The sequence below is a fragment of the Cygnus atratus genome, chromosome 23 (assembly GCF_013377495.2).
Source record: "Cygnus atratus isolate AKBS03 ecotype Queensland, Australia chromosome 23, CAtr_DNAZoo_HiC_assembly, whole genome shotgun sequence".
Taxonomy (NCBI): domain Eukaryota; kingdom Metazoa; phylum Chordata; class Aves; order Anseriformes; family Anatidae; genus Cygnus; species Cygnus atratus.
This window is the reverse complement of record NC_066384.1, coordinates 1,445,025-1,512,317: the sequence shown is the minus strand read 5'-3', so window position 1 is coordinate 1,512,317 and position 67,293 is coordinate 1,445,025. Positions and strand designations below refer to the sequence as shown.

Below are 67,293 nucleotides of genomic sequence, written 5' to 3'. Positions count from 1 at the left end.
ACCGCTGCTATCACTTCTGAGATCAGAAGCGCTGGGACAGCCCTGTCCCCATACCCCAACCTGGGGACACTTGGGGTCCTTCAGCTCGAGGCGAGAGGCTGGAAGGAGGCAGGGGACCCCAGGGAGGATGCGAGCAAACCCCTCCGGGCGAAGGAAGGGAGAAGCTGCTCTGGCATCACCCCCAGCCCCAGGGGGCAGCAGGCAGGGCGCTGCGCCCCTAAAAAAACCCTGGGGCTCGGGGAGGCCGCCGGCGGAGGCCGGACGTCGCCCTGAAGGCTGCGGAGCGGGGAGCGGGGAGCGGCTGCAACCTCGTCGGCGGAGCTCGGCCCCCCCCTAGCGTCGGCGTGGGGATGGGCAGGGCCGGTGCCGTCCTTCCCCACCGCTCCCAGCCCCAAAGCAGCCCCCTCCCGGCTACGGGGTGCGAGGCTTGGCTCTGCGTTTGGGAGCTGGGAGGGCAGCAGGGGAGCTGGGAGGGATGGGCGCCAGCGGGAGAGGAGATGCAAGCCGCAGGTACCCTGGGCATCCCCTCCCTCCGCCCGGCCAGGGAGCCCCCAGAAGCTCTGTGGGGCTGGGGGGGGGGGGGGCGAAGCTTCCAGCCTCCCCAGCCTCCACCCTCCAGCTTCCAGCCTCCACCTTCCAACCTCCAGTCTCCCCAGACTCCATCTTCCCCAGCCTCCCCAGCCTCCAGGCTCCAGCCTCCAGACTCCCTGGCCTCCAGCCTTCAGCCTCCCTGGCCTCCAACTCCAGCCTCCAGCCCCCAGCCCCCAGCCTCCCCAGCCTCCAACCTCCAGCCTCCCCAGCCTCCAGCCACCTCAGCCTCCCCAACCTCCAGCCTCCCCGGCCTCCCCAGCCTCCATCCCGGATCTGTGCAGCCTGCAGCAGGGCGCTGGGTACCTGCCCTAACCAAAACCCACCGGCCGGCCGTATCCTGCCAACAGGCCAGAGCAGACGTGAGCTGGCAGAGCGAATTCACACCAGCTCAGCGCGCGGTGTCATGTAGCCACAGCGGGTTCTTTATTTGGCGCTGGGTGCCCTGAAGCTGGATTTACAGGGCCATGAAACCCCTTGCCTGCTTTCTAGAGATAGGGAAGAAGTTTATCCCAGGAGGAGCAGAGCGCCTTTCAATCCGTCTCTATGGGACGATGGGTTTTAACGGAAAGCATTATGCTGCTCCTGTCCCGTAATGCTATTGACATGGTCTCTTTAGATTTTGGCTTGCCTTACCTCCACCAGCACGCAGCACAGCAGACACAGGCACTACAAGCAGTCTGCACCACTATTTATGTACATGCAAATCCCCTCACGTTGAGGCAAACCGAGAAAATCTGTCTCCATCTTGATCCAAATCCCTAGGAAAAAAATGATCCTTCTACATCCCGCTGTCCCCCTAAGCACCTTTGTTTGCCTCTCGTGCATCTGAAATACGGACCTTGTGGCTGAGACATCCAAGATTTAATGCAATGGAGACAGTAAAGAAAGAAAGAAACAGGGCAGAGGGCACGGAGTTAATGCAAAACTTTATTGTTTCTCGTGGTAGGAAGGAAAAAATATTGACCTGAAATAAGCAAGAGAGCTACTGAGCTGGCCTGGGAAGAAAAACTGGCTGAGCAGTGGGCAGAGAGGCTCTGGTGTCTCCGAGAGGCTCTCTGCAACAGTCCATCGAGCTGCAGGGACAGCTCAGCCCCCAGGGAATGCAGGACTCAGGGACAGGGTGGTGTAAAGGAGGAGAGGTGTCTGCCAGCTTGGGCTTTCCTAACACCTCATGTCTGTAACCCCGACCACCAAAATGAAACCTGTGCAGTGCCCCCCCGGGGATTCATTGCACACACACGGCCCAGCACAGCCACGAGCGTAGCCGGGGATTGTGCCGTGCCCCCCCGGGGCACCCAGGTGCGGTTGCAACCATACCCAGAGAAGGCAGAAATGAGAAAATCAGATCTGATTGAAACTCCGGGGAGAATCTAGGCCACTCATGCAGAATTAATCCATCAGGAAAAACAAGGCTACGGTGTCCCTGTCTTTAATGAGGGAACCTACTGGAGCTGCCAACAAGCCGTGAGCTCCGCAGCAGCCGAAAAGGCTGGAGGTAGAGCCCAGCCCTGGCTGCTGCAGGAGAGGAACCATCTGCAGGAGGCCCTGGTGCCTGCATTGCTCAGCAGCCAGCAGGCTGGCAAGCACTGGGTGGGACAGGAGGGCTCCAGCTTCAAGATTTGGTTCTTCCCAGGGTGTTTCAAGGCTGCATTGGGTCCCGCTACTGCTGCATCTTGCTGTAACAACCGAGTGGGGAGCCCCAGCAGAGAACAGGGGCAGGAGATTCAGTGGGCATCAGCGGGGTCTCCATGCAAGGGGAAAGCTGCAGGCTTTTTCACCCTAAGCAGAGGACACCATGTTTCTTGGTGCTTTCAGAGCTGCTGCTGCAGAGAGAGAAAGAAACGGGCAATTGCTGGCACTATTTGCAGCTTGAACGGTTTTTCTCTTGCAAATCATAATTACCCTCATTAAATCCATCTCCACAGGAATGGAGACACAGGATTAATAATACACATGGAAAGATTCGAGTGCAGATTCAGGGCCTCGTAAACCCCTGACAATGGCAGGGCCCTGATGTGAGAGAGGATTAGGGTTGTCAGCAGAGCGCAGAACAGCCTCTAAGAGGACTCCAACCGCCCCACGTCCTGCCATGAGAAAGAGTAGCAAAGCCACTGCCTACGGACAGAGCTGCTCGTTCTGCTTTCTGATCCCACCATTGTGCAGGAAATCCTGGGGCAGTGGTGTTCCTTTTGTGAGGATCCGGGGGAGGCACCTCTGCTGGGATGTGTCTCGGTCCCCAGCACCCATCCGTTCTTCCCCCAGGGCTGCCAGCCCGGGGCACCCCAAATATAACTGCACCCTGTTATTGCTGCACCCCTACTGCTGCACCTGCAGGAAAACTGCGCCCATCATTGCCTGCAAAGCACCTGCAGAGATTTCGGTGGATGTTTCCCAAACCCCAGCCAACAGGTCTCTAACAGCCTCCCGACACACTCCTAACAGGCAGTAATTCCGTTTTTAAACTGCCATCAAAGCCTTTGGTTCAGACAGCAACTTGAGGTGTGGCTGGTAAATGCCAGAAGCCTTTGAGGCATCAAAAATCCGTGGCGCGAGCTGTTTGTGGCCACTGCTCGCAGTGCTGCGTGGTGGTGGCTGTTCCCTCAGCCAGCACCCTGCTGACATGACAGCTGCTGGGATCTGGCTGTGCTTGGGATGGGGACATATTCTGGGTGGCACTGGGGGACCCACGCCCCACCACGACCCTGGGTGCACCCCAGCTCAGCCAGGTTTCTGCATGGAAAGCTCCCTGGTGGGTGCTCCCCCCCAGCTGAGCTCAGGGGGCAACACAGCTGCGCCCCACCACCTCCACGGGGAGCTGTTGCTGGGCAGGATGCAGGCAACACCTTTGGGGTTTGGTTTTAGAAATGAGTTTCTTTCAGAAAACATACCCAGGGAAATGAAAGCTGACATGACCTTGATAGAATTATTAAGGGTATTGATCGGGCTGGGAGCTCAGCGCTGCTAATTCCGTCAATAAGAAATATGATATTGCAACAGTTGGGCCCGATGATTGATGGCTTGGCTACGGACTTAATAACCCCTTCCCCTCTACAGCATCTCTCTGGATACACCTTGGGGTATCACAACGTGTCCTGGAAACACTCATGAATGGTGCACAAGGGGAGAGCCCAGCCCCGGCCCCACAGAGGGGGATTAGGGTTAGGGTTAGGGTTACGGCTAGGGCTAGGGTTAGGGCTAGGGCTAGGGCTAGGGTCAGGGTTAGGGATAGTGTTAGGGTTAGGGTTAGGGTTAGGGTTAGGGTTAGGATTAGCTCAGTCATTAGGGTTAGCTCTGCCAGTAGTGTTACCTCCTCCATTAGGGTTAGGGTTAGTGTTAGGGTTAGGGTTAGGCTTAGGATTAGGGTTAGGGATAGGGATAGGGTTAGGTTTCGGGCAAGGTCTAAGGTTAGGGTTAGGGTTAGGGTTACGGTTAGGGTTAGAGTTAGGGTTAGGGTTAGGGTTAGGCTTAAATTTAGATTTACAGTCAGGGTTAGGGGTAGCTCTCTCATTAGGTTTAGCTCTGTCATTCGGGTTAGCCCCGCCTGTAGGGTTAGGGTTAGGGTTACCCTTAGAGTTAGGGTTAAGGTTAGGGTTAGGGTAAGGGTTAGGGTTAGGGTTAGGGTAAGGGTTAGGGTTAGGGTTAGGCTTAGGGTTAGGGTTAGGGTAAGTGTTAGGGTTAGGGTAAGTGTTAGGGTTAGGGTTAGGGTTAGTATTAGGGTTCGGGTTAGGGTTGGGTTTAGGGTTAGGATCAGGGTTAGGGCTTGCGTTAGGGTTAGGGTTTAGGTTAGTGTTAGGGTTAAGGTTAGGGTTTAGGTTAGGGTTAGGGTAAGGGTTAGGATTAGGGTTAGGGTTACGTTTAGGTTTAGGGTTAGCGTTAGGGTTAGGGTTAGGGTTAGGCTAAGGGTTAGGGTTAGGGTTTGGGTAAGGGTTAGGGTTAGGGTTCGGGTTCGGGTTAGGGGTAGCATTATGGATAGGGTTACGTTTAGGGCTAGCCCTGTCATTCGGTTTAGCTCCGCGACTACGGTTAGGGTTAGTGTTAGGGTTAGGATTAGGTTTAGGGTTAGGATTAGGATTATGGTTAGGGTTAGGATTATGGTTAGGGTTAGGGTTAAGGTTAGCATTTAGATTAGGGTTAGAATAAGGGTTAGGGTTAGGGTTAGGGTTAGGGTTAGGGTTAGGGTTAGGGTTAGGTTAAGGTTTAGGGTTGGGGTTAGGTTAAGGTTTAGGGTTGGGGTTAGGGTAAGGTTTAGGGTTAGGGTTAGGATTAGGGTTAGGTTAAGGTTTAGGGTTGGGGTTAGGGTAAGGTTTAGGGTTAGGGTTAGGATTAGGGTTAGGGTTAGGATTAGCTTTAGGGTTAGGGTTGGGGTTAGGGTTATGGTTTCCCCTGCAATTACGTTTAGCTCCGCCATTAGGGTTAGGTTTAGGTTTAGGGTTAGGATTAGGGTTAGGGCTTGGGTTAGGCTTAGGATTTAAGTTAGTGTTAGGTTTAAGGTTAGGGTTAAGATTAGGGTTAGCGTAAGGGTTAGGGTTAGGGTTAGGGTTAGGATTAGGATTAGGATTAGGGTTAGGGTTAGGGTTAGGGTTAAGTTCAGGGTTAGGGTTAGGGTAAGGGTTAGGGTTAGGGTTACGGTTAGGGTTACGGTTAGGGTTACGGTTAGGATTAGCTTTAGTTTTAGGGTTATGAAAAGGGTTAGGGTTAGCGTTAGGGTTAGGGTAAGGGTTAGGAATAGGCTTAGGGTTAGGGTTAAGGTTAGTGTTAGGATAAGCTTTAGGGTTGGGGTTAGGGTTAGGGTTAGGGTTAGGCTTAGGGTTAGCATTAGGGTTAGGGTTACGGTTTGAGTAAGGGTTAGGGTTAGGGTTAGGGTTAGGGTTAGGGTTAGGGTTAGGGTTAGGGTTAGGGTTAGGGTTTCCTCTGCAATTAGGTTTAGCTCTGACATTAGGGTTAGGTTTCGGTTCAGGGTTAGAATTATGGTTAGGGCTTGGGTTAGGGTTAGGGTTTAAGTTAGGGTTAGGGTTAGGGTTAGGGTTAGGGTTAGGGTTAGGGTTAGGGTTAGGGTTAGGGCTAGGATTAGGATTAGGGCTAGGGCTAGGGTTAGTGTTAGGGCTAGGGTTAATGTTAGGATTAGCGTTAGTGTTAGGTTTAGGGTTAGTGTTAGGGTTAGGGCTAGGCCTAGGGCTAGGGCTCGGGTTAGGGTTAGGGCTAGCTCTGTCATTAGGGTTAGCTCTGTCATTAGGGTTAGCTCCGCCATTAGGGTTAGGCTTAGGGTTAGGTTTAGGGTTAGGCTTAGGGTTAGGGTTAGTATTAGGGGACCTCTCTGGTTGAAGTTGCAGGAGTCTGAGTGCGGATCTGCATCCACGGACACCTCTTCTGCTGGACATCAGGCCCAGCAGCATTTACATGCCTCTTTTGCTGATTATAAGATGGTGACAAGTGAGAATTATTCCCTTTTAATGGAATATTCTCCTTTGTTGGTGCGATTCATGGTTGTGCACATTGCATCGATTACTGGAGCAAAGCTGGCACATGGCCTTGAGTCCTGTGCAGGTGCAACTCCACCGACATCCCTGCAGGAGCTTCTGCTGGGGACAGGCTGCAAGAAAACAAATCTGATTCTGCCAAGTGACTGCATTAAATCTGAGGCCCAGGCATGAAATGGAAGGTGGAACCCAAACCACATCTCACCCTCACTTTGGTCACCCCAGACCTCCTGGTGCTGCAAGGGCCTGGGGACAGCCCTCTCGCCATCACACCATGGGGAGCTCTGGGGACAAAGCAGCTGGGCAGGGGCTGGCAGTGCCCCAGGGGCAGCGTTGGTTCCCCAGGGGCAGCCCCTCTGTGCTGAGACCCGCACGGGTGCCGTGAGCCCAGGATTTGTGCACAGGAACAAAAACCGAGCGGTGCTTCCCCCAGCCCAGCCAAAATCACCTCTCACCTGGAGGCACAACACAGCGCTGGTGGTGGAGATAAATGAGAAACGTGGAGCTGTAATTAACTCCTGCAAAGAGACATTTCAGTTTCATTCCAGGCTCTGATCCGGCAGGTGCCTGAGCATGACAGGCACCGGCGGAATTACCCGGGACCTCATTTATTCCAGACGCGGAGTCGCAGCACGCGGTTTGTTGTATCGATTCGCTTGTGTTGAACACGACTCTATAAACAACAAATCTGCTGGGGATTTTCTCTCCTTTTCCTGCAAGACAGGAAAAAAAAAAGGGGGAAAAGAGAAAGGAAGGGAAGGAGCAGGCGCCTCTCGGGCAGCACAGAAAAGGCATTTTCAGCAGGCCATAAAAATGGATCTGACACCAGGCTGCTTGCTGACGGGAGCAAGTTATTACAATAGAAATCATTGTTTAGGAGCAACGCTCGCTCCTCTTGGGGAACTGAGGGCCAGAGCTGGGCTGGTGCTCAGCAGGATTGCTCCTCCTAGGAGCCAGGCCTCATCCTGCCCTGCCATCTGGGGCCGTTTCCCTTTTCTCTCTGCTTTCTTCCATTTCCACCTGCCCATGTGCTCCCCAACCCGGGAAGTCAGAGCCTTCCCTGGGCTACGCAGGGGGGCAGCAGACCCGTTCCCAGTGTTATTTCCCCCTTTTCCTTTGCCTGCCGTGGGGTTGCTGGCACGTGGAGCTTATTTATGACATGCAATACATGCAGGGTGGTAAATCCGTGTAACACCAGTGCTGCAGGGAGAGAATGGGGAAATCACCAGCATCAAACAGCAGCTGGGGTGAACGAGGGGGAACAGTGGTTGTTCCCCACACCAGGCAGGCTGTGGGGTTTTTAGAAAGCAAGCAGGGAACAGCGCAGCCTGAAAGCAATTATGGGGCTGACGGCTCTCCTGTGGCACCTTCCTGGGTGGATGCTTCCCTCCCCACCCAGCTGGGGATGCTCTGGTATAAATGCACCTGGCTGGGCCCCCTCAGCTTTTGGGGGGAAAACAGCCCAGCTGATAGAGCCTACACTAAGGAACACCCCCCCACCCCCCCGTGTTTCTGTTTAAAAGCTGTGCAAGCCTGGGATGTGGTGGCTGCAGGGAGACACAGTCCTCTGGGGACCTGCAGTACTCTGCAGGTACTGAAGGGTGGGGTAAGGGGAGGTGGGGAACCTGTAAGGGTTGTAACCTGGGGGCTGTAACCTGCGAAGGCCACCTGAGCAGGAGGGATGTGAAGGGAGGGTCAGGAGCCTGCTTGCTTGACCTCGGCTGGTTGCTCAGCCCCGGCTGGAGGAGCAGGGCTCTGTGCCGTGACGCCAAGAAGTTCTGATTTCACCTCCGAGAGGAGCATGAGGTCAAGAATTAATCCTGCTAATGAGATGTCAGGATTAGTTTGTGTGTCCTTGTCAGCTGGGCAGGGTGACAGCGTGTGAGAGGTGCCGAGGGGACCCTGAGGCAGACAGTTGCTGGGTTTTTCCTGGAAGGAGACCAAGCTCCCTGCAGCACTGCTGCGAGCAAGGGCAGCCGGGGGCATGGACAGGACCCTCAGCTGCTGAGCACGGGGCTCATCCTGCTGGGACCTGGTACCCTGGGCTGCAGCCCCATGGTGCGGTGCCCTCCCAGGCACCCTGTGCCACCAGATGTATTTGGGTTTTTCCTCTCTGCTGAAGGGAGATGCTGCGAGGAAACTGGTGCCCTCTGCTTGCGAGCCGATGGTGATGAATTTAGTGCAGGTGGCGTCTAACAGAGCAAGGAGAGAAGCAAGGCACTGATCCTGACCCTGCTTCCCCTTTGGCTGAGGGCTGCAAGGGCTGGGGCCCTGAGCATGTCTGTGGGCACTTTGAGCAGCCTGGCTTTGGGATGGGAGCTGAGGGTCCTGCTTTGTGGGGGTGTCCAGTGGTTCCAGCCCCCGCCAGGCTCCATCCTTCTGGTTGCTTTCCACCAGTACGAAGCAATTAAGTTCATAAGGCATCAGACAATCAGCTAGCAGCCCACAAGACGTTGTGTTTAATCATGTACTAATGTCATGTTCTTGGCAATAATTACAAGATAAGTGTTTGCAGGCTGTAATCAGAACAATTCTAGTAATTAAATCAGCCTTTTGTCAGCATGTCCCTTCCCCTCTGCTGTGTGGCAGAGCAGCCTTCGGACCCCTTCCTGCAGGAGCTGAGCACCCTTGGGGCCGCTGCTGCTGCGCCATGGTTGGTACCACGAGCTGAGACTGGAGAGGTGGGGGCTGCTCTCCCCAAAACCCTGCGAGGGTTCAGGGGCCATGGGACCACATCCTGGGGAGTGCTGCCACCAAACTGCTCTGGGATGGGTGCTAAGCTGGGGCAGGAGCTCGCCCTGAGCACCCTGCACCTCGCCCAGCCTGACTTTCCCTCTGCCAGCCCTGCTCCTGCGTGCTCACCTGCACACCTCTAACTTGGTCTCTAATAAGGTTTTTCCAGCCTCGTTATACCAACCAGGCTCACCATTATATTTAATTGAAAGGGTTATTAACGAAGGTAATTCCCTGAGACACCATATCAGCTCTTTCTTGGTCTTGGGAGAGTCTGGTCAATTTTGTGGGTAGAGCTAGTCTCCAAATTCTGGCCTTTCCTTGGAGAAGCAGGACCAGCTCTGGCCACCTGTGTGCGCATCAGGCACCTGCTTGTCCCTGCCCACAGCACAGCAGGCGGTGGGATGGGGCTGGTTCCCTGCAGGAAGGCTTATTTCCAAAACCCCATGTGCTGCTGTGGGGCATGGGGCTTGCTGAGCCCATGTCCCTGCTGTCCCAGCCATGCGCAGTGCTTCTGGCCACACAGCACAGCCAGCATCTTAAAAACAGCTCCCTTTTTTAAGGGGAGGAGAGGGGGGAAATCAAACAATAACACAAGAATAAAAATAAGCAGTTTTATGACTCCTCTAATATTTAACTTAGTTCTCAGCTGTTAATTCACGTACCCAAAGTCCTCTATTTAATATTCTAATTTGTGGTTAATCATCTATCAAGAGAGAACAAATGGTGATTAGCTCGTCTCTACCTCCCCGAGGGTGAGGGAGGCAATTTGGGCTAATCAATGCATTGGCTTGCGCAGGGAAACTTTTATCTCATCACCCTGATTCATTCAGGTGGCAGCACTGCCCCTCGCCATGGGCACACGGGGTGGCCCAGTGCCACAGGAACGTCCCTGGGCTGGGATGTGAGGCCTGTGCCTCTGGGTGCTGGGGATTTCTCTTCCCCTGGTGTGTGCAGGGCTCTGGGAAGGGCCAGGAGCCGCTTCCCTGCCTCCTGTGAGCAGCAGCGCACCCAGCTGCGAGGGGTGCAGGTGGCCGAATGCAAGCTGCGGCCACCCACTGCTGTCCTTGTCAGCTTTGAATGGCAGCAGAGGCCCCTGAATTACTCCAGAAATCAGGCTTTCTGTTCCTTTTAAAGAGGAGGGGAAGAGCAGGAAAGCTGCGGCTTCGCAGGAGGGCTGGTGTGGCCCTGCAGGGACCTGCCTTAAGTCCTTCCACTTCATCCCTGCTGTCTAAAGCAGCTTCCTTCCAGCTCAGCAAATACCTGCAGTGGGTAGAACCCTTTCCTGGGTGGTGCTCCCCTAGCTGAAGGGTCTGGGTGCTTGAACCAGGGCTTTCTCCCTCGGGCCACTGCTTTCTGCTGGGTTTGGAGGAGGCTGGAGTAGCTTCACCCCGGGGTGCTGGCTCTGGGAGGCGAACTGGGCGAGCCTGAAGCCAAATTGCACCACGAGCCCCCCACCTTCACGTCTCTGGAGCTGCACCTACAGGCTCGGGAGCAGCTTTTGGAGCCCCGGCGATCATTTTAAGAGATCCAGTGTAAGATCCAGCCTATTTCTGCTCTGAAGGAAGCTGCCACAAACTCAGCGGCTGATGCTTGAATGACCACAGACAGCGAGCAGGCTGCATCCACCTCCTTGCTCCGCCCCAGCCCCATCTCGGGGACGACCCCCGGGGACGCAGCAGGCCCCCCTCCCCCAGCCTCCTGCAGCCCCCCGGGGGGGGGCCGAGCCCCGACCCCACCGGGCAGAGCCGCGGCCGGGGCTTTCCGCAGGCAGGCGGCTCCCTCTGGCGGCCCGGGGCCGGGCTGTGCCGCTCCGCTGGAGCCCTCCCGAGCCCGGGTGTCCCCCCCACGGGGCTCGGTCACCCCGGAGGGAGGCTCCCCGGGGCCGTCCCGAAGCGGGGAGGGGAGCCCGAGGGGGCCGGTGCTTGGCACCCCGCTCGCAGCGGTCGGGGATCGTTTGGGGCTGGAGGCTCTGCGGCTGCTTGGTTTCCACAGCCAGCCCATTTTCCGTCTCCCAGCTCCGCACCGGCATCCAATCTGGTAGTCGTTGGGTGAATATTCATGAGGGCTTTGATGAAGAGTCAGATTCGGAGCGCGTTTGGAAGCAATCGGAGTCTGGCCCCTCGTTGAAATGCAGCTGCCTTAATTTCTTGATTAAATTCCAACTTGCAAATAAAACATTTGCAATTCCCTTCCAATTTAAAAAAAAAAAAAAAAGCCCCCTTAAAGTTAGCTGATTGCACGGTAAGTGACGAGGCAGCAGTTTGCAAAGGGCCCAGGGAAGGTGATTGAAGTGGAAAGCGAGCACGGGGTGCTGCTGAGGGTGCGGGGCCGTGGGGACAGGCAGGAGCCATATGGGAAACCCCCCGCTGTAGGGCCAGGTGTGTATGGGGATGGAGAGCACATGGCACTGGCTCTGCCTGGGTTTGGAGCTGCTCCCTGCCAAAATCCCAAATCGGCCCCCCCAGGGGATGTGCACCCACCTGGGGCTGAGCCACGGCCCTGTTTGCCCGTGGTGCTGTGATGATGCCCCACGGGACTGCGGCACCCGTCGCGCTCGCCGCCGTTCCCCGGGGTTTTTTCCCCTGCCAAGCCGAACATGCTCTGCTAATAAACAAAAATTGATTTTTATTTATCTTACAAAGCGAAGCCCCGTTGCTCCCACTGCACGGCTTTAATCCTTTCTGCTGTCGATGGCAATAATGAGAGAGACACCTGCGGATCTGGTGAGAGCTGCGGGCTCCTCTTTAGCTATTAGGGGATCGATGCCCTCCCCGGTGCTGCTAATAGCGGTCTGGCCCGCTTGATTGTGAGGGGACTGGGAAGGGCTTGGTGCCGTTTGAAGGTGCCCGACCCATTCCTGGTGACTTTGCTCAGCCCCACAGAGCTGCTGATCACAAGCGCTCGAGGGGGGACAAATCGCTGGGCATGTCTGCAGAGGTGCAAGAGGGGAAAAAGGAGCAGCCCTCACTTAAGAAACTGATTGAGAGGCTGAAATTGTCCTCAGGGAAGGGAAAAAGCAATGGAGATGCCCACGAAAGAGCCCTGAAAAGACAGAAAAGCTAGCTGCAAGCCTCATAGCATGTCCCCCCCCACACACCCAGCACAGACTTGTTTTGATTCAAGGAAATCAACGCATTGTCTCAGTTCATTAACAATCCATCTCGTTTTTATTGTCCAGTTCTTAAAAAGTTGGTGATTTTCTATTCATAGTTATAAAATAATCCTATTTTACAAAGATTTACAGCTGCGTGAGCCTGGCAGTGAACAAGGCTGGCTCTGGCACATCTTAAATAGTCAAACCACAATTTCTGTTTTTTTATTTAAAAAAAAAAAAAAAAAAAAAGGAAGACAAGGGAATCAGCACCAGCCCCTCCCCTCCAGCCCCAAACAGGACATACCAGAGCAAGAGGGTTTGTATAAAAGTCAATTTATTTCTTTGGGATGGGCACAGGGAGGGGCAGAGGGGCCGGTGGTGAGCCCCAGCACCAAGGACTAACGCGGGGGCAATGTCCCTTTGTTCTTCACCCCAACCCGAGCTGCTGGGAGGGGGGGTGATACCAGCTGGGGGTGGGTCTGCCCCCACAGGGTCCCCCCGACCCTGCACCCTCCCTCCCAGGGGCTCCCCAGTTTGTGCAGCCCTCGGGGCCGGGATGGCACAGAGGTGGCTTCCTATGGGTTTGCAGTTTTTGGTCCCTTGCTCCGGCAGTGCCCTCAGTACAGGGGTCCCTTGACAGCGCCCGGCTCCGTCAGGCGCGCCGAGGCGTACGCGGAGGCTCCGAGGCAGGCGGCTGGCTCACAGAAGCCCGGTAGCCCCGTGGGGCCAGGTAAACCCGGGCGGCCAGCATCCCCTGGGGCTCCTGGAGGGCCCCGTTCCCCGTCCTTGCCATCCAGCGCGTGGCCGGGGATGCCGGGGAGACCTGCGAGGGGAGCGTGGCCGTGAGTTGGGGTGCTCAGCTCCGGCTCCCAGCGCCTTTGGTGGAGCAGAGCATGGGACGTGCTGTCCCCAGAGCCGGCAGTGCCGTGGGGCAGGAAGGGGTGCTACGACTCAGAGATTTGTGGGATGAATCTGCCCAGGTTTGCAGGCATGGGACAGAAGCAACTGGTTTTACCCATTGCTTGGGACTGGGGCTGCCGTGCCCAGCAAGGGACTCGCTGCTGCTCCATGTGCCCACGGGGGCTTACCTGGGATCCCTGGGGGGCCCGGCATCCCTGGGTGTCCGCGGCCAATGTCTCCCCGCTCACCTTTCTCTCCACGCTTTCCTGTGGGGGGAAAAAAGAGGGAAGGGAAGGCCAGAGCTGCAACGGGAACTGTGAAGACACTGGAGGGGGTCTGTGGGGTGGGGGGGGCTCAGTATGGGTGGGTGGGGAAATATGGGGGTGGGAGGCAGGGTCAGCCCCAAGGGACATTTCTGTGTCCCATTGTTGCTGCAGGCTGCCCGGCACAGCATAGAGGTGAGTATGGCTTTGTTTTGGGGACGCAAAGAGAAAATACTGAGCTTTATTCTGCAGCTATGGTGCCTGTCACAATTGGGGTGGGGGTGGGAAAACGCATCCTGCAGACAGCTGCAAGCTTTCACGTCATTGAAAACCCCAACCCAGAGAACTCAGCAGGTGGGTGAGCCTGCCCTCTTTGGGCAGGGATGATTATTTCAGAACCTCCTTTGTTTTTTACCCCGACAGAGGCCCAGCCACACCATCCCTCCGCTCACCATCCCCGAGCACCCTGCCACCCACCGCCTACCTTTGGGTCCGATGTTGCCGATCTGCCCGGCAGCCCCCAGGATGCCGGGGACACCTCGAGGTCCCATGGGTCCATGTGGGCCTTGCTCCCCAGGTGGGCCTGGGGGCCCGGGAGGTCCGGGGGGGCCCATGGCACCGGCTCCCCCTAGGGCAGCTCTCTTGGCGCTCACGGCCACCTCCGCCAGCTGCTCTGTAGGGCAGAGAGGGGCCGGTGTGGGACGGGACACGGCAACAGCCCAGCTGGTGGGGTCCTGCTCATGGGGTGTGCGTGCACCAGGCACCACTTGCCCCCCTCACCTTGCAGCATCTTCAGCACCACGTCGACGATGTGCTGGTCCCCGGCATCCCGGCCCTGCAAGCAGCAAGAGGAGGGATGCACCATGAGGGGGCAACACACCTTCCTTCCCCAGAGCTGGCCCTGTCCTGCTCCCCCAGCCCAAAGCACCTCCCTGCACCCTTGTCCCCTTCCCAGCCCTTCTTTGTTTCCTGTTCAGTCCCAGTACAGGTGCTGCAGCCTCAGCTCATGCTGTGCCAGCCCTACAACCTGTTTGCCCTATTCTGCAACTCTAAAATCAAGCTTATGTTGGAAAAATTCTGTTCTGGGAAACAAAGGATACGTGCAAAGGTGCACGTTGGACCTAAATCTGCCGCCTTTGCTATGTACAGGGAGGAAAAAAAGAGCTGAGCTCCTCTTTTCTGGAAAGGTGGGCTCCTAAGTCCAGCTCAGCCCTCCTGGCGAGCTGCAACACGGGGCTTATTCTGACATAATCAGCTCAGCTCCAGCTGTCCGGAGGAAGCAGTCGATAAGGGAAGGTCAGGTAACAACCGAGACGCTGGTGATGCCCTCAGATCACCGCCTGGGTGGGCATGGGAGGTGCAGGGTGACCGGGGGATTTTGGGGTACTCACCGCTACGCCCCGCTGGCCGGGCATCCCCGGCACGCCGCGCTCCCCGACGAGTCCTCGCGGGCCAGGGGGGCCTGGGTAGCCTCGCACACCGGGTGTGCCCGCGTCTCCCGAGGGGCCTGGGAAGCCGAGCTCGCCCTGGACGCCTTGCTGCGGGGGGATGGAGCAGTGTCAGGGATGGTGAGCTCAGCCCCACGCTGAGCATGCACGGGGCTAAGGGTCACATCCAGCTCCATGGAGGGCGATCACCTCCAGCTGAGGGTCCCACGGAGCTGCCCAGCACCGTGGTGCAGGGCTCTGCTCACCCCCAGCAGCCGGTCACTCACCTGCCCCTTCGGCCCCGGCTCGCCCGATTCGCCCTGGGGACGGACACAAGAAATGCGATGGGGAAGCAGCACACATTTAGCAGTGCTATGGGGGAGGCACATGCACACCCCCCACCCCACCTCGAGAGCTGACCCCGTGCCCCCAGGAATGCCCACCAGGGTCACCCCTGTCCCCCGGCCCCTACCTTCTCACCCTTCACCCCTGCGAGGCCGTGAACACCGGGGTCTCCCTATAAGCAAAGACAAAAAAGCTGTGAAACCCCCACCAGCGCTGAATCCCGCTCCCCCCCATCCCACTGCGCTAGAGCTGCTGCTCCTCCACGCAAAGGCTCGCAGGGGGATACTCACGATGCCACCTTTGGGCCCAGTTTTCCCTGGGGAGCCCTGGAGAAAGGAGAGAAGGGGGTCAGCCAAGGAGCGGGTGCGTCCCATGAACACCAAGTGTCTGCTAAAAGCTCCCCCCAGCCCCGAACCCCTGCGCTGCAGTGAGCCCTGCAGCTGTCACCTTGTCTCCTTTGACTCCTGGCAAGCCTTGGGGTCCTGGGATTCCTGGCGGACCCTGCTCACCCTTGGGCCCCTGGAAATCGAGGTAGGAGAAGGAAAAGAGGAAAGTGAACGGCAGAAGCCCTGGGGAATGTCCTCTGCCCCCAGCCGAGCATCGTCTGCAGAGCGATGGGCTGCAGGGTGCTGCACCGAGACGGGCAGCTCTGACCCTTCCCACGGCTCCACCACCCTGACCCGACCCAAATCCCACAGCTGCGGGGACACAGGGCAGGATGGGAGGAGGACAAAGCCCCCGCTCCACTTCCGTGAGCTGGGGGGGTTCTGCAGGGAAGGGGCTCCGGCCCCATAAGGACAAAGCTCACTTTGGGGCCATTTTCCACCCTGGGAAAGCCCCCAAAAGGGGCCAAGCACTCACCCTGTCAGCTGCCCCACTCTGGCAGGGCAGGGATGAAATTCCTGCCCCCCCCGGGGGCTGCTAATCCCAGCACTATTCGCCCTGCTGGCTAATCCCTCACCCTGCTGCGATCAAAGCAGTGGCTCCAGCCTTGCCCCGAGCCGTCCCCCCCTGCACCCATGTCCCTCCCCGTGTGCTCACCGCTCTGCCCTGCTCGCCAGGGGCACCCACGAGGCCGCGCTCACCCCGGTCACCCTGCAAAGAGAACAAAGTCAGGGGCAGTGCCCGGCACGGCCGCAGCCCCCCCGTGCCCCCCACTCACCTTCAGCCCGGGGACGCCCTGCGGTCCCTGCTCGCCCCGGGGGCCGGGCTCGCCCTAAGGAGGAAAAACACCCGGAGCAGGGGGTCAGTGCTGCGAGGGGCAGGGGTAGTGCAAGGACTGCTGGTGCTGCCCCCACTGCAGGCGGGTGCCATTGTGAGCCCTTTGTCCTTCGCAGGGGATGCTGCAGGGGACGCGTGGCCCCATCCTGGCGCCATGCAGCCTTGGAAGGGCGGCTGCTGGCTGCAGTGTGTGGCCACGGAGGGGTTCAAGCCAGGGCTGGAGCCCCAGGGAGTGTAATGAAGGTGCTGAGCCGCATCCCGTGGGCTCCGGAGGGGTTTGTGACAGCAAACAGAGGGGAAAGCACAGCCCCGCGCTGCTGGGGAGGCTCATTTGGGTCTCTACTCACCAACTGCCCCGGGGCGCCGGTGATGCCTGGCTGGCCCCGAGCACCCACTTCACCCTGAGAACAGACAGAGCCACTCAGGGACGGGTCCCTGTCCCCCCCAGGGCTGCAGGAGGGGAGTGGGACGTGGGATGTGCTGCAAATGGGGAGGGGGGCACGGGAGGGGGACGAGGCTGCGGGCTCAGCCCCACACCCACCTTATCTCCTGGGCCACCTTTGCTTCCCGGCTGGCCCGGCAAGCCCTGCAGAAACACAGCAGGATCAGACCCCACGCCCCGGGCAGGGGGCACCCCCTGTCCCGGGGGGTGACATCCCCGCTGGGTGCTGGCCCCGTGCCCAGCACCCACCGGGGGCTCCCCTACTCACAGCCTGTCCCCGGTGTCCCGGAGGCCCCGGGCGGCCGGGCTGTCCTGCACTGCCCTGCGGGGAGGAAGAGGATGTCACCAGAGCAGGGAACGCGGCAGAAATGGGGTCACCGTGGTGGGACAAGGGGAGCGTGGTCCTTGATCTCACGGGGACGGCCACACTGCCAGGTGGGGACATGCCCCACCAAGGGCCAGGATCCTGTGCCACCCGCCGTCCCCGTTGTTCCCAGTATTTATATACTGGGACGAGGAGCAGCGGGTGCTGGTTCCCCAGTGCCCAGCAGCCCCCCGCAGCCCCTCACCTTCACACCGGGGATGCCCGGGGTGCCGTCCTTGCCATCGATGCCTGGGAGACCCTGCGAAAAGGGGGCGGGAGGCTCGGTCTGACACCTCCAAGGGGCCGGGAAAGGAGGGGAAGGGGAAGGAGCCCAGCAGCCCCGCGTGCCCCCGGAGCAGCCAGGTGCTTCTGCAGGCTCACAGCCCTGCTCCGAGCCAGGGTGCGAGGACACGAGGTGGCCCCGAAGGGACAGAGGGGACACAGAGGGGCTGCTCCTCACGCAGGGCTCAGGGCACTGCCAAACGTACTCACATTCTCCCCCTTGGGGCCGATGTCTCCTTGGGGCCCCCTGATGCCGCGGCCACCCTGCAGTGGGAGAGAGCAGGGGGGATTTCTGCAGCGCCCTCAGCGCAGGGGATGGGGCTGACGGGCACGGAGAGGGAGGGGGTGCCCGGAGAGCCCCTCTCCACACCAGGGAGCGGTGCCAGGCTGGAGAAAAGGGGCTGCTTGCATTGCCTGGGCACCGTGGGTTACCTACCAGCTCTCCCTTCTCGCCCGGCTCTCCTGGAGGTCCCCTGGGGCCTTCCCTGCCCTGCAGGGGAGAAAGAAAGGTCTGAGCGGGGAAGAGCAGGGCCACCCACCCACCAGAACCCAGGGTGAAGGGAGGGCACTCACCGGCCGCCCGGCCGTGCCGATGGTCCCCACCATCCCCTTGTAGCCGGCAGGACCCTGCAAAGAGAGCACAGAGGGGGGATTCCTCCCAGCCCAGCTCTGACCCCATAAGCTCCGACCCCATTAGTGAGACCTCCATCACCCGTGTTGGTGATGCTCCTGGCAAGCGGCCCCCAGCCCGCCCCTGCCCTGCCTTCCCCCGGCGCTTACCGTCTCGCCCTTGGGTCCTGCCATCCCCGGGTAGCCCCTCTGGCCCTGTGGTCCCTGGGGGGAGGAAAAAAAAAGCCAGGCTCAGCTGGAAGCTGCCCAGGTACCAGCCAGCAGCACCCGGGGGGAGCCACAATTAAAGCAGAATCCGACGCAGGAAATCAGCCACTTTGGGCAAACGCGAGGCGTTTTCGCCCTAATTCCGCCGGAGCCCAGCAGGCCCCTTTCCAGCTGTCGCTCCAATAACAGCAACGGCCCCAAACCGCGGCTGCTTCCCCCGGCAAAGCTCAGGGCTTCAAAGCAGTTTTGCCCTTTGCTGCTCCGGGGGGCTCAGCCCGGTAATTGCTCTGCATCTTCAAAGCGCTCAGCGGGCTCACGCGGCTTAATCCCCGCGTCCCAGCAGCGAGCTGGGCACCGCAGCCCCGGTTCGGCTGGGATGGGGGGGCTCAGCGGGAACAAGGGATTTGTCCCAGGTCATCAAGTCAGTCATTGTGACCCCCCAGCACTGGCAGCTCCACCGCTGGGAGGAGGGAGGTGGAGGGGACGATGGCTCCCCCTTGGTCCCAGGGGTTGGTGCAGGGACACACCGACACCACGTGCCCTGAGTCTGGGGGCATAAACCAGCCGCCCCCAGCCCCTGCTCGGCCCCGAGCACCCCAGGAGAAGAGCAGCAAAGAGAAATAAATACGGTACTGGAGGGCCTGGGATGCCTTGCTCTCCGGAGACGCCGACGTCACCCTTGGGGCCCTGGGGAGGGATGGGGAGAAGAGAGGTGAGAGCCAGGGTGAAACGCCCGGGGGAGCTGGGACCCCTCCCTTGGGACCTGGCAGGGGATGGGGATGGGGATGGGGATGGGGATGGGATGGGATGGGATGGGATGGGATGGGATGGGATGGGATGGGATGGGATGGGATGGAGCAGGATGGAGCCAGGTTCCCCAGAGAGCACAGAGCCCCATCCTCCATGGGAAGATCACCCCCCACCCTCCTCCTCCTCCCAGCCCTCATCTCCCTCCTCTCCTAATGACCTCTTCCCCACCTTCCCCCTTTCTCTCCCCACTGCCCCTTGCCCTCAGCCCCAGCTCCCCGAGCCTCCCACCCCTGTCCCTGCTGGGATGCCCCTGGGGACTGGCTCAGCCCCACTCACCTGCCTGCCCTGCTGGCCAGGCTCTCCCAGGGCACCGGGACGGCCTCTGTGTCCCTAAGGGCGAGGAGGAGGAGGAGGAGGTGAGCTCCCCCGAGCGGGGCAGCAGCTCTGCTCCCCCCGGAGCCACCCTGCCCACCACGTCCCCCCCAGGTGCCGGCTGGCAGCAATGCACCAGGGCTCAGCACCCCACGGCCGGCTCCGTGCGCGCGCATCGCCCCGCTGCTGGGCGGCCTGGAGCTGCCTGCGCCTCCGGACCGAGGAAGATTCCTTCAATCCTTCAGCCAGCCTCCGCAGCAATGGCAGGGACGGTCCCTGGTTGCACCCCGCTGGCTCCGGGGCTTCCTCACCTTCAGTCCCTGCAGTCCTTGGGGGCCCTTGGGACCCGGCGGGCAGTTGGTCGGGCACTGGTGGGGAAGAACAAGCACATGTTGGGCTGTGGAAGAGCCGTGCCCAGGCGCTGCTGCCCGAAGGACAAGCTCACGTGTGTAATGTCGAGGCTGGGAGATGCAGGAACCCACCGCTCGCAGCATCACTGCATTTTGGGACCCTGCTCTCCCCCCACCCAGTCACCAAATTACTGATGCATTTTGGGCCCGTGCAGCGTATGCTCTCCCAGCTGCTGGTAAGCCGTAAAAGCCTGTTGAAGGGGCGAGGTAATGGCAGCTCTCACCAAGAAATCAGCGCTGCCCTCCAGTCCTTGGATGTGTCCCGGGGGGCCCTGCGGGGAAGGAGACCATCAGCACCCGTGGGAGCAGACATCACGGGGTAAATGTGGCACCCGGGAGGGAGGAGTGTGCCCACTGAGCTGCAGCACAGGCTGGAGCAGCGCCCGCGTGGATACTCACGGGTTTCCCTGGAGGGCCTGGGGGACCCCGCGGGCCGTCGGGTCCTGGGTCACCCTAGGAAAGAACCCCAAGGAGAGGGGATTTAGGCCTGGGTGGGCAGCAGGTACTGCCAGAGCTGGCAGGGAGAGGGGCGACGAAGTGCCAGGGACCCCGGCTGTCACACTGGGAACGGGGGCATCCCTGGCTGTGAACTGGGGGGCTGATGGTGCAGGGGGACCTGGCTGCAGGTGCTGAGTCCGTCCCCGCTGTAGGGGATGCTCACGCACATGATGGGGTCTCCCACGTTCTCCCCAGGTGCCCCAAAGTGCTGAGAAGGGGACACTGGGTTTAGGGAGGGCTCCTGCCCTGCGCTCCCTCCAGCCCCCTCACCTTGGGTCCCAGCGCTCCGATCTCCCCGGGGAGTCCAACCTGGCCTGGAAGCCCCTTAAGGAGAAGAGAGACATTCAGCGAGTGGGGGAGGACGAGCCCCGAGACCTCCCTTTGGCGGTGCTGAGATCTGAGCTCTGGCAGCACCCCCCCCAAGCCGGGGGCCTGGCCGACCACCCCAACCCAAGCACAGCACTTACGGGCGGTCCTGGCAGCGAGGGGCCCTGCAACAAGAAGAGACACGGTGAGCCAAAATCTCCTGCCCCCCCCAAACCCGACAGCATCCCTGCTCCGTGCGGGGCGATGCCCATGCCACCCCCAAGGATGCATTGGGGGGGTCAAGGCTTTCCCCCCGCTCTGTTCCAGCCCCGTTTGTGGGTGCTGGAGCCAGGAGCGGGCGCATCACGCACGGTGCCGGTGCCCAGGGGAGAGGCGGATACTCACGGGGAGCCCCGGTGGCCCTGGGAGTCCGGGCTGGCCCTGCAGAGACAGAAGGGAAGACGTGAGGGTCTGGCCCACCCTGCCAAGCCCTGCTGCTGCTGTGGCAACTGCTAAAATCCGCCCCCCCAGCATCCCGTCCCCATGCCCCAGCGCTGACCAGTTCCATTGCCCCGGTCCTGCACCTGCGCGTCCCCTCCACAGCGCTGGGACGGCCCCAGCCTGGCCAGGGCCCCGCTCGCTGCAGGAGGGGCAGGTGGGGGCCCCGGGGTGATGGTCCCTGCCCTTACCTTCAGTCCTGGCCCCCCCATGGGCCCGGGCTCCCCTTTTGCTCCCGTGAGGCCCTACAAGAAGAGAGAGCAGGAGGTCACTGCCACTGCGCCCGCTGTCCCCTTGTCCCCTCCCTCCCCGAGTCCTTCTCCAGCATCCCGCGTTTTTGCTGGGGCTGTTCCCATGGCGGGGGGGGGGGGGGGTGCGGGGAGGGTGGGGATTTCTCTTTGTTACTCAGCAACGAACACGTCCCAAAACAAATTGGGGCTGGTGCCTGTGACAAAGCCGGGTGGCACGGGAGAGCTGGGGCAGCATCGCAGTGATGCTCCGAGCCCCCGGCTGCGTTAGGCCCGGTCCCAGCAGGCAGAGCTGGGACAAATCCTGACCTGCCCCATCCCTTGCTCAGCATCCTGAGAGCTGCCCCAGCTCGCTGCGAAGGGTTTCATCCCCCCAGCTGATGGCTTGAGCAAACCCTGTTGCCCGGGCTGATTCTGCACAGCGCAGAGCAGGCGGGGATGGGGCAGGGTGAGCCTGAGCTGAAATCTTGTGCAGGGCTGATTAACCTGGGTGATTGTCATCCTTGTTTATTACTGAGGAATAAATAAACCCCCAAAGGTTTATGAATTGACATCCAGAGACACAAAAGAGTTTGGGTTTCCTACTGATAAGCAGGTGAAGGTCTGATGCTCGCAGATGTGGATGTGCTCAGTGCCGCACTCGGGAGGGAGGCACCAAACCCACCACGCACCCCGCGTACCCCACAGCAGGGACGAGGCTCCAGCCCCTCTCCCCCGGCTGTGACACCCCCAGTTCTGCCGGGAAGGGGACAATGGGGACGCGAGGGTGCCACCGGGGTGGCTCCAGCAGAGCCGCGAGGCTGCTCTGGGTTTGTGCTGGAGGAAACGAGCCGAGGCAGGGCTCGGGGCAGGCGCTGTGGCTGAGGACAAGGGAACGTGTCCTGGAGCCTCTCTGTGCTCCGCAGGAAAGGGTGCCAGGGCTTTAAGCTGCACGAGGCTTCTCCACGCGTTGTCTGAGAGGAGCCAGCCCCGGTCCTGGCCAGCAGATCGCCCCCAGGACCCCCAGGCTCAGCACCCCCAGCCTGCAGCTCCCTGCGGGACCCCAGGCATTTGCTGCGCCGCGGTGCCGTGGGACGAGGGCCCGGTACTCACGTCGATGCCCGGCTTCCCTGGGGGCCCATCTGGACCGGGGGCTCCGGGCTCCCCCTTGGCACCCTTGAGAAGAAAATGGCCACGGTGCAAATTAGAAAGGGCTCCTCCAGGAGGGGCGAGACAACCGGAGGGCTCGGAGGGACACGGGTACTCACCGGAGAGCCGGGGGCTCCGGGCGAGCCTTTGTCACCCTGGGGAAAAGGAGGAAGGTTACAAATGGGGTCTGTCACCCTGCAGAGCTGGGCCCCGCAGCACGGGGTGCTCAGGAGCAGCTCTGTGCCTCCTGTGAACCTCCCAAAGGTGGTGCAAGGCTCCCGGGGCCAGGATGGGGACGGAGGTGAGAAGAGAGAGGGCTTTGGTGCGGTTGAAGGGTATAAATAGCACTAAAAAAAACACCCGGGGCCGGGGTGGAGCCCGGGGAGGGCAGGCAGAAAGGGCACTCTGAGGCTCACAGATCTCCCCTCTGTTCAGGCTCCCACCCCGCAGCCCCGGGGAGGCTCCAGGAGCCACGGCCGCTTGCCACAGCCCTCGGCCACGTCGCTGCTCCCTGGGCATCCGGCCTTGGGTGTCCTGCTGCCCCCAGTCCCCCTCCTCACTGGGCAGGACCATCCCTGGAGCCACCCAGACAGGGCTGCCCCGAGCACCATGGACCAAAAGCTCCCCAAAAAAGCATTTCAGGCCCCATTTCCCGAGGAGGCTACAGGCTGCTGTCCCCAGGCTGTCCCCAAGCGCCAGCTCCCGCTGCCACCAGCGCTGCCCAGAGCCACGGGGATGCTCCATGGGGGCCCCGCACCCCAGCCCTGGAGCAGAGAAGAGCAGGAACCCGTCAGCATCGCAGCCCCTGCCTCCACCGAGCCTCTGCCCCGGCACAATGTCCCCTTTGTGCCGCAGCCCCCCCCCCCCCCCCGCAGCCCGCGCGGGCTCCCCGCCGCCCGCACTCACGTCAATGCCATCCGCTCCCGGCACTCCTGGCGGACCTGGGGGCCCTCGCGGGCCGGGCTCTCCTGGTGGCCCTCGCTAAGGGGAAAAGGCAGGGGAGCCGGGTCAGGAAGGAGCAGCCGGACCCCGGGAGATGCTTGGGGTCAGGGGCTGCCTGGGGTGAGGCACTCGCCACCAGCATGCACCGGGGACACTTCTCCGGAGGGCTGGTACTGAGCGAGCACCCCGTGGCACCGGCTCTCCTGTCACCCCCCTGGGCCCATCGGTGCCAGCCTGTGCCCCCTGGGAAAGGCACGGATGGAGACACCTGGGGAATGAGGAACCCCCCCCCCCCACCCATGCTGGCGCAACGCCCCCATCCCCAACCCCATCGCTGCCCTTCCTCCCCTCCTGCCCTGCTGCCAGCGGGGCTCCGGCCCCGGCCAGGGATGGGGGCTCAAGGGGTTGGTGGCATTGCCCGCAGAGGCTCCCCTCTGCTTGGGGTGAAAGCTCGGCACCAGCACGTCCAAAAGGGGTTTTAGGTGCCCAAAGCCCCGGTGTGAAATGGGAACGGCGAGCTCGCTGGCTCGCTGCCCGGCGAGCGGTGAGCGCGATCGCGGCATCGCGCCGCGGCGGCTCACAAAAGCGCCATTCAGCCCGCGCCGAGGGAGCCCCCGAGCAGCCTGGCCTCCAGCTTTGAGGTTTTCACAGGAGCAGCTCCGCAAAGAAACCTCTGTTATCCTAACGGGGCGTCTGCGGGGAGGAGGCTCTGGTTGCAGAGCCCGAGCCCCTGCCGTTCCTGGAGACGAAAATCGGCGGCGGCTGGGTCTGGCACACCTGGGCTGCCGCAGCCCTCGAGGCTCATTTATTTTAAAAGATGTGTGAGGACGGGAGGTCGAGCTGCTTTGTTGACAAAACTGAGGGTGCCCTGGCTTCGCCTTGGAATTAAACCCTGCAGTCGGGGCCGGGAGTGAGGGCGAGCCCCCGGCAGCCCCGGTGAATGGCACCTTTGTGCTCCCCAAACCGTTTCCAAACGCTCCCTTGTCCCGAGGCTCCCGCGTCCCAGCTGCTGCTGGCCGGAGCCCCCCGGGCAGACGGAGGCAGGCAGCTCCGCGGGGAGATTTTCCCAAAGCTTCCCCTCCCGACCTCCAAACGGGACTGCTGGCGCTGCGGGGCCGTGAGGGCTCTCCTCTGCTCCGTGCCCCCCCGGAGGGACCCGCCGCAGCACCCGCTCCGAGGAGCCGAGGGATGCGGCCCCGTCGCTTCTCCCCGATTTTAATTCTCCTGCCTCTGGGTAAGTTCGGCCCCCCCAGGACCCCGGCCCCCTGGCCCCCAGCACCCCTCTCCCCTCAGACAGCCCCCGCAGAGCTCTTCAGGGGGGCTGAGCCCCCCTCCGGAGCCCCCGCAGCCTGGCTCCGCAGCACGTCCCAGCAAAGCAGAAGCAAAAACTCCAAAGCTAAAATTGGGATGCTGCTGGGGGGAACCCCCCCCCCCCGTCCCGAGGGGACGACGGAGAGGTTTGCTAACACGTCCCCAAGCCTGAGCCGCGCTGCCCAGCCCCGTCCCTGTCCCAGGGAGCTGGAGGGGCTTTGGGGACGGGGCTGGGGGTCCCGCCTGGGGCACGAGGGAGAAGCCGGCGGCATGCCGGGGGCCAGGCTGGAGGTCCCAGGGGTGCGCGGTGCTGCCAGCCGGCATCAGCACCGGGGGGCACGGGGACGGTCCCCTGGCACCCCCCCACACCCCAGCGCAGCACGGGGGGCTCGGGGGGGACAACTCACGAGCTGGGCCAGGCAGAGGCAGGCGTGGAGGAGCAGGCAGAGCCCGAGGCTGCGGCCGGCCATGGCGGGGGCGGCCGGCACCGAGCGGCGGGGGCTTCGGCGGGGGCTTCGGCGCGCTGCGGTGCGGCTGCTGGACTGCTCGGTGGGACGGGGAGGAGGAGGAGGAGGAAGAGGAGGAGGCGAAGGAGGAGGAAGGGGCTTATTAATATGGAGCAGCGGGGGGCGAGGGCAGGCGCAGGCCCCCCCCGCAGGTGAGCGCGCTGCTATTTTGGGCTGCGCAGGCCGGACGGTGACGGTGGCTGGGGGGGTGGCAGCGGTGGCACAAAGCGGGCTTTGATGCGGGCCAGGGGCTGGGAGATGGGGACGGGGGGGACAGAGGGGGTCTGGTGTGCCTGGCCCCCCTTTGCCATGTGAGCCCCTCAGTGGGGCTCAGCCCCCGTGCACCACGGCGGCTGCCCCACAGGTCCCCAGCAAGCCCCCAGCACAGCGCTGGGAGGGGACGGGGCGGCAGGAGCCCCTCGGGTACACATGGGGGGCCACCGTGCTGCCCCCCAGGCGGGTCCCATCCCCACGCCTGGCTCCCCCCGTCCGCCCCCCACTGCCAGCCACCCCCGGGCTCTGCCATCCCCAGGAGGCTCGGGGATGATTCATCTCTGCCAGATCGCCTTCCTCCTCCTCCTCCTCCTCCTCCTCCTCCTCCTCCTCCTCCTCCTCACGGAGGGCTGGATGGCTCCGCAGCGAGGGCCGCCGCAGGCTGATTCACCAGCAGGGTGCTCGGGGGCCCTCGGCAGCCCCAAGCCCCATCGGGTGGGAGAGGCGCAGGTGAGGCGCCGGGGCTGGGGTCTCTGCTCCTGGCCCCCCAGGAGCAGCCGAAGCCGCCCCCCCGTGTCGGCGGGCAGGGGAGCGCTTCCACCCCGACCTTGTGCCTTCGAACCGAGCCCCTGGGGGGCTGCGCCGAGGGCACCCAGATGGGATCCTCGCCCGCCTGAAGGTCATCCTGGAAGCCCTGCGTGACCCCAGGCACCCCCCCCCGGATTACTGCACAGCGCCATTCCTGCACCCCCTGCGCCCCCAGCCAACCTCCCCCAGCCCCCACGCCCCCCCAAAGCCCCCTGATCCCCCCAGTCAACCCCCCCCAAGCCCCTACGTTCCCCCAAGCCCCCCTGCTCCCCCAGCCAAACAGCCCCCTCCACCCTCCCGCACCCTCCCCCAATCGCCCCCAAGCCCCCACGTCCCCCTAGGCTCCCCCGCCCCCCCAAGCCCCCCTGCTCCCCCCAGCTCCCCCCAGCCAACCACCCCCACACCTCCCTTGCACCCCCCCACCCCCAGCCAAACCCGCAGCCCCCCCCAAAGCCCCCGCCCCCCCCAACCAACCGCCCCCATTCACTCCCTGCCCCCCCAAGTCCCCCTGATCGCCCCAGCCAACCACCCCCCCACCTCCCCTGCACCCCCCACACCCCCAGCCAAACCCCCCGCCCCCCCCCAGGCCCCCCCAAGCCCCCGCCCCCCCCAGCCAACCACCCGCAGCCCCCCCGCCCCCCCAAGCCCCCCTGATCCCCCCAGCCAACCACCCCCCCCACCTCCCCCGCACCCCCCCACCCCCCAGCCAAAGCCCCCAGCCCCCCCAACCCCCCCCCCAGCCCCCTCTCCCCCGGCCCCCCGCCCCCATTCGCCCCCCGCCCCCCCCACTCACCCCCCGCCCCCTCCCTTCACTCCCCGCCCCCCCACTCCCTCCCCCGCCCCTTCCCAGCCCGTCACGTGACCCTGCCCATTCATGCCTCCCCCGCTCCCCCGCCCCGCCTTCCCTCCCATTGGCTCCCTCGGGGCCGTGACGCTCCCTCAGCGAATCAGCGGCGGGACACACAGCGAGGGGGCGGGGACGAAGGAGGCGTTAAAACGCGCGCGCTGCCGCCCATTGGCTCCTCCCCACGGGGAAGCCCCGCCCACTACCGGCGACCGGAAGCAGGAAGCGGCGGGGGCCCGGCGGCGCCGTGACCCGCGGGCGGGCGGCGGCGGCGGCGGCGGCGGCGGCCGCGCCATGACGGGGAAGTCGGTGCGCGACGTGGAGCGGTACCAGGCCGTGCTGGCCGGGCTGCTGCTGGACGAGGCCAATAAGTACTGCGCCGACTGCCAGGCCAAAGGTACCGGCGGCGGCGGCGGACCGTGCAGTCGCCGTCCTCCTCCCGGTGATCCCGGGGGGGGGGGGAAGGGTCTGGGAACGGTAACGGGACCGGTAACGGGAGGGGGGAGGCGGGGCCGGGAGGGGGTGGGTGCTGGGGGGAGCGCTGCCCCGGTGGGGCGGTGAATGAGGGGTGGGGGGGGGGGGTTAGGCAAGGGTAAGAAAAAATTAAAGCTAAAAAAAGGCAAAAACCAACCAAACAAAAAAAAAACCCACGAATTTGGCTGCAGAGCCCGGCATCAGCTCCGGGGACGGGAGCTCGGCGGCCTCCGGTGTCGGGGGGAGAAGCCGCGGAGCGTGGGCACGGCGCGGTGCTGGCGGTGGGGGGGTTGGGGGAGGCTGGGGGTGACCCTGGGGGGGGACACGAAGGGACACGGGGGGGGTCACCTGGTCGTGCTTTCTTCCCCCCATTGCTGGGGGCAGCCGGGGCTGTCGGTGTCCCAGAAGGCAGAGGGGAGGCGCAGCCCCGACTCGTCCCCCTGCGATGCTGGAGCCTTCCTGCAGCTTGCTGCTGGGGAAGCAGAGCGTTTCCCGTAGCGAAAGGGTTAAGGGTACGCCTGTGCATATTTAAAATCCTGTTTTAATGAGCTCTTATAGTGGTTTGGAGGTTGGGACTCGAGGCTTGTCTCCCAACAGCCCCAATAAATGAGCTCGAGTTGGGGCGGGGGGGGGGGGGGGTCTCTGTGTCCATCAGTGTCCAGGAGCTGCAGTGTGACCTCTAAAAGCTGCCGTTAAAACGGTGCTGTGGAGCTGTGCCCTCGGCTGCTGTGCATCACCTGCCTGCTCTGCCACCCTTCTGCTCCCTGTAACGGGCTCTCAGCAGATCGCCAGGGAGGAAGCCCAAAAAGCAGTACCCTCGTAGTAGCAGTTTGGTTTGGCAGCCCCTCACACCTCCGCCTGGCTCTGCTCGACCACGCAGGTCGGTCACAGCCCTGCTGCCAGGGAGCTGAACGTTACTGCCTGCGAGTCTCTTATCTCGTGGCTCCTAATGCCAGCACCAGGGGCACAAATAGCTGTCTTATCTCGTCTTCTGAGGCGTGAGACAGTAATGTACGCAGCAGGGACACGTTCTCATCACGGTTCCTGGTTACTCGTTGTGGTACTGTTATGTAGCTGCTCCTGCTGACAGTGTATCCTGGAAATGCAGTATTCCTGGCACTAGTTCTTAAGTCAAAGCGTACAGTTAAGCCTTACCACCAAAGCCTTAAGCTGCTTGTGTCTGGGAAAACACCTGAGACCTGTCTGGAGGAATAGGCCGCTGTTGTACTGCGTCCTGCTTGGCAAAATAATTTTCCACTATCCTAATGAGACTCGTGGAGACGTGAGCGCGCAGTCTGGAGAGCTCCTGGCTGCAGCAGGCTGTGCCCAGCGAGCTCGCCAGCCAGGTGCCAGCCAAAGCATCGTGTTTTGTGCTTCTGTTGTGGCTTCCTCTGGTGCCCCCCGCCCCCAGCAAGTTGCTGGAGCTGGCTTGCAGCAACAGCAAAGAAGGCCTGATGGTAGTGCTTGCTGCTGCAGTGTGCTTGTGCAGAGTCAAGAGCACGTTTCATTTGATATACGGCTTAATAACGAAAACTCTGTGTAGGTCTGCACTAATGAGACCACGTGGCACTTGCTGGCTCCAGATGGTTTTCCTCAACGTTTCCAGTGCTACCTGGAAGAAAGGCTGTGCTCCTGCGCAGTTGGCTGTTTTATGGCTTTAGGCAACTGCAACTCTGGCTGTGCCAGCTGAGGTTTGAGCAGGATGCGTATATACGGAGATACTGATGACCAAAATCATCATCTTTCTTGCAAAAGTTAAACTTTTATGTGCGAGGCATTGCAATACACTTCGAGCAGGCTTTGTGTCCTTGGTTAGCTGCAGATGTTGGTGCTGCAGCTCTGTGTTGGGAGCAGGCATTCGCCAAGGTCACCACTGGAACTGGGTCGCTTCGTTAATGGTGTTGGGGGTGGCTGGGGGCAGGTGGCACTTCTTGCCTGCTCCTCCTTTGTCCGACAGCTCGTGTTCAAGGTCATAAGGATCTCTGGGCAAGTTTCAACAAAGTTCAGGGCAGAGTAAGAACCTGGCGGCTCCCCCAGCACCTGTGAAGGCAGTGCTACAATAAAACACTGGCTTTTGACTCTGTTTTTATGCCGAACTTACCGGATCTGTAGCGTTTTGCTGCTTGATCTGCGCGTTTCAAAGCTAGCATGACACATAAGCAGAGACTGTTCAGATGCCACCCACACTTCCATTATGCCTGTTCCCAATGACCTAACTGCTTGTTGGTTCCATTACTGTATTTTTTCTACTTCTACATACAGAACTAAATGAGATTTCGGTCCCTGCAGGTGTCAGCTGCAGTAACTGCATGTACCCACCTGATTCCGTATCTCTACAGAGACCTCAGCATCAGCCTGGGCCCTTCTTCCCTTGTGTGTTCGGGATTCAAGTGACTTCCTCAGCACACATGACTCCTTCCAAGGCTTTGCTTCTGCGCAGCTGTCCTGTAAGAGCCACACAGTAAGAGTGAAAGGAGAAGTGTGAGCACAGCGGCTTCCCTCAGGGCTTCACACAGCTGCCCATGGCCAGGGCTAAGTTGTTGGAGGCGAAAAAAAAAAAGGACAGGGAAACTGGGAAAACAAGCTCAGGGTGGGTTGCTTTTGCAACAACAAACAGTGTGCAGTGCTTCAAGGCTCTTGTTTTGGAGGAAGTGGGTGAGATCTCTACCCTGCTTCTTCCTCTTTCCATTGCAAAGCTTCTGTCAGTGTTAACTGCGGGTAAAGTGGGCAGTCTGATCAAAGGGAATGGACAGGTAAGTGTGTCCTGTGCTGAAGCAGAGCATGGCTAGACTGCTTTCTGGCAGCTGAGCTTGAGTGAAGACTTCAGTGTATATGAGAAGGGTCTTCCAGTGCTTGAACAAACCAGGCTTGATCTCAGTGGCAGCCTTTAGGACATCTGGCAATGTGAGGCACAAACAGAACAGCAGAATTCATCCTTGCAAGCACTATCAAAGGTTTTCACATGATGCTATCAGGCTACTAATTGTAATGATCAAAGCAGTGTTCCTGTGTGGAGTCCTAGCACCACCTGCGATGGCACAGCTCTCCTCAGGACTACCTGGCGTGGCTAAGGTGGAAGGGTGGATGTCTTCACTAAAAGCTGGAGGGACTGAATTATCATAATCTGCTTTATTTGAAGGCCTTTGCTGCGGTATGAGTTGCTGGAGTGCAATCCTTAAAAGAGAAACAAGCTGTTGGTGAGTGGGATCCTTTCTATAGGTGCATTTCTTGTGGCAGGGGCCTTCTGAGAGCAGTTGGGGTTTCATGTGTGTAGGATGTCAGGGCTGTCAGGCAGTCTGACTGCACTGACCGTTTGTCATAAGCCAGGCTACCAAACACCAGCGTGAGCCCGGAGGCTGGAGCTGTGACGTAGGTGCAGGAGGGATGTGGTGTAATCAGGAAAATTGGTCTTGACCTCAGATGTCTTCCAGTAAGTGGAAACAGTCTTGTGTTGAGTAATACTTAAATCAACTGGAGTTTTCTCTGTGTTTCTGACTTTAAAGCTCTGTGCTGAACCAGTGCAACATACAGCTAATTCTGTTTGATTTTCTCCTTCTCCCAAACTGTTCCCCTCTGCTCTTCCAGTCCTATCTATCCAACAGGCTCCTTGGACCCGGTTTCGCTGGCACCAGAACCAGTTCCTCCAGGGAGCACCAGCGCGGACTGCTCTAGCTGTTCATCACTTAAGGTTGCCCTGTGCTCCTCCTGGTTTGTCTGACTCTTCCCTCCGTCCCTTGTGTCTTGTGAGAGCTGCCATGCCAAAATCAACCCCTTCTTGTAACCTGAGTGGTCTGACAGAAAGCTGTTTGTTCCTGAACACTACCTGAACCCTGATCTAATGCTTCAAGCAGTTGTTTCTGAAAGAGGGGCGGAACTTTGCAATTGCCTGTGAAGAGGCAGTTAAGTGCTGGATGGGATAGGAAGTGGTTGACAAACAGGAAGAGTAGGATAAGAAGCTTGTGGCTACAGCAGGTATGCTTCAGGAAGGGTGACCTCCAGTAAAATGGGGGTTAGTCATGTTGCAGTTGGTTTAATCCAGCCAAGCTAGTACTAATATGAAGCACGTTGCTAATATTCAACATAAAATCTGCTGTGACTCAAATCCTCCATCAGCAGAGGAAAGCTATTGAATCACAGGTGCCTTTTTTCAGTAAAAGCAACGTGAAGAGTAACTTCTTAAATACTTGACTAAAACAAGTGTCATGAAAAATCATGGGAAGAGAGAGCAGTGGATAGTGCTGCATGCTGTTTGCATGCAGTCAGCTTCAAAAATCAGAGCTGTAGGTCTAAAGCTTCTCAGCTTGCCTTAGAAAATCTTGTGTTAGGAGAAGCTTACTTAATGGAAGCTTGCCTGAAGGGGTGCATATATCTTTGTATGAATACTCATTTTAATTCTTAGCTGTGGTCATAATATTCTGCAGTTATCAAGTGCTGCTGCTTTTGCAGTGTTCTACTGAAGAACACTGGGCTGAGAAGTCAGGGCTCAGAGGAAGATGAAATGAACTCTGCCCATGAGACTTGCTTTATCCTTCAGCGGTCTTTGTCCTGGGGGGGTCTGAGTGGTGCTGCTGTGGTGTGGGACCCTGCCTGCGAGGGAACCCAGCTCAAACTGGGAGCCTGACCCCTGTGCTCACCTGTGTGAGGTAGGTTGCTGTAACTTCCCATCCAAGCTGCCCACCTGGCAAAAAGCATCCTCCTTTCGAGAGGGACTTACTCTGGAATTGGCTTCTGATTAGTAAAGAGTTACTTGAAGAAATCCTTTAAGAAAAGATATGCAAAGCTGAGTCACAGAGATGCAAGTCTCTATATCTGACAGAAATAGATAACAAAGATAATCCTCTGAGTCGAGGGCATCTTGGCAAACCGTGTCTATTTTAATGCTGTTGTTGTTCTCTACCAGCTATATCAACCCATCTGTGGAGAGCCGAAGTGTGGTGAGTGGCTGCTACACCAAAGGGTGTAAATTAAGGGTCCAAAAATGCCATGTGATTCTCCAGTCATAGCTGCAACTTCAGTGGAAGTTTGTTCCTATAGTAACTGCCAGATAAATTATATAAGGTAGCAAACACACTCAGGAGCTTGTGCCAGCCTCTTCAGAAAATGCCTCTGGTTTAAAGGTAACTCATCTTCTAAAATACAAGTAGGCTATCAAAACAAGCTAGAGAAGCAAGAATAGTTGCATGTAGTCCCCTTCAGGTTGGTGCAGAATAGTGATTACTTTGTGTGTCCCAGGAAATTTAGGGCAGAAAAGCTTGAGCTTTTGAGAGAAACTGCCTTGGATCAGAGCTTCCTTTGACTGTGAAGCTGGATTTGCCTGTGCTGTTTGGCTTTTCAGTGCACTGGTAAACTGCTCACCTCTGCTATTGTCAAACTATACATTTCCGTGCTGACCAGATTATGCCCTTTTGTTATGAATATCAGGTCTTTTTTGGTGACGGATTGTGGAGTTCATTTCTAGAACAGGTTCGCATTGTAGCAAAAAGTGCCTGAGAAGCTGACTGCTATGTCAGGAGCTACAGTAAGGGTTTTGACTCCAGATCTCCAAACTCAAAAATCTAAATGGAATCTAAATATTAAAAAATACAGCTGCATGAGCAGACTTGATAGGAGAAAAATTCAAAGCTGAATTGCCTGAAAAACAGGGCTTGTTTACTACCTAATTTTTTTTTAGCATTTCATGGTGATTCAAGCCTCCTTGAAATAAAGATGTTGCTTTTACACTAGCAACTCCTAGGCTGACCTGTGTGTGGCTTTGGCCAGACCCCAGTGACCATTCATTTATTATCAAGTCTCAGGAACACTGATGTCCTGTTCTTTGATGTTGACCATCTCTGTTAGGACATCTGTGCTGACCCCCACAGAAAATATGGAGTGCCATGGGACTTCACTGATTTTATATATTGTTAGGTGGTGTTGCCATCAGCATTGGTAATGTTAACCAGTTGTCTAGCATAGTCTTAGTATAGCATCTGCTTGAAATTGTTGCTTTCATGGTTTATCTACCGAAGCAATAAACATCCCTTCCTTAAAACAGCAGGAAGGACCCACCCTGCTGTTCACAGCATCCATTTCAATTTCCTCTACTTTGCTCTGCGTCTGTATCGTCGCAGCACCTCTTCAGAGAGCAAGATGGTAACAACGATAAGACTTGGGTTGAAAGCTTCTTCTGCAGGCTTACCACTGCTCATTGTTAGATCTGGTGTTCTGGGAACAACAGGTCAAATTCTGCTATGTGACTGCCTTCAAAGCCACCAGGCACTTGGACAGTAGGCATTTCGGGTAAACTGCAGAGGCTTTATAACCTGCCCTGGAGAGAACTGAGCCAGCAGCATCCTGCTTGATCTGAGTTGGCCAGTAAGGTGCCTGTTGTAAACACTGTGGTTTGGGGAAACAGTACGTGGTTGCTGATAACACAGCTAAGAAGAATTTAAAGGCGAAGCTCCAAGCTGTTGTCTGGAGCTATATTTTCAACCACTGTAGGTGCCTCTGGCTCTTCTTTTCCATGCAGAGAATGGCTAAGGCCTGTAGGTACTGCAGCAGGCCTTTATTTGGAAAAACAAACACTAAAAAAAAGGCCGCTAATTTGCATGTGTTAATAGGTACCTGACATAATCAAGAGATCTTGAAGTTGAGTTTAACTGTCTTTTTCACTTGCCAGCAGAGTTTACCTTGTTTTCCCCAGCTAATCTGAACACTTGACTGCAGAACAGACATCTACAGTCGAGAGGAGAGGAAGCTGTTTTGTAACACAGCTTTTGTCATAGCTTCTCTATGAATGGAATGAATTTCAGTAAGTCATTAAGCAATCTCTTTCCAGAATAAGGAAACCACAAGTCAAAGGAAGCTCTTGGATACTTGGCTATTTCCTCATTTGGCTCTGCAAAAAGTAGGGCTTTTCAACTTTGACTTGATGAGAAATTTCCAAGTGCTGGTGAAGGCTTGTAGGAGAGGATGTGGATGTCATCTCGCTGGGACTACACCTCCCCAAGGAGCATTTCCCACATCCCCTTGCCCTGTGCGTGCAGAGGGGGTGGTTGTACCATGCCGGAGTTCAACACATGTAGTAGTGTTAGCTGGGATCAATGGGCCTGGCAGGCACACTTCCCAGTTACAGCTGGGCTTTTGCTGGATTGCCTGCAAGTCAAATGATTGTTTGCACTAAGAATATTTCATTAGTCTTTGAATAGCTGTGCACTCTCCTTCCTGCCTGTGAAAGCATCTATTTTTCCCTGACCCCCCCCTTTCTCAAAAGAGCAGTGGCTTTGCAGCCAATTTGTTTTATTTTTAAATGCCTTCTGGAGGGTTATTACTGAAGGAACTTGCACAAGTAGCTTGAGCCAAAATGTAATGTCTGAATAAAGGATGAGGAGTGAATCCCCTTGGGATTCCTCGATTAAAAGCACTCCAGGGTGTGAACTTTCAGCAAGTGGCTACAGTGTGGTGTGTGCTAGCCAAGTTGGGCTTGGGTTTTAAAGGGAATTGAGAGCCTTTTCACCAAGGGCAGATCATTCAGACAGTCCTTGTAGGCATTAATGATTCAGTCGTGGGTGCTAACTTAAGCTGGTATGGGCAGCCTGGTATGCAGTGTTTATTTTGACATGCTGGGATATAAAACAGGCCATGAAACCAGCTCATGGAGGCACTGACTGGGCAGCAGAGTTTCTCACATATAGCTCCTTAGTCTGTTCTGGCTGTGGGCGCATCCTCCTTTAGAAATGCACTGTCAGGCATCCAGTACAGCTTTCTTAAGTGACAGCTGACTGGGATCTCTCTGCAACCATTCTCAGGCTAGGAATATACCCGAAGGTGGTCTCATCCAGCCTTAATATTGTGCTGGAACTGAGTGCATAGCCAAGCTCTCGAATCTGCTTTAATATCCAATTGTTTTTCAAAACTGCCTTTTCCTTTAATCTCTTGTTCATCTGCAAATGGCCTTCTCCAGGAAAGGTTCGTGCGTATCTGAGGCACTGTGCAGATTAATGTGTGATTAATCAGAACTGAGCAAGTGATGCCCAGCTCTGGTTAGTGCCAAGGAACTTGCTTTGCTTTCCATGGATGTTAAAATTCAGTATAATACTGAAAGGAGCGAGCGCAGCACCAGGCTTGCGTGTCTGGTGCTGGTTGTCATTGCAGCAAACTTGAGTTTTGCATATGGAAAGCGAGTTTTCATTTGGGCCTCAAGCTCTAAAGCCATCTGGTAGCTGTGCGGATGCCAGCCTAAAGGGAACTATTTTTATGATGTTAGTGAGTATATTCATGCAAGGACCAATTTCTTTCATGTTTCTTTCTACTGGTTTAATAAGCCAAATGCTTCTGTGAGCTGTGCCTTAAAACCTTTGGTCTATGAGGGCTCAATTTTTGTGATTCAACAAACCTGGAGGGCAGAATGCTCCCTGTGGTGTCCTGGGCCCTCATGAGTGTCCGAAGGCCTCAGGGGGAGATGAGGCCTCTGGCGGCTCCAGCAGTGCTGTTGAATGCTTGTGGTGTTCTCTCCAGTGGCTTACTGATCTAAAAGGCATTTTTCTCCGAGAAATTGTGCCTGTGGCTTTTACAAAAGTGTTCTGCCTCTTCTGTCAGTGCTCAGTTGCTTTAACTGCCGTGCAATTTTCAGCTCAGTTTAGTTTTCGGGAAGTTCAGTGCTGTAACATATGACTGAACTTGCTTCTGTAAATACCTTCACCTGGGGCTTTCTGCAAGTCAGTCACCTTGAAAATAGCATGTGAAACCGTGGGGAAATGACTGCACAAAAATCTCCCCTGCCAGATCTCTCTGGGCGCTTCCTCATGCGATTTCTAGAGCGAGCTCCTTCGCTGCAGCCTCAAAAGGGGGAAGTGGGAGCCTTGTTTACATTGGCACCAAGGCCAGCCTCCCCCTCGCCCTTGAGACTAAACACTTCGTGAGAAACAAAGTGGTAAAAACATTGTTTTGGCTTTAAGGTTGGGGGCACTAGGTAGTGAAGCTGAAGGCCTGGTAAAGGTATGAGTGTGGCTGGGCTGGTGCCCCTAATTTGGGCCGACCAGGGCCTTGGGGCTTCACCCACTGCTTCCTCAGCAGCCTGGCCAGCACCGGCCATCTCACATGGGGTAACCCTGCCTATAGAAGCAGCCCCGTAACCTTCCCTGCTGCCCAGGGTGCCAAGTGGTAGTTTCAACCAGCACAGAGCTATTTGGGCTCTGATAGCTGGGCAAACTTCATTTGTCTCGTTGCTACTGCTTGCTCTGCTCATCACTGATTATTCAGGAGCTCCCTCTTGCCTGTTGCATGCGGTCTTGCTGTGTTAACCTTCTGCTGCTGCCTCTTGTGCAGCTGCTTATCTTAAAGCAGCTTTTTACTCTGGAGGGGTGTAGCTGTGTCTTGTTCCTCTTTGAGAGACCTCAGGCAGTGTTTCAGAGCTGTCCAAGTACGTGCTGCACACCCACATGTCCATGGGCAGACTGCTCAACTTGTGGGGTCACCACCTTCCTCCTGGCTCAGGCCACAGGAACAGCCCCACATTGCCAAAATTCTGACCTCTCTTCTGCTCTGTTGGTCTGAAGTCCTCCTCACGGCACTTCTTGGCACTGCAAGTACTGCTGGGACAGCCCTCATGGAGGAGAACTGCCCTTCATTGTGTAATATCTGCATTTACCACCAAGTGTTAGCTGCTGGGAGGCTTTCAGAAATCCTCTGTTTAAATGTTAGCTAGTATAATGGAGCTGCTTCTACACCAGTGTCTCCCAGAGTGGCACCTACCGGCTGCAGCAATGGCCAGCTGTTATCCCAGCACTCATCCCTTGCTGTTTCAGGTCCTGCATCACAGCTGGGGTGACACCAACGCAGGATGGGTGTCACAGAACCATTGAGTCACTCTCATCCTGTGTCGCAGGGTAGGAGGCTGCAGGGGCTTGAACTAGCCCATGTGACAAACTTGAGCTGATTACTATAACCCTGATGCAGTATCTAGCTGACTATTAATCCTTTTAGTCCTATAAAAGCTAAATATATCTAGAGTTTAAATCTAACCTTGAATCTCATGCTTAATCCTACCATCAGTCTCCCATATTATAGCTTTCAGGAGCAGTTAAGATGAGACAGGGTCTGTCTGGGAGAGAATGCTACCGAATAAATCAAATGGAGGATCGGAGTTTCTGGCTTTACCTCAGTGGGCTACAAGCATAATGCTGAGCAAACCTCAGACCATTTATTTCCATGCGTTTCTTTGACTGGCATGCTGAGGTGATGCTAATAGGATGGACCTCTCCTTTTATTTAATCACTTCTAGACTTGGGTAGATGTAACACGTTGAGGTGCAATCAAGAGGATGCTTCTATAAGGTGTACACCAAGAGCTGTTCCTAGGCAGGGAAATGACTTTGATCAGCATCGTTAAACCAGTGCCTTTCCAAAGGATCACTTCCAGTGAAAAGGCAGAAATAAATGTTGGGCCAGGCCAGAAAACTCAGGAAAGCTCTTTCAAAAAAACACAAAACTGGATAGCTGCAAGAAATTCTTCTGGGGATACGTTATGGGTTGCATGCCTCTGCCTTGGAAGGGACCATGAGCCAGTGATTGCCTTATTAGCGTTAAATCCCTCAGGATACTCTGGACTTCCCCAGTAAATTGGAGTTAAATTTTAATAAACTTTAACGTTCCTGGATATGCTAGATGGCTGTTAAATTCAGTGCTGCTTTTCTTGGGCTTTGAAATTACACTTTCCCCCTCTTTCTCCTCCCACTTCAGTATCATTTGCTTTGAGGATTGCTATTTTAACTATGGCAAGGAAAGGCAGAATAACTCATCTGCAGTAATGCCTGTAGTCCCTCTAAAAGTATTTGTTAGATCAGCTGTGCTAATTGGGTACATCTTCAAGGAAGCTTGACTTGGAGCAGCCCTTATCCTGTAGCAATAAAAGTGCACCTCATGCTCCTGGACAGGTGGAGGGAAATGGGGAGCTCTTCACGTATCTGCTGTGGTTAAAGCTGTTCTGCTCCAGAGCTGAAGGCTCTTGGTTCTTATTCAGGATGTGGCTTTGCTGTAGGCACCATTAGCCACAACAATACCCAGCTACGACTTAACCATGCAGATGGCAGCTCCAGCCAGGTTATCTTGTATTTAAACCTGCTTGTCTCACACTGCAGAGGACTGCTTCCAAAGCTGGTCTTCAGTGGGACCGAGGGTTTCAGTGGCTGGGGTCTGTGCTGGCCCTGACCGGGGACGGGGCTGTGCTGGGCTGCGGAGCCCCTCGTCCCCCCTGTGATGTGCTTTAGCCTTCCTTCAGAGAACTGTTTGCAGTGAGTAAAACAACTCGTTAATCTTTCCCTCATGGTTCTCTTCCCTGGCATGATCTCCCTTCCACACCTCAGAGCTCTCCTGCCTGCCTGAAAGCCGCATGCAAAGTGAACCTGATTAGAGCTGTAGAAACTGGGGAGTGAACTGTTCATCGGTCCTGGGCCAGGATCTGGCCTGGGGGTCAGAGCATCGGGCTTTGTGCTGCTCTCCTTACTCATCTGCATCTTCCTGCACAAGGCCAACAGAGAAGACTTGATGCAAATCATAAGTTTTATGCTGCTTTTCCTAGAGCAATAGTGGATATTCTGGAGCTGATTCTCAGATAACCCTATCGCAGTGGAAAGGTTCTCTGTTGTTAAAGCAGGAGCAGACCTATTTTGCCATGACTGTTTAAGCAAGGGGAAATTAAGGTTTGTGGTCTTGAGTGGTTTGAATGCTTATTTTATTCCCTCTTCCCCTTGGAATTATTTGTGTAGAGTTCTCAAAATGGAAGAGGGAGGTAATAAAATACTGGTTCTAACTATAGTCATTCGGAGACAATCTTTAAACATTCTGCTGCTGTCTAATTCAAACTTCTAACCTGGACTCCTCAGTCCCAGTTCACTTGGTGCAGTTTCTCAGTTGCTCAAGGTAACTACGGATTGACTGGCTGGTATGAAACACTTTTATCTCTTTGCAGGGCCACGATGGGCATCCTGGAATATTGGTGTTTTCATCTGTATTCGTTGTGCTGGGATCCACAGGAACCTAGGAGTTCATATATCCAGGGTAAAATCTGTCAATCTTGACCAGTGGACACAAGAACAGATACAGGTAATGCAAGTGAAATGAATGGATTGTTGTAGTAGCGGGGGTTTGTAAGCTGGGAGGCAATGAAGTCTCAGAGACCAAAGAGGTGGGAAGTGAAGCAAAAAGATAATTGGGATGAGTTAAATTGGGAGGGGAAAATGTCATAATTACAGCCTCAGCAAACAGAGCAAGGACAGACACTTTGCAGGTTTCTGTAAAACTGCTAAGGGCTGCTGTTGTCTGTAGCTGCTGCTCACCTCCTTTCCTTGAGGCTTCCAGAAGGCAAATACTGGACTTCCAGTTCGATGTTAGGTTGCTAATGTGATACTTATTTTGCCTTAAAATACTGTAATGCAGTGGTCAGGGCTGGCTAATTCTATAGGGGTCATAGCAGCTGCATCAGGGATTCCCAACTGGTAGGCTTGCACCAAAAGCCTGAAGAATAGCTTTCATGTGCAGAACAGACTTCAGAAGTCTACACGCACCTTCTAGTTAACATGGATAGATTCTTGCTTGGTAGCCTGGCATGTTGGTGTAAGAGCTTTAATGTCTGTGAAACTGTTTAAGAATTCTTTTGAATTGCAGTGTATGCAAGAGATGGGGAATGGAAAAGCAAATCGTCTTTACGAAGCCTTCCTGCCAGAGAACTTCAGGCGACCTCAAACAGATCAGTATCCTTTCTTCCTCTGCTGCTGGGGAAACATGGAGAGTTTTCACCTTGTTGCTTAGTAGCTGGCCTTGTTGCATAGGAGGCTTAACTTGATGTGCATGGGCATCAGCTGTGAGAACAAATTCCTAGCTAGGCACCCTCTGGCATTGCTTTAGCCACAGGCCACTTGCTTCGAAAACAAAGTGGAAGAGCTAGAAGGATTGTTTCTAAGCTGTGAAGGCGGAGAACTGGAACATGAGTGTTACAACCTAAGCTATTGTGTGAGATGCACTTCAGAGTCCGTGGCAAACAGGATCTTAAATGCTCAACCCTCCTTAGTGGAGACAGCTGAAAAGATTCAACACTTCTGAAAATGAAGCTGTAATTTTCTGTTACATCTGTTACATAAGGGTTTCTAGATAGGTAGTGCAAGGAATTGTACAGATGTGAACCTAAGAGGCAGGAGCACCTCTCTTCTCAGTTTTAGTCTTAAGCTGGTGATTGAGGTGCTCTTGTATGCATCAGATCCATTTATGTGACCACTGTGTCTTGTGCTGATGACACGTATGCTCTTAAGTGATGTTCAAAGTAAATACACATCAAAGAAAAAAGCACAGTAGGAATTAAGCCCTGATTTAGTGTACCTTTTATAGCACTGTCATGCTTTGAATAGTCCAAAGGAGCAAAAATTGAGTAGCTAAAGTAGTTGGATCCAGGACTAAATTATTTTAAAGTTACTGCTGGAAATGCTCTTTAGACAGTCATTAATTTAGTTACAGCTTGTACCTTATATCCGTTTGTTAAACAATGCTATTCAAATCTTCCATTCTTGAATCATTTGTCTTTAACAAGCTTCTTGCAGAGCTGTGGAGGGCTTCATTCGTGATAAGTATGAAAAGAAGAAATACATGGACCGAAGTATTGACATCAACGCATTTAGGGTTAGTTCCTAATCACTTCTATGAAGGCTTGAGTACTTGTTAAGTGTAGGTCTGTCTCATGAGTAAGCAGTGAGTGTATGAAAACGGGTTTAAATTTCCTGTATTAGTGACTAATTTCTACAATGCTAATCAGATTCAGTCATTCTGTAGAGAATAATTTAAGTTGGAAGGGACCTCTGAAGGTCGGAGCAGGACTAATTTCAAATGTAGGTCTTTAGCTATATATCTGTGCTGTTGGATGGGTAGCTTGCTAGGAGTTTGAAATGAGCAAAAGATTGAGGCTTTTTAGGTTAGTAACAGCACATAAAGCTCTATTCTTATTGCATGATGTGAGCTTTGACCTCATGTCAGTGTTTTTCTTTACAGAAAGAGAAGGATGACAAATGGAAAAAGAGTAATGAGCCAGTATCAGAAAGAAAACTGGAACCTATCATCTTTGAGAAGGTGAAAATGGTAAGACCAGAAGGCATGGCCATCGATCAATTCTAAAGACTTGTCTTGAGCAGGACGGAGGTATTCTAGCTTCGTATGGAAGCATTTTTTCAGGCCTCAGTCATAGCAGTGGATGCATTAAGTCACACTAATGGTAGTAGCTTGTTTTCCACTGTTCGGATGGATACTGAGCAGATGTGTTCTGCTTTGCAGTGCAGAGCAGATTGGAATCCAGCTACTCCCTGCTTAGCTTTCTAACTTGAGCTGTTATTTTTCCTACTTTAGAGCATGCTTAAGTTTGTTGATGGGTTCCAATATAGCAGGACAGTAAAACAACTTTGGAGTACTTGCTCTGAATTTCTGTTCACTTTCAAAGCGTTTATGTCCACTGGAAAAAGGATTTTTTAAGGGGTTTAATCTCTCATTAAAGCCTCTGGTACATCAGAGTAAAAACAAGACTTGAACAAGACTGAACAAGACTTCTGGTGTTCTTTCCCTAGCCTCAAAAGAAAGAAGAAACCCAGCAGTCTAGAAAGAGTTCTCCTAAGTCTACTGAACCAGTAATGGACTTGCTAGGACTTGGTAAGAGCCTCTCCAGCCTTATTGCACTTGTTAAATTGCCCCTGTGTGCCATCTTTGGTCTTGTGAATTTAGTGAACTTTGAGTACTTGATTTCCTTCTCAGGTCACTGCAGCAGAAACATCTCTTCCCTTTTGCTGGTGCAGTGGCTGTAGTATTACAGGAGCACTTAATGGTCTCCGAACACCATGTGGCTCCTGGCTACTCTGAGGTTAATAGGACAGACATGGCACAGTGTGCTTCCTTGGTCCTAAGCCAGTTCCTTCCCTTCACCAGAAGGGAGAGTGAAGAGCTGGCAGTGTGCTGGCTGAAGTAGGTTACAGGTCAGGTCACTGGGTTGAGTGGCATATGTGCAAACTGCTTAATTGGCAAGGAGGTTGCCCCTCAGCCTCAGGCCATCTGTGTGCCCGTCCATCACAGCTTTCTCTCTCCCAGATGCTCCCGTGACAAGCACCCTTACAAATGGCAGGCCTAGCAGCTTAGAGAAGGATCTTGATCTTTTTGCATCAGTGACATCGAACTCTGACTCCAGGAAGGTAAGCAGGGAACATCAGTGCCAAAGAGATGCTTGAATGAGGAGACAGTGATCTCCACCTTCCCTCAGTGCTGAATGCAGCTGATGCACTTGTGCTGTCTCCTTCCCAGGTCACTGGTTCTATGCCAACGTCTGGAAGTGCCGGTTCTGTTCCTGAAAACCTGAACCTCTTCCCTGAGCCAGGAGGCAAAGGGGAAGAAGTGGGGAAGAAGCAGCTCTCTAAAGACTCTATCCTCTCCTTGTACGGCTCTCAAACACCTCAGCTGCCTGCGCAAGGTAACAGATCTCAGAATAGAGCAGTACACTAATTCAGAGTGGGTGGGGGTGTCCTGATAGCTGACAAGCAGGGGTGTGGGAGTGTAGGTGGTCCTTGAGAACTGGTGAGGAACATAATGAGCTGCGTAGCCTGGATGTCATGGCCAAGTGAGTGTTGCGGCAGTCTTTGATTTGAAGGTCAGCATTTCAGCCCCAACAGTGAGCGTAACACTTCTTCCCTTTGTTTCTCTCTTTCAGGAGCAATGTTCATGGCCCCAGCTCAGATGGCGTATCCCCCAGCAGCTTACACAAGCTTTCCAGGAGTGGCCCCCTCCAGCAGCATGATGGGAGGCATGATGGCACCCTCGGTGGGAATGATGGCCCAGCCTGGGGCTGCAGGGATGGTGACCCCCATGGCCATCCCAGCCGGATACGTGGGCAACGTGCAGGCGGCTGTCATCGGTGTCCCCAACGGGATGATGGCTGCGCAGCAGGCTGGCTACGTGACCGGCATGGCAGCAGTTCCCCAGCCCGTCTATGGTGTGCAGCCAGCACAGCAGCTTCAGTGGAACATCACTCAGGTGAGGTGTGATCTGCTGCTGACCCAAGGGTGGATGGAGGGCAGGGGGGAGGCACAGGCAGTAATCTCCCTGTCACTTGTGCTCTCATAGCCTGTCTCCTGGGGCTGGGTGAGGCACACTGATACTGCAGGCAGGAATCTAAAAGCAGTAACTTGTTCGGTGATCTCAAGGTTCATGGTGGAGACCAAAAATCAATGTAACATCAGCTGAAATGAGAACTTCCTCACCCTGATAGATGGGCACGCACCTGAGAAATTGCTAGGTAGTGATCCTCATTTATCTAGGGATAAATGGAAAACAAAACCTTGACTCTCACTTCATGTAAGTATTTGAGGAGAGATGGAACTAAATGGCAAGCTTGTAGACAAAACTAATGTCCTGTATAGAAACTAGAGCTTCATGTGGGCTGAATGATAGAGGTTTGTGTTCATGCAGTAGCATCAGGCTGCATCTGTGTTCCGTGCCTTGCCAGAGCTGAAGGAGCTGGGCTGGGGACTCACAGGCTGATTTGAGGTATAGCAGGGGGTGCTATAAAACCCTGTTGTGAATCAGGAGGAGTGCTACTAGCACTAGCTCCAGGTGATTCATGCTCTTCTAAGAGGCTGCTTAGCACAGCGAAGAAAGGTCAGATAATAGCGCACACCATGTTTCAGCAGTGCCTCGGATTCTGTAATATGAAAGGTGTGTGTACTTGAGAATGAGTGGAGTCTGCTTTTGTAAGTCTAACTTGGGGTTGACTGTAGAGGACCCTAACCTTTTAGGGTATCCTTAAATGAAGCTTTATTGCCTCGTTTAAGTGTCTGTTCACTGCAACTTTTTACAAGGATTTGCTTAAGACTAATATGTTGGGGAGCAAGAGTTTTAGGGTAACTGACTGCTGTGGGCTGGCATGTTTTCCCTGGCGTAGCCCTGACTTTCTTCTCTTCTCCCCTTTGCAGATGACCCAGCAGATGGCTGGGATGAACTTCTATGGAGCTAATGGTATGATGGGATATGGACAGTCAATGGGTGGAGGAGGTGCCCAGGGAAGCAATCAGTCCCTCAGCACTCAGATGTGGAAATGATCCCATGCGTTGTGACCATTTTTGCCTTCTGTTCTGTTCTTCAAAACTGCTCCATGAGACATTCAGGGTTTTTCTTTCTGGCTGGCGGCCCAGCCTGAACCTCTTTCCATAACTGAGACCCATCTCTGCCTTTTCACTGTCAGACACGGTGAAACCTCAGTGACCAGAACATGAGCTCCCCTGTATTTAGCACAGTCAATGCACACTTCTGGGGTGGACCCCCTCCTTGCACAAACCTCCACTAATGCTTCTGGGTAGCACTTAATGTCCTGGGGTCTTAGCAGAGGTGTGACTGAGGAACTTGGGAAATCTGTACTTAATAATACTGCCTGTAATTTCAGGCCTTTTAAGAACCACTTAAACTCTAGTATTAGTAGGGGTTTTGGTTAGCAGAGGGGTGGAAACCTTGTTTGGTGCTGAGGAACTGGATTTTAACCCAAGCCCGGGGCAAGCAAGCCTTGCTACCTCTTCCCTCGAGCAGCGTTCTCTGGAGCTGAGGCCTTGCTGTGCTTGGCTCGCCAACCCTCATTGGAACCAAAGTCATTTTGAAGACCCCTCTCCCTCCCCCCATGAGCAAGCAGGATTCTCGCACAGTGTGGGGGCAAGCTGTTTGGAATGTGAAACTTGCACTTCAGAGTGGCTTTTCTGTCTAATCTGTGGTATCGATGTATTTAACTTTTAACGAACTGAGAGTTAACTTATCAAGGGCTGAGAGCCCACTGCAAGTTTTCTTACACTTTTAAAATGACTACGACATCCTAATTTATACTTTTTTCATATTTTTTTGTTCCTGTGTAACCTTGTTACCCCTTCCCAGCTAGCTTTAGACATTTTAATCTAGGCATAAAAAGTGGGTGGGTCAGATTTCTTTCCTCATCTTCAGTAGAACACAACTGCTTAAACTCATCAGCGTGAGCAAGAAGTCAGACTTCTGCGGTCTACTCTCTCCTGTGTATATGTAAATTCCCAAATAAAATATTGCAGTGAAACCTCAACTGACTTATTTTGTTTTTCAAACAGTATAACAGATTGTGTTGAATGCTGCTCTCCCTGGTGCGAGTTGTTCACTTCAGGTGTCGGGATTGGGAGCCTTTCATCCAAATCGGACTAGCTCCATCTGCTTTGTAGCAAGGCTGCGTCCCAAATGTCAGGCAAGAACAGTGTTTGCCTGAAAGCTGAGGGCTAGGCAGCCTGCAAAGAGCCAGGCTCAGCAGGGGCGAAATCAGGTCAGTTGACAGTTTTATATACAACAGAAACCTGCAGCTCAGGGGTGCGGGTAGATGCAGCATTCCTGCAGCTGGGAGGAATGGGAGAACTGCAGCTCCACACTGCAGTTCAATAAAGCCTGACCAAGGTCTATTCAAAAGGTACATTTTAAGCTTTCAGAGAAAGGGTTGGGGGGATTTTGAGTCACATAAAGAAGGCCAGTTTTCTTAGGGCTGTGGGTGGCTGTGCGCAGCTGCAGGAGAGCTCGGTGAATTGTGAGCTTCAAGCTGATGTTACTCTGCTTGCATATTAATTATGGTGCATATTAATTATGGTATTTCTTTCCTCCAGTAAAAACTGTTCTTTTCAGGTGGGGAAAGAAAGGCTGGTCTGTCAGAAAAGAGGGTTTCTTCCTCCTCCCTAACATCTCTGTTTTGGGGGAGAGGGTTGGCTCTAAGCTACACACGGTTTGCAGCTGGATGCTTTGTGAAGCTCAACTCAAGCCCAGAAGTTGTTTTCAAGCTGGCTTTAATCATCTTCACTTGCTGCCCCAGTACTGTACATGCAGGTACAAGCCAATGAAAATGTGAATACTTCAGTTTGTTCCTCCTTGGGAAAACTGGCTAAGAATATTTTACAAAATAGCGTGCACCCTCACAGCCATCAGTCCTGCTGCATATAAACCACAAAAATACAAGAGTTTTACATTAAGAAAGACCACGCACATATAAAACATTACATAACACAAGTATAAAATTGCCATTTGCTTTTTTTTAAATCTATAACCATTCTCAAGTATCCATCACAAGCCCATCCCCTTGTCTGGAATATGGAACTGGGGCTTAAAGAAGCCCCCGGTTCACCCCTTGGTGGCATTTATTTTAAGGTGGAGTTGTTAAACTTATGAATCTGTCATCAAAGCAAAGTTTACTACAAAATGAGTGGATTAGTGAAGGCAGCCAAATCTGTTCACTAATGCAATTACATCCTGACTTCCAAAAGTGAAAAGCTACCCAGGGTAAGTACTGTGAGTTCTGCACCTAACTCTCCTTTTCCTCTTAGGTCCCAGTACACAGAGACCCACAGCTGGCATCTGCCGCTCAGAGGGGGAGATGTCTGCTACCTGCTTTGTCTGAGGTTGGAAGCTAAGCTCGTAGTAGCAATTAACTCGTGGCTAATGGTGTTCTGACAACTCTCCAGTCTAATCCATCTCTCTTGGTTTAGGTAATTCTTTCCAATGCAGTTTGTTGGGTACTTTAGGAGTGAAAATGTGAAGTAGCTTAGGTTTGTGTACGTGTATGGTTGGATCGCTTCGGTGTGATGCACCCTGGTCAGGATACTCCTCTTAGCCTTTTGAAGCAAGCTACCTGGAGAGAGAAGGCTCTGGTTAGCAGTGGCTGGCTGAGAAGTCTCGGGTGCATCTCCTTGCCTCGTACCTTTAACGATCTTGGACCCTTCTGTGTGAATTTCCTTTGTTGGTGCATGTTACTAACTGCTCTGCTGTCCTACTTCGTAGGGGGCCAACAAAGTTAAAAAGGCATAGGCTGTGTGTAAAGAGGTTTAAGGAATAGGTAAAATCCTTCAGATCTTGTAGTTTGGAAATAGAAATTCTGAGTTTTTTGATAGAATGAACACTTCAGTTCAGGTGCTTCTAAAAACTTGGTGCTTTTTGTGTGCTTAAGTGGGTTTGGTTTTGTTTTTTTCCTGTTGCTGCTAGTAGTCAGACTCAAGGACAAACTGCAGTTCAGTCTTGGAGCTGCTACTTTAATTTGTTATTAAGCTAGATGTATACACTTGTTTTTATATTTGAGGTATAAACTTCTGAGATCAATGACAGATTCTTGAGTCCTGGACAAACTTTTAAATGGCCCAGGTGCTTGTTCATTTAATTTTTGAGGTGGGGAATAGGACAACATGATGGGGAAGATTTAGTTCTAACTGCACGAAAAGATCAAGCCCTTTAAGAAAACAAGGCCACCAACTTCAAAGTGCTAACGTTCACCAGGCGTCCACCGCCAGGGGCCCTGGCCACTCGGCTTTGAGGAGGGGAGTGCTGCTGCCCCCGGACCCCGACAGCAGGCACAGCTTCGTGGCTCTCGCTGCGTGTGTCAGGACAAAGGTCCCTTCTTTCTGGCCAGCACCAGGATCCAGCAGCTCTCTACAGATGGCATTCCCCATACAATGCCTTCCTTCCAACTTTTTGTGTGTTCCTGAGGCTTCTTCTCCAGGAAAAAGCCTGCAGAGGGAGGTGGTGGGGATGTGCACACCCCGGAGCAGCAGCGCTGTCCTCAGCTCCTTGCATCTGAGATGCTCACCTCGTTGCTGGCCCTTTTTGGGGAGGTGCAGGCTGGAACACCCTTGTGTCAGGCTAAGGAGTAGCCTTTGGGTGCTGTTTATCCACCTGCTTTTTAACAGGAGAAACGATGGGGTGCCTGCTGCCCTGCCACACCATCCCTCCCTCCAGAGAAGCGCCCTGGCTCCTGGTGTCCCTGCCCTCCAGCTCAGCCATCAGTAGTGCAAGTGCTCAATGAAGCAGGGGCTGGACTCGCTGGAGCCAGCATGGGAGCAGGTGGTAAAAGCACACCCAAAACAATTGCTCTTCATTGCACAATTACAACAAAAAATAACCTGAATGTGACAGTGCACTAAGCTCTGGTTCTTAAAGAGGGAAAAGGAAAAAAAAAAAAAAAAAGGAAGAGAATCAAATGAGGTATACCGATAATCAGCGCTCCAGCCAGGCACAGCAGGGTCCTGGTGTCTGTGCCCGGGGCAGACGATCGGGGTTTAACAGTGTGGCGGTTATTCAGACAGTGAGACAAACACTTAGGCCCTTTACTGTACATTTTCTGCCTTTAAAACCTAAATCTTCACGAAATACGGACGAGCTCAGCTAAGGTGACTGCCTAGGTGGGGCGTTATCACAGCTGGTCCCTCCGTCTGTTCTGCGTAACCCTTTGTTACGCAGGGCACTGCTTTACCCCCCGGTTCCAGAATGTGCTCCTTGCAGATGGTTCTTTTTCCATAGGCAGTCGTTTCTGCAGCCTTTTCAGCTCCTGAACATAACGGTTGCACCTCTAACAACCAGCCATGGGGGTGTTCCCTATGCTTGTGAACATGGTGTAGGAGGAAGACTTCCAGTTGAAACAGCTTCGCTAAAGGAACAGTGGAAGGGGCCGTCATGCCTTTGGCACGTCATGGGATGCGAACCTTGCTTTTACAGAAGGTAATTTTAGAAATCTGTATAGAGGCATGAAAACGTAAAGGAGAGCAGAGCGAGCTCTTTATATCTGTTTCCATCTCTGATGCAAAACACTTTCAGGCTTTGGCCTCAGCCACCAAGAAGAACGGTGCCTGAGCACTGTTCCTTGACCTTTAAAATGCAGTTATTTTCCAAATCAGTAACCAAACACACACCCTTAAGGAAGTTTACAGATGTGCATCGTCCAAGCGTTTCACATCAATCTGGGAAGGAGTGTCTGAGTCAACTGGAAAAAAATAGGTGGGCTCTTTTCACCTGAAAAAACATCACCAGGGCTGTTCTTATAAATGGCCTTGTAGCAGTAAAGACCCTATCGTACACTGCTGCTAGGTATTTCCAAGCCGACTGAAATAAGCAAAGGTTTTTAAACGCGTTAACCTCACGCACACAAATACGAGACTTAGAGTAAAGCGTGTCGCTGCTGAGAGCAGTCTCGTAAGGAGCTGAACAGGAATAATTCCCTATCAGCAGGGGCAGTCCTGGCCCCGCTCCTGCAGGAGTTTCTGGCCTCCTGTTTGCAGCCCAGTGCTATGCTTTAACTGTTTCTGCAGGAAAGGTTTTAAGGGGTGGGAAAGGTGGCCATGGAGGGAATGCTTCCCACCATCTCTGTTGCTCTGTGGCATTTTCCAAAGCCGCCTAATGGGTTTGGTTACTGCGGGCAAGTTCACTGGTTCTGTATCTCACTTGGTTTCAGGACAGCTCTATGTCCAAGCATCCTCTCCCTGTGCTTTCAACATGCTGTGGAGCTGATGAAACAGGAGCTAATTTCTGACTGTGCCCGGAAGCCTGGCCCGGTGCCCTAGGAAATGTTCAGTCGCTCAATTTTGGCAAATAAAGCCCATCCCTGGCTCGTAGAAAATCCAGGGATAGCTTAGGCTTAGGCATGAAATCCTGTGGTGTTTTCTGTGCTTTGCTGAGTGGCTGCGACTGGCTTTTTGACAGGAATTTAGGGGTTGTTTAAGTATCAGTTCAAGGCTATTTTGGCAAAATCCACCCTTGTTACTGAACTAGGGCGCCTTGATTCTGACACCAGGGTAAGCTGCCCCATCAGCTGTGCTATAGTAAGATCATCTGTGTCTCAGGTGGGTGCTGCTGCCTGCTGACTTACTGGTGCGTGTGCTGGGTGTAAAATGGCCTGCAAGGCTTACTTGGTCTGATATTAATAACTTTTTTTCTAGGGGAAAATATCTGCAAAGTAGAACGGCCTGAATTTCCTTTCCTGATGGAGGGCGGAGGAAGGAGATGAAACAATCTAACGTGCGATACCCGGTTAGTGCAGCCACCTCTTGCAAATCGGATAGCACACAAAAATGCCCTCTGCAAGGAAACATCCCCCCGGAAAAAACCTGAGTCCAGGAGCTCGTGGTTTTTCTGGTGTCCCATGTAGAAAGCAGTGGGGTAACTTGGCTGTTTTGCCCTCGTTTGAGGGGGGGAAACGTCTGATGCACGGCTCACGCAGTCAGAAATGAGGAGGAGCTGACGCTGCAATGTAAACATGGGTAAACACTTGGGTTGCTTCTCCCTCTGTCACTTCTCCATGCCCGCATAAGGTGGGTCGTGACCCAAAAAGCAAGCACCAGCTCCCTGCGGGGACCAGGCACGCAGTGCTGAGAGTGAAGTTAAGGTTTCGACGGGTTTCAGTGTCTGGTGAGTAACGGCAATCGCTTGAAGTCACTGGCACGGTGGCTGCACCTCGGTGGGCAGCAGGAATCGCCCCCACGAGCCCCTCGCCTTGCAGCAGACAGGAATACACCACCGAGAAAGGATCGGGGAGCGGTTTGTTCTGATCCTGGCTGTACCGTTATCCTCCAACGTGTTATCAATTCCTTAGTGATAAAAAATAAGCCCAAATATTTGGGTTTTCCATGCTCCCTGGAGCACCCAGCCGCGCCTTTCAGGCGCTCCGTCTGGGTGCTGGGTTCTCCGAGTGCCAGCTGCGGTTGGTTTTTGGGGCTGGTGCAGAACCAGGGGAGCCTTTGCTGGACCTCAGCACCTGCTGGGGGTGCGCACCCAGCTGGCTCCGTGCTCCCGCAGCTGCTCTTCTGGATCTTAATAAAAGCACTGTGCTGCCTGGGGGGGAGAAGTAGGGCTCCAAAACTCACTGGAGAGCCACAGAGCCAGCGCTGTGTCCAAACTGGCGAGCGGAAAATCCCTGCAGAGCTCTAGGCTTTGCCCACGCTGCTGTCCCCATTCCCTGTGCTCCTGGTTATTGTCCTGCTGCGGAAAGGCAGGCTTCTCCTTTTTTACGATGAAATTGAGCCGGTAAAGCAAACAGAGTTAGTTCCAAGGAGGAAGGCCTCTTTTAAACCCCTTGTTTATGCCTGCTCCAGCGAGCAGGGTGCCGAGCTTGCCTCCTCAAACCGCAGGACCCCCCCAGCTTGTGCCGCAGCCCTGTGCCAGGCGAGGGCTCGGTGTTTGGCCGGGGGGGCCTTGGGGGGGTCTCGAAGCAGCCCCTTGCCACCCCCGGCCAGCAGCATCCTGCCTGCTCTCGGAGGTGCGCAGCGGTTGTGGTTTGGTAAAGATCTGACATACACGATAGCAGCTGGAATTCCTTGACACGACGATGCTGAAAGCGGGGCGTGGGGTAAAGCAGCTGCTGGGCAGTGGGGTTTCGCTGCCCCCCCCCCCCGGGTCTGTTCTGCGAGGGGACAGCTTCGTTGCAACAGTCTTTTCCTTCAGGTTTGGTTTTGTTCCTTCGTGGCAACGGGTTTGAGCTGGTTCATCGGTCCCAGCATCGCCGGGAGAACCGCAGGTTGTTCTTGTTGTGCTCTGTGCATTGTGAAATCCTCTGCTTTGCCAACAAATAATTTGTAAAAAATCCCAACTGTGCTGTTGGTTGGTTTGTGTTGAAGACTGAAGGCCAGAGCCATCTGGACAGTAGAAATTCCCCATTAACCTTTTGTCCTCTTCCAGTCTCAAGACTGCTCGTGTTTTGGTGTGTTGTGGTTTGCTGCTTTTTTCCCTCTCTTTTGGAACCTGATCCTTCAGGACAGTCATTGTGTGAAGTGTATCTTACGAAGAAACCAGAGTTTCTAGTGGTGTCTCCCCTGAGTAGTTTCAGCAAATTTCATTAGGCACCTTCAAAAAAAGCTTCCGTAATTCTCGGTTTTGCTACAAGAACTGGTCCCTCGGGGGAACCAAAATGCTGCTTTAAAAACAAACAAACAAAACATACAAAGAAAAAAAAAACATTCATCCTGAAAATAAACTCAAACCATCGAGTCCTTTGTTCGTAACCTCTCAGTCCCCCTAATTCCAGATCAGCAGAAGACGCCGTTGAGATGTTCCCCTGTAGCGTACCCGGGAGCCGGGACCCCCCCAGCACCCCCCTGGAGGCGTGAGGAGGAGGAGGGTGGCGGAGGAAGGCAGGGGCTGGAAGGCAGCGGCTCAGCCAGCGTCACCCCCTCCCTGCTCCCTCGGGGCTCTCGCGCTCACCTCGGGCAGCGCAGAGTTGACGTTTTGGGGCTCGCCGTGGCCGCACGAGACGACGGTGAGCAGTGAAACACAAGGACAAGACCAGCCCGTGCTTGGAGGGGGTGGCGCGCACCCTTGTCCGTGCTCTGTCCCTTTGGCAATGTCACTGTCACAGGCTGAATGCTACCAGAATTTAAAAAAAAAAAAAAGAAAAGAAAAAAATGGTCACCGGAACGGCTTGCTCAGCGTCGCAGGGTTTGTGTCAGAAAACGAACAAACGGGCAGTGTCTGGCAGATGTATCCGTCAGCGCCGAGTCTCAGATATTGCAGTGAGTGTGGTGTTAGCACGTGGCAAGCTACATAATCGAAGATGCTACATTCCTTGAAGAACAAAAAAAATAGTAGTGCTGAGTTGGATTTTTTTCTGAGTTTCTTTCCTTGAAAAGCTACCTTTTCCTCGGAGGCAAGGAAACAAAATCGAAGGAAAAGAAGTCGAGGCGTCATGCTACTTCTTGCAGTGGCGCTGGATGAGCGGGACCGGGCTGCTGTGGCCGAGAGGAGCACGGCGTCGTGCCCGTCCTCCCCGGGGGGCTGCGGCGGCTCCCCCCCCTCCCGCGGCACAAGGGCCTTCGCTGCCCCCTGCCTCGATGCCCACGGCCCCCGCTCCCTGCGCGCTGGGGCGCTTGCTCGGGGAGGAGCGTGCCGAGAGCAGGTTTGCGTCGGGAAGGAGATTTAAAAAAAAAAAAAAGGGGAGGGGGGAAAAAGAGGACGGGATATTTACAGCCATCCACCGACAGTTTTGGTAGGTCAGGATGTCTCCTTCCCTGCCCGGCCTCTGGTACCAAGCTGCCGCTACGGGCAGGAGGGGCTGGTGGAGCTCTCCAGGGACGACTGGGAGAGGCGGCGCGCCAGGGGCCCGATGCTGGAGTCAGCCAGGGAGGAGGTGGGGAAGAGTTTGTACCAGCCCGTCACCGCGCTGGAGAGGTCGAGCTCCTCCAAGACGATCTGCGCCATCCCCATGAAGCACTTGTGGTCCATGCGCCCGTAGTCACCCCACACGATCACCTGCGGGGCAGAAACAGCGTTAACGGAGCTGCCATCGGGGTCTGGGGGAGCTCCCGGGGTCGGGATGGGGATGCTGGGTGCGTGTACCCTGCCCTGCTCCCCCTGTCCCCGAGGAGCCGCTGGTGGCTGCACCAGGACATCACCTGCAGGACTTTGCCCTGGGGGCTCTCCTCGAAGAGCAGGGCCTGCTGGTAGGACGGGTCGCAGGTCTTCTTCACCACCTTGGTCTTCTTCTTGGCCAGGCAGACGCCGTTCTCCAGCAGGTAGACCTTCACGTAGGTGGCTGCGTTGGGAAGGGGGGAGAAGCGCTGGCTCGGAGCCCCGGCACGGCGCCGGCTCCATCCCCGTCCCTCCCCAGCCACCTACCAGGGATGGATTTGGAGCCCATCTTCGGGATGAGTCCCCTCGCCTGGATCACCTCCACCTCCAGCTGCCCGCTGCGGTCGGCCATGCCCACGTGGACGTCGCCTGGCCAGGGGAAGGGATGCGCTCAGCACCCTTCCCGCGCCCATCTCCCACGGGGACGAGCTGCAGCCCGGGGCTGGGACAGTCCCCGGCCACCAGGGTCAGTGCTGGCACCCCGGTGTCCCCACCCCACCGCCTGCCCCCCGTCCTCAGCACCCAGCTGAAAGCGCCCCAAGCATCCCCCCAACAGGATTTGAGGAAGGACAAAGCCAAAGAGCTGGGTGTGAGTGGCTAAGGGGGACCGAGGACGGCCACCTCCTGCCCCCTTCCTGCCCGCAGCAGGGGTGCGGAGCTGGTGCCCGCCACCGCCGTCGTCCTAGGGGGTCTCACCGGGGTCCTGCCCTGCAGCAGCAGGAGGAGGAAACACGAACGGGTACCTGTGAGCTGGCCGTGGTGGTGCTCTCCCACTTACGCTGTCCTGCTTGTACGTACGCGCGTCCCGCGGCCACCGCGTCCCCGTCGCTCGCTGCCTTGTGGCCTCAGGGAGGGGGGGGGCAGGGAAGGGGCATGCTGATGTCCCAGCGGGGTTTAATGGCAAGGAGATGAACCTGGATGTTCTCAAAACACACTCGGCATTTCAACGGCAGGTCAGGCTCGGCCCAGCACGGCGCGAGGAGCCGGGGAGGGGAGAGGAACGAGCTGATGGTGCCATGGGGAACGGCAGCACCGCAGGGCTCTGGTGTGTCACGGGCACTGCAGGACATCGTGGCGTCCCCCTGGGGACAGCCCAAAAGGGTCCAACTGACCCCTTCCCTCCTGTCCCACCGGGAATGGGGCTTGGGGCTGGTGGGACCGGGTCACGGTGCTGCAGGAACTGGGGCGTCAGGAGGTGGCCCTGGTCCGTCTGCTCCCCCCTGCCCATAGGCAGGACATGGGGCTGACACCTGGGGGTGCCCTGGGAGCAGTGGGGGTGCTGGCACTGGCCAGAAACAGCAGCAGGACGGGGGTGTCTGCAAGCCATGCATGGCCCCAGCACGTGTCTAGCAGCGAGGCGTGCTGCTGGGATGGATCCCGGGGCTGGTGCACGTGTGGCACCCGCAGCACCCTCCTGCCCCAGCCCCGGGTGCAGCGTGGAGCCCCCCCCCCCCCCCCCATCCCACCAGCACTCACCCATCGGGGGGGTGGCCAGCGTCTGCCGCCCCACCAGCTGCCCCGGCCCCAGCCCGTCGAGGAAGTCACTGAACTGGCTCTCGGCGCCCAGCCGCGTGGTGGGGAAGATGAACCTGTGCGGGATGGAGTGGAGTGCTGCCATGGACCTGCAGCACACGCAGGGCACGCACCCGATGGCCCTGGGGACCCCTCGCCACCCCACACCAGGTGCCCGCGCGCCAGCCGGTCCTTACGTGCCGTCGGAGCTGTTGCTGTTGGTGCTGCCGTCGGTGGACTCGCGGCTGCCTTGCCGGGTGACCCTGGTCCTCATCTCCACCGCGATGCCGGTCTCGGTGCTCCGCCGGATGTTGCTGCGCAGCTTTTTGGGGCCGCCCTCTGCGAGCAGAGACACGGGGTGAGCACGGGGAGCCGGCGATGGCACACGGCGGCAGGAGGAGCGTGGCCCGAGCAGCCCCCCCCCCAGCACTGCCAGCAAGCACCGGTCCCACAGCGTGACCAGCCCGGGGGGGATCAGGTTTGTCCTCTGCTGATTTAGGGCTGTCCCAGGGGAGCTCTGCACACCTGGGTGCGGGGTGGGGGCGGAGATTTAGGCACCCGCACCTCTTGTGCAGTGTTTGCCCGTCGGTGCGTTCAGCCAAGCGCTGCCGCGATGCTCCCCAGCGCGTGCCCGCTGGCGCTGCCAAAAGCTGCCGGGCACTGGTCCAGCGTCGGCCCGCTTCCAGCGCCCGGCCCCGGGACGAGGGGAGCGCTGAGCTCCCACCCCGACCCCAGCACCGGTCCCTGCTCTGGCGTTCCTCCAGCTGCGGGACCGGTGCAGACCCCCCCGGTCCCCTCCCCGGTGCCACAAGGCTGGTCCCCGACACCCCCGAGTGCCTCCAGCAGAGCGGGCAGGACGCTGTGATCGCTGCTGTTGTTTTTTATATAAATCCAATTATCTTGGGTCTTTTAAGGTGATGGGGGAAGGCTGGGGGCAGCGGCCAGGACTGGCAAATGCTACTTAAGCACGAAGCCATGGCACGGGCGGCTCGCTTCTGGAGCCACGCTCGGAGAGGGGCCCGCAGCTGCTCTGCTGGCCAGGGAGGTGCAGCCCTGCTGGCCCCAGGTGGGCTCCTGCTGGCCCCAGGTGGGCTCCTGCTGGCCGCTGGCACGCTTGGCTGGGCTTCTGGGGCTGATTACAGCCCTCCCGTAACACCTCGGGTGTGCGGGGCCGGAGGGCTCCAAATGAACTCCTCTCCTTATAGAACATCTCCCGAATCATGACATGCCAACGTGAGCCATAACAGAAAGCAGTAACTAGAGGAAAAGCCTGCACTAAACCGAGCTTTTTGCTTCCCCTGCCTGTTGAAAATTTAAATGTTTCCCATGGTCAGAGCACCTGACAAGTCTTTTCTGCGAGTTCTCCCCTCCCTGCCAGCCCATCCCGAGCTCCAGCTCAGGTTTGCAACGCCTTCGGCACCTGGGGGAGCACGGCTGAGCTTGGAGGGATTCAGGACAGCTTTTTTTTGGGTATTTTAACCAGAAACGGGCAGCTGGGCTGTTGCAAATCCCCGGGGTCGGGGCACTGGGGCTGGGGGGGGGGGGGGGGGGGGGGAGCCGTGCCCCCCGCTCACCGCTCTGGTTGAGCTGCAGCGTGCTCTTGCTCCACTGCGACAGCCCCACGATCGCCACCATCTTGGCGCCCAGGCTGGAGCGCCGCTTCTTGCTGGCCATGATGCTGACGGAGTCGGCGCTGCCCCGCGCGCTCTTCTCGAGGCTGAACATCTCGCCGCTGATGCTGGAGCTGCGGACGACATTCCTGGCGGCGGAGGAGCTCGCATCCCCGTTGAACATGGTCGGACGCTGGCTCGCTCGCCGGCTCTGCCGGGTGGTGGGATCAGCTGCGGGGGGGGGGGAAGCCAGGGGTCACGTCACCAGCAGCTCGGCGGTGGCGCTGGGCATGTCGCCGTGCTCCCCCCGCGGCGGCCCCAGCTGGGATGGATGGTCCCTCCGAGGCATTTACACGAGGAAGTTCAGGCACTACAGCGTGTCAGGGCCATTCGTCCCCACCCCAGACCTGCACCCCCCGATGGCCAGGGGCAGGAGGGTGCCGTGGGGCTCGGGGATGGCCCCGTCCACCCGTGCTGAGGGCGCCCAGGGGAAATCGCACCCAGCCAAGTTCCCCCCCGCGCACGCCTCCTTCGCCAAAAAGCAGCTGCAGCATCGCTGCGTGCTGCTCCGGCCGTGCCGCTGCTCCGCCCCGAGATGGCTGCCTGCCACGGGGCCGCATCCAGCCCCAGCCCCGCAAACCACGCCGGGGGCTGCCGGCACCCACCTGAAGCCCTGGCAGCGGGGGGGTGCCTGGGGAGCGCCCCCCCCCCAGCCACACCGGGACCGGGCACCGGGGTGTCAGCGGCTGCAGAGGCTGCGGGGAGGCTGCCCCCCCTGAACCAGCCCTCGCCGCCTTCCCTTCCCTTCCCTTCCTTCGCCATGAATATTTAAACTCCGGCGGGATGGGAGCATCCATCTTCCAGGGAGAGGTGAATTATTAACCGCAGGCCAAGTGAAGCCACTTTACGGTAATGCGCGAAGGCAGCGCCTGGGAAAATATTTCTCTTTCAGGAAGGCACAAACGGGGAGGCTGAGTTAGAGCTGGGCACGGGGCAATGGGGGGCTTCTGCTGCCCCCGTCTCTGCCGCACGGGTCCTGGCATCACCTGAACTCGTGGAGTTATCAGTTTTGGAGGGGGCGAGCGGTGGATTAGTCCCCGGTACCATTAATTGGCTGCCAGGGGACGCAGCCGTCCCACCGTCCCTTCGGGCTGGGGTTTCTGTGGCTGTGGCTGGTTTTCCAGGGGAGGCTCCGCAGGAGGAGCCCCAGGAGCTGGGCTCCTGCCGCCACGGGGGTCCAGAGCCTGCGGGCTGTGCCCTCGCAGCCCAGCAGCTCCTGTCCGTGATGGTACCTGAGGTCTGCAGCCGGCCGCAGCGAGCCGCAGAAAGCCTCCGGGAGCAGCAGATGCTGCCCTGCGCCGCGTGCTGCTCTCCCTCCGGGCTCCAAATTCGGCCCCAGCTCAGCCTCTGTGCGCCGCTTCCCTGCGCCGTGCCTCAGTTTCCCCACCTGTAACACTGGCACTGCCCGGGGCTGAAACAAACGCACGAGGGCTCGGCCAGGCCTTTCCCCACAGGTCTGTGGGCGAGTGGAGCCACAGCACAACGGGGCCGCGTCGCTCCACGGCCAGGAGGGCACCGGGGGCTCCTGCGGCCGTTTTCCCCGCCCGGCGCTTCGGCCGCTGCGAGCACCGAGCTCTGGTGGGAGCAAACGAGATGATGAGAGCAGCGCGCTAACAGGACCGCTGCCAACGCAGCCCCCGGGAGGATAACCCCCCGCCAACGGAGAGGAGCGCGCGCTCCTCAGCCCAAGGGAAGGATTTTCTTTACCCTGCCCTGAAATTTACCCCGTATCGCTTTTCCCGATCTGCTTACGGCTCCTGCAGGGAGCGGGGCCGGGGGGGGATGCGCGGCTCTCGGTGCTGCGATGAGCTCGGCTGGAGCCTGGAGCCACCACGGAGCCGGCCTCAGCACCACCACCGCATCCCCGAGCGGTCCCGGCGCGTCCCCGGCTGCGGGGGTCTCTCCCCTTCGCCCACCCTCCGGGCTTCATTCCTTCTGCCCACGGGATCCCCAGAGCCGCAAGGCTCCGGCAGCGGCTCAGCCCCATGCAAGCCCCTTCCCTCCCCGCATGGAGCCCCCGGCCCCGAGCCCAGGCTGGGGGGGGGGGGGGGCAGAGCCCACAGCCCCCTCCAGCCCCCTCCAGCCCCCTCCAGCCCCTTACCGCCGACTCGCGGCACGCGACCACCGCCGGCAGCGCCCTGATGCTGCGGCAGCCGTGCCCCAGATGCCGAGCCCCATCCTTCCCCGCGGGCTGGGCTCAACGCTGAGCCCCCGGGGACCAAGCGAGCGGCCGGGGGGGAGATGTCACGGCCCCGGCACCCCCCCCCCGCCCCGCGACCCGCGGCTCGGCTGCTGGAGCCGATGCGCAACGCGCAGGAGAAGCGCGATGGCCAGAAACGCGGCTCCCCTCCTGCGTCTCCATCACCACCGGAGCCCGGGGGGGCTGCCCGCAGCCCCGAGCCCCCCCCCCCCCCACACACACACACCCCCACCCCAAAGGCACAGGAGAGCAGCGGGCCCCTTACCGCCCGGTGCAGGTCGGGGAGCAGCAGCGGGCACCCCGCCGCCCCCAGGCAGCCCGCTCGGCCCCCCGGCCCCGCTGCGGACGGAGGGTGCCAGCCTGGTGAAATCCTTAAAGGTTTCTGGAGAGCGGGGCTGTGCCGGCGCTGCTTCAGCATCTCCATGGATACCCAGCTGGCCCAGTTCTCCTCCCGGCCCCGAGCCCAGCGCCGTGGTCCAGCGCCGCGGGCATCGCCGCGCCGCGGGGGTGGTGGGGGGCGGCGGGTGCCCCCAGCCCCCCCGTGGGGGTCCCTGCCGGATGATGCTGGAAACTGGGAAAAGGGGGAGCGGGGATGGTCGGAGGGTGGGGGGTCACGGGCATTTGGGGGGGGGGGGGGGGGCCAGGGTGGTGGCAGAGCCCGTGCGGCCCTGTAGGTGTCCCGGTGAGGGCTGCGGGGGGGGGGGCCCTGGCCCCAAGCACCCCGCCAGGAGGTGTTTAACGATAACAGCAATAATTAAATAACAAAGCGCTGACAGAAAAAGGGGGATGTTGACAAAGGCTCCGAGGGAGGGAGGAGCCGGGCGGGTGCCCCCCGCACAGGTGAGGAAGGGTCCCTTATGGGGGCGGGGAGAGGAGGAGGAGATAAAGGAGCACCCGATGGGACCCTGCCTTGCTGGGGAAGGGCACAGAGGGGTCTGGGGGCCGGCTTGGGGCCCCAGGGATGGGGTCCCCAGGGATGGGGGGCTCCCTGTGCTCTGGGGGCTGCCTGGAGCAGGTAGGCACTGACGTTGCCACCTCTGGGGAGAGAAATCCTCGCTGCAGCTCGTGCTCCGGGGTCCTGCCCGCCCTGCACCAGGCGCAGGGGCGAGACGTGGCGGAGCAGCTCACCAGCGCGCGCCCCTCCTCGTACCAGGGAGCAAGGCAAGGCTTTATGCCCCCTCAGGTACTTAATTCTAATTAAATGCTTCAGGTTTGATAGGCGGCTGCTCATATAAACGTAACTGCCCAGCTAGAGGTGTAATTCAGTGCACCCGAGCTGAGAACCTGTAAGGAGCTCCAGCTGCTGGAGCCAGCCACCGGGTTGCTCAGGCGGGTTACAGAAGTTGTGTTCTGGGTGAGCCAAGCTGCAGGCGCAGCACCAATCCTCCTGCACGACCTCCACGGGAAACAGGAACCTCGAAATTCAAGGAGGGGTCTCCGCGTGCTCCGCTGGTGGGACGAGCGGAGCTTACGGGAGACAGTTCTTCCCCCAGATCCCGGGGTTTGATCCAAACAAAGCTTTTCTCCCCCCTTTTTTTTTTTTTTTTCCTGCCTCTCCTTACAACCGAGCTGAAAGCACCGCGGCCTGACCCAGCAGCACGTGCCAGGCTCGAGGGGCTGCCCGGGGGGGGGCACCGGGACCCTCTGGGGAGCCCACGCACCCAGGAAAGGGCCCAGCTGCCGCATGACCGAGGTTTTACAAGGACGAGGACGAGGAGGGTGTGCTCCCGCCTGGGCCGTGAAGGCCCCCCAGCAGCTGGGGGCTGGGGGCTGCCCTCGCTGCCCTGGAGCTGTGCGGTTCCCCTGAGCTCCCCCTGCCCGGCCCTGCCCCGTGGATGGCAGTGACGACGGGGACGATGCCACGGTGGTCCCCAGGGGCCGAGAGAGGTCCTCGTGGAGAGGAGCAGCCCCTCCTCTCGTGGGGTGAGCAGCGCGGGGTTGCCTCCCCAGGCCGGGGTCGGGCTCTGCGCAGCCTCGCAGCCGCAGGGGCTCTGCTCCGTGCTGCTCCCCCGGCTCAGGGACAGCCCGGGGACGCTGCCGGGACCCGTGGCGATACCGAACCGGAGCCACAGCCCCGTGCATGGTCCCCAGCCCAGCCCAGGCAGTGAGAACACGAAACGCCGACCCCCCTGTCCCACGCGGGAGCACACCTTCCTCCCTCCTGGCCGTGTCCACGCAACGCCTTGGCCACGGTTATTTTTTTCCCGACCCGATTCGTGAAGCAGGCGCCCAGCCCCTGGCTCCCCGCGTGCCGCAGCTCCGGCAGGACGGGGCGCTGAGCGCCTCCAGGAGGGATGGACGGGGGCACAGCACCCTCACTCGCCCAGCCCGCGGGTGTGGGGACGGGTGTGCGAGCGGGGGGCACGCCGCCGTGTGCCCTTGGGCTGAGCCCCCTGGAGATGCCAGGACCCCCGGGGCCAGCGCCCCGACCGCGCCGTCCCTGTCCCCGTGTCCCGGCGTGACGTCGGCGCGGTTAAATCAGATCTGTGCCGAATCCCACCGTTTCCCAGGCAACGCCAGGGAATCAGAGGAGCCCAAGGCGCCGGGGGCTGCAGCGGGGGGCGGCCGGGTGAAGCCACCCCACGGACCGGGGCTGGCGGCGAGCATCGGGGTCACCCCGACGCTGCGGTCCCCTCGGTGCTGACCCCAACCCCTCGCCCCCTCGGGGGGGGGGGGGGGGGGGGAGGCTGCGCTCCCCGGGGAGCTGCTGCTTATGGGGTCCCCATCCCCGCCACCAGCCTGTCCGGGCGAGGTGAGAGCACGTTTCTCCCATGGGTGGTGTCTCCCGCGGGTGCTGAGGGGTCTGGGGGCAGCGGTGCCGACGCGCCCCCCCCCCCCCCATGTGTGGGGCAGGGGGCAGGGGGCAGGCAGCCCTTCCCGGCACGCGGCCGCCGCTGCCTTCCCGACCGCCCGGCGCGGAGCTCTGCAATGCAGCTCACGCCGCTCGTCTGCTGCGTGAATCCCATCAATATTTCATGGAGCTGCTTCCTCCAGGGGAAGGGCCGCTGTCAGCTCTGCCTTGCTGCCGCTCCCACCAGCGCTCCTGCTCGCGCAGAGAACATCCGATTTCCTTCCACTGGCAGCCAGCACCCAGCAGCAACCCCCCCCCCCCCCCCCCCCCCGCCCCCTTTCCCCTTCCGCTCCTGCATTAGCAAATATTGCTTCGCCTTTCAGGGCTGTGCCCTACCTGCGCGGGCCGAGAGCTGCGAAGACCCCTCGGGTTTGAATCCAAATTCTGATTATTTTTGTTCCCAGATGCCCAAGCCCGCTCGCAGCAGAGGTGCCCGATGCCACGGCCCCACGCTGGGCTCCCCAGGAGCAGCCCCCCCAGCTCCAGGACAAGTGCCTGAACCCACTGGGGGGGGGGCTCCGGGAGATCGGCTGCTCCCCGCGGCCCCCCCCCCCCAGCTCCGTGTCCAGCAGCGGGCAGCGATCGTGGCCCCCGCGGCAGCCCAGGGTCCCTCCTGGCCGCATCCAGCCCCGCGGATCCCAGCCCACTTCAGAGCCCAGCAGGAGCCGTGGGTGAGGTTTGCAGGAAAAGTCGCTTTTTGAACACCAAGACTGCGCTGTTCCAGCGGAAAAAGGGCTCAGCAGAAAACTCGCTCGCCCTGGGGAGGCTCACGGGAGCCGCGGCGACGCCGAGAGCCCGCGGGAGCCTTCCCCCGCCACCCTGAGGCTAAAATCGGGGCGTGGAGCACGTGGGGCTGTGAGCCCCCCAGCTCCAGGAGGGAAGATGAGGAAGATGAGGGGCGTGGGGAGGCTCCCGGGCACCTGTCGCGATCCCCCCCGCGGTCGGACACAGCGCCCTGGAGCAGGTGGGAAGGATGGGACCCCCGCGGCCCCCCGGGGACAGGCGGGGCACCCCCCCCCCCGGGTGGGGAAGGCAGCGAGCAGGGCGCGCCAGCGGGGCCGTCAGTCCCGCGCTAAATCGCTCCCAACTAATTGCCAGCCGAGCCCGCTTCCCTGCTCGCTGAGGCGCCGTGACAAAACATCTGAGGCGCGTTGAAAATGGATGCAAGGAGACGGTGCTGCGCTGCCTGGGTTTTTAATGAGCAGGAGAATGAGCATCAGGCGTCTTCATAACCTGGAGTCGCATCGCGCATCAACGCCATGCCTCCCGTACGGCCGTGGCGCAGCGGGAGCCCGCAGGGGGGGGCCCCGGCTTGGCTCAAGGGGCAGCAAGGGATGGAGCTTAGGGGGGCTGGGAGGGGCTCAGCCCCCAATTTGGGGTGCATGAGGATGACCGAGACACCAAGATCTCATCCCCTATCTGTGTCACAAGGGCTCCTGCAGCCTCCAGAGGAGGGCCTGGAGCAAGGACGGAGAGCCCTGAGTTGGGGGGTGAGACCTCAGGGGGCTGCAGGGGGGAGCAGGGAGCGGTGCTGGGGGCGGGGGGGGGTGGGGGGCACGGGTTTGACCCCACGGAGGGGTGGCAGGGAAGGCCCGGGGCTGTTTGAGACGGGCGAGCTCGGCACAGGGTGGTGGTGGGGAGGGGAACGGGGACACGTCTGAGCTGGGGCTGGGGGAGAAGCTTTGGGTGGGAGCTCGGGAGCGACCCCACGGGGGCTGTGCTGACCCAAAGCCCGTCCCCGTGCCCCCCACCCGGGGGGGGGCCGCGGTCCCCTGCCTTCGCAGCGCACCAACGAGGCGCCCCAGGATGCTCCACCGAGCGATGCCGTTCAGCTCGGGGCTCCTGGAGCTGCTCGCCCCACGGGATTCTCCGCCGGCCTTCGCCGAGCCCCGCGTGCTGCAGCACCGTGGGCACGTGGGGGTGGGCATTGGCCCCGTGCGGCCCCCCCGGGGAGCAGCGGGGCCCCCCCGAAACGCCGCGTCCCGGAGATGCACCGGGCGAGGAACCTGACGGGGCTGGCACCGGGCCTGTCCTGCCTGGTGCCGCGGAGGCTACGCGTGCCGTGCCAGCTTCCCCCGGCTCGGTAACCCCGCGGGACCCCTGCCCGTCCCGCAGCACGGGGTCACCCCTCGGCAATCCTCGACCGGGACCACCCGCAGCACCCACGGGGGCTCTCCAGATCCGCCGAGCGGGACGGACGGACGGACGGACGGAGCGCAACCGGGAGGCGAGAGGTGAGCGCCGGCGTCCCGTGGGGCTCAGGGCCAGGACGGGGCCGCGAGGAGATCCCCCGGAGACCCCCACCCCCCCCCCCACCCCCCGGGGACGGACGGACGGAGACCCCCCACCTCGGCCGGTCCCTACCCCCGTGTCCCCCGCGGCGGGGCCAGGCGTGCACGGGACGGGGTTGACGTCAACGGGCTTTCAGCGGGGATGATGGATGGCACGGGAAAGCACTCCCGTTCCCGAGCCGCTGGCTGGGAATCGCCACCCCAGCCCGGAGAACGGGGCGGGGGGGGGGGGGGGGGGGGGTCCCGGTGTGTGGCCCCCGGTGCTCTGCTCCAGCAGCCCCCCCCCCCCCCCGGGGGTGCTGGCAGCCCCCCCCCCCCCGCAGCCCCCACTCTTTGGGCACGGCGATGCTCTCGGGGTGCCCCCGTCGCCATTCGGGGCGGGGGGCTCCAAACCGGGGGGTAGCGGGGGCACCTCCAAGGCTGCGGGGCGCGCACCGGGGCTGCCCCCCGCGGCTGGGGACCCCCTTCCCCGTGTGCCCCCCCCCCCCCCCCCGACCTCACCGTGCCCCCCCACCCACCCCCCCCTCCCCCGGGGCTACCGGAGCAGCCGTCCCGTTCCTCCGGGGCACGACGGCATCCCCCGGCCCGCCGCCCTTCGCGGATGCGGGGCTGCAGGTGCGGCCCCCCGCTGCCCCAAGGGGACCGGGGCGCCCCCGGGAAGCCGCCCCCCCCCCCCCCCCCCCCGCCCGCCGCCGCCGCCGCGGGCACTCACCGCCACCGCCGCTGCCGCCGCCGCCGCCCGTGCCCGCTCCTCCCCTCGGCCCCGGCGGGCTGCTGGGAGCGGCGGGCGGGGGAGCCCCGGGCTCGGCCCCGACGGTGTGGGGCCGGGGGAGCCCCCTGGAGCCGCCCCCCCCCTCACGTTGGGGCATCCCCCCCCCCCCACCAGAGCTGTCCCCGCAGCCCGGAGCCGTCGGTGGGAGCCGGGAGCTGCCCCCGCTGCACCCACCCCCCCCCCACCACCACCACCACCCCCGCTGCCGTCCGGCCCCCTCGGGAGCCACCGGCTGCGCCTTGCCCTGCATCAGCCAGATCCTAAAGACCACCAGCGGGACCCTACAGCCGTCAGCTGGACCCCAAAAGCCCCCAGCAGGACCCTACAGCCATCAGTGGGACCCTACAGCCACCAGACAGACCCCAAAGGACACCAGCGGGACCCTACAGCCGTCAGCCGGACCCCAAGAGCCCCCAGCAGGACCCTAGAGCCATCAGCCAGACCCCAGGAGCCCCCGGTGGGACCCTACAGCCGTCAACCAGATCCCAAGAGCCCCCAACAAGACTCTACAGCTGTCAGCCGGATCCCAAGAGCCCCCCAGCAGGACCCTAGCAGCCATCAGCCAGACCCCAAAAGCCCCCAGCGGGACCCTACAGCCAACAACCAGAGGCCCCTGGAGCTGCCAGCAGGACCCTGCGCCCATCGGCCGGACCCCAAGAGCCCCCACCCGGAGCCTGAGCCCATCGGTTGTTCCCGAGAGCTGCCGAGCCGCCCCCTTCTCCCACCGCCCGGATCCCAAGAACCACCCCAAGAGCCACCGGCTGCACCTTGCTGCACATCCCCAGACCCCAAAGCCCCCAGCTGGACCCCCGGGGCCGCCGGCCAGGCCCTGCTCCCACCGGATGGACCCCCCCCCCCAATGAGCTGCCCACCGGGTCCCGCTCCCCCGGGGAAGCCTCCAGCCGGACCCAGAGCTGCCAACCCATGGGCGACGGCGGTGGCTGCTCCTCCTCCTGGGGGCACGGGGAACACGCAGACCCCCAGATCTGATCCCAACCCCACGAGCTGCCCACCCGGGAGGTCCCCGCTCGCCGTCGGTGCCCCCAACCCCCGGGCAGGGCCTGTGTTGGCCGTGCCATGGGGCTATGAGGGGGCCGTGGGGCTTTGGCTCGGGCCCGAACACGGCTCTCCCGGGGGAACGGGGGCACCGCTGTGTGCCCCGGCCCCTTCCGAAGGCGACAGAAGGTCTGAGGGGAGAGGCGGCCCCGGTGCCCGCGCTGCCCTTGGACTCACCTTGGCTCTCCGAATGCGCGCGCTAATTTCCCTCGGAGCAGCGACTCGCTGTCCTCATGGCAAATTCCTCCCGCGCGTTCCCTGCGTTGCCTCCGCAGGCTGCGCACCGCGGCTGGCATGGCAGCCACGTGCCGCGAGGGAACCCTCCTTCGCCCGCTTTAACTCTGTCCCTCCCTAAAATAACGCCGCGCTCGGCCTTCCCCGGGCTCCCCACCGCGCCGTGAGGGGGGCACGGGGCTGCGGCCGGCACCGAACCCCCGGCCCTCGTGGGCAAAGCCCCTACAAGTGTCCCCGTGCCGGGTCTGGGGGGTGATTTGGGACTCGGTGGGTGGAAAGGTGCAACGGGCGTCTGTGGGTGTGGGGAGGATGGGGGAGAAAAGCCCCTCGGGGTGCCGGAGGGGAAGGGGACGCGGGGACTCAGCAGGTCCCGGTGCTGTGCGGGGAGAGCTGGGCGAGGAGCAGGAATAGCTGAAAGAACTAAATATGGCAACGCGGATAAAACAGAGCTGAAGTAGGGAGACGGTTTCCTAACAGAATTCAAAGCGTATAAACAAACTCGGGGAGGGAGAGAGGTTGTCTGGAGGGGGGCCTTTATGAGTAATATTTAGAAAAACCAGCTGAAAATACCTCCGTAGGAAAGGCCAGTCCATCAAACGAGGCTGCAGCGGGGACGGCGTCGCTTCTGGGAACGAATCCGTTCCGGGGAAGAGATAGCGACAACACGTGCCTCGCTGGTGGAAGGCTGCTCCCGTCTCCCTCCAGCAGCTGCTTGGTTTGTTTTGTGTGTTTTTTTTTGTTTTTTTTTTTTTGCCTGCCGTGTTCCGATGATAAACCACGACTTATAAAATCACAGCGAACCGCAGCGTGGCTGGCGCGAAGCTCCCGCACCGCCTCTCTGGGTTTTTCTCCTCCTGGCAGGTTGCTCCGGGACCCTCACCGACGCCGCGTGGTTCCCCAAGGAGCTCCCCTTGTCGGATCCTCGCCACTTCCCCCTCTAGGTTTTGGGTTTGCACTGGGGAAAAGGGTTTTTTGTTGTTTTTTTTTTTTTTTTTAATGCCATTACTCCTGTAGGGGTGACAGAAGAGGACTCACAGGGCTCGGCTTTGCGGTGCTCGGCCGAGCCGAGCTGGATCCCAGCTCCTCGCAGGGCGCCGCGCGCTCGGCCCGGTGCTGGCAGGGCCAGGTCGGGGCTGGGCGGCTCAGCTCCTTCGCAGCTCTTAAGGTTGACAGATTTCGTAACTCCAGGTTGGGTTTTGCTTACTTTTTTTTTAATGAATTCTGCAAAAAAAAAAAAAAAAATCTGCAAAACGCGGCTGGGCAGGTACCCGCTCTGCAGCCCTGGCACCGGTTCGGGTGCAAACGCCCCCCCCGCAGCGTGTCCCGTTAGCTGCTGCGCTCTGGGCTGCACGCCGCCCTCGGGCGAGGAAATAAGGTGCTGAGCAGCTCGGCAGGGTGCTGGGGGCACCGAGGGAACCCGGGGTTTGAGCTTCCCCAGCTGCCGTGACCCACGGTCCTTTCGGCAGGGGGTGGCACCGGGTCCCTCCCCTCTCCTGGTCTCCCAA

At 58.2% G+C, this 67,293-nt stretch overlaps 3 protein-coding genes and 1 long non-coding RNA gene across 4 annotated transcripts; 2 read left to right on the top strand and 2 right to left on the bottom strand.

The window, feature by feature from the left end:
* Nucleotides 1-12,515: 12,515 nt before the first annotated feature.
* COL9A2 (collagen type IX alpha 2 chain) lies at nt 12,516-24,927 on the bottom strand. Its single transcript, XM_035562085.2, has 32 exons — nt 24,850-24,927; nt 23,096-23,170; nt 22,309-22,344; nt 22,154-22,216; nt 21,005-21,058; nt 20,721-20,756; nt 20,477-20,500; nt 20,280-20,333; nt 19,911-19,964; nt 19,736-19,783; nt 19,413-19,469; nt 19,066-19,119; nt 18,613-18,666; nt 17,923-17,976; nt 17,716-17,769; nt 17,579-17,632; nt 17,353-17,406; nt 17,066-17,119; nt 16,765-16,818; nt 16,596-16,640; nt 16,402-16,455; nt 15,996-16,049; nt 15,875-15,928; nt 15,281-15,352; nt 15,124-15,159; nt 14,961-15,005; nt 14,776-14,808; nt 14,453-14,599; nt 13,842-13,896; nt 13,546-13,734; nt 12,987-13,064; nt 12,516-12,721 (listed from the first exon to the last, which is right to left on the bottom strand). Exons 1-32 carry the CDS (start codon nt 24,910-24,912, stop codon nt 12,516-12,518), a joined length of 2,064 nt encoding a protein of 687 aa, XP_035417978.1. The 5' UTR covers nt 24,913-24,927.
* Nucleotides 24,928-26,775: 1,848 nt separating this feature from the next.
* On the top strand, nt 26,776-45,154 carry SMAP2 (small ArfGAP2). Its single transcript, XM_035562109.1, has 10 exons — nt 26,776-26,990; nt 39,014-39,147; nt 39,709-39,794; nt 40,635-40,713; nt 41,080-41,166; nt 41,646-41,727; nt 42,160-42,260; nt 42,370-42,535; nt 42,773-43,095; nt 44,034-45,154. Exons 1-10 carry the CDS (start codon nt 26,888-26,890, stop codon nt 44,157-44,159), a joined length of 1,287 nt encoding a protein of 428 aa, XP_035418002.1. The 5' UTR covers nt 26,776-26,887; the 3' UTR covers nt 44,160-45,154.
* Nucleotides 45,155-46,312: 1,158 nt separating this feature from the next.
* LOC118255742 (uncharacterized) lies at nt 46,313-51,988 on the top strand. Its single transcript, XR_004781020.2, has 3 exons — nt 46,313-46,589; nt 48,391-48,588; nt 49,803-51,988. It is a non-coding gene; the product is annotated as an uncharacterized LOC118255742 (long non-coding RNA).
* Nucleotides 51,989-52,890: 902 nt separating this feature from the next.
* RIMS3 (regulating synaptic membrane exocytosis 3) lies at nt 52,891-56,508 on the bottom strand. The gene is made up of 6 exons (XM_035562145.1): nt 56,289-56,508; nt 54,912-55,053; nt 54,679-54,791; nt 53,470-53,571; nt 53,247-53,386; nt 52,891-53,103 (listed from the first exon to the last, which is right to left on the bottom strand). The coding sequence occupies exons 1-6, from the start codon at nt 56,506-56,508 to the stop codon at nt 52,891-52,893; spliced, it is 930 nt and encodes a 309-aa protein (XP_035418038.1).
* Nucleotides 56,509-67,293: the final 10,785 nt, after the last annotated feature.

Coding starts and splice junctions, on each gene's coding strand:
- COL9A2 (XM_035562085.2), bottom strand. CDS start 24,912: ATGGCCGGCCGCAGCCTCGGGCTCTGCCTGCTCCTCCACGCCTGCCTC. Junction 21,059..22,153: donor CAGGGAAGCCGGGCATCGAC/GTGAGTACCGGG, acceptor CTCTTCTTGTAG/GGCCTCACGGGAGCAAAAGG. Junction 13,897..14,452: donor CCGGCCAGCGGGGCGTAGCG/GTGAGTACCCCA, acceptor TGCTGCTTGCAG/GGCCGGGATGCCGGGGACCA.
- SMAP2 (XM_035562109.1), top strand. CDS start 26,888: ATGACGGGGAAGTCGGTGCGCGACGTGGAGCGGTACCAGGCCGTGCTG. Junction 39,148..39,708: donor GGACACAAGAACAGATACAG/GTAATGCAAGTG, acceptor TTTGAATTGCAG/TGTATGCAAGAGATGGGGAA. Junction 43,096..44,033: donor TTCAGTGGAACATCACTCAG/GTGAGGTGTGAT, acceptor TCCCCTTTGCAG/ATGACCCAGCAGATGGCTGG.
- RIMS3 (XM_035562145.1), bottom strand. CDS start 56,508: ATGTTCAACGGGGATGCGAGCTCCTCCGCCGCCAGGAATGTCGTCCGC. Junction 55,054..56,288: donor GCTGCAGCTCAACCAGAGCG/GTGAGCGGGGGG, acceptor CTCTGCTCGCAG/AGGGCGGCCCCAAAAAGCTG. Junction 53,387..53,469: donor GGGCTCCAAATCCATCCCTG/GTAGGTGGCTGG, acceptor TTCCCAACGCAG/CCACCTACGTGAAGGTCTAC.